The following is a 56391-nucleotide window of genomic DNA, read 5'->3' as shown; positions in this document are numbered from 1 at the left end:
ATTTCGATGTCTACAAATGCCCCCACTTCAAGGCACGTCGTATACATGTGCTTGTCACGTGTAGGATATGCGTTTTGAAGTCCCTTACTGTAGATGTCGATCCAAGGGCCATCGAGGCTTGATCTTGAATTGGGCTGGAGATTTCTTCAAGGGCCGTTGAGGCTTGTTCTTGAACTTTTATTTGAAATTTCTTCAAGGGCCGTCGAGGCTTGATCTTGAAGGTTGAAATTGGACCACAAGGAGCTTCATGTGGTAGATGATCTTTGGCTTTGGTAGTGGGTGAATCGGCACGTATTTTGTTGCGCTTGTTGACTTTCCACAGCTTTGATCTTGAACTGGGTTGAAGGATTTTCTGGATTCCTCCAATTGTTGATTTTCCACAGCTTATTCTTGAACTAGGTTTTGATTCAAGGGTGGTAGACACTTAATCTTGAATCGGACTTGTGATTTCTTCCAGGGCCGTCGAGGCTTGATTTTGAATTTGGCTGGAAGCTTCTTCAAGGGCCGTTGAGGCTTGATTCTTGAAGGCTGACTCGAACACATGGCAAGCAGGCACGAGGTGAAGGTGACGACTTGTTGCTTTGTTCAATCTTTCTAATTCACACCTGAGCAGTTTGGTCAACGGTATGATCTTCAAGATTGATGGGCTCTTCTTCCAGTTGGTGACTTGGTCTTTAAGGATTTGATTCAAGGGTGGTGAATCGGCACGTGCAGCCCATAACGCCTAGTAAGTCGACCCAAGAATTTGAGGGTCAAAACGAGTTCACCGTCCTCAGGCAGATACGGCATCTTCTCGAGTTCTTCATCTCAGACTCTTTCTGCTGAGTTGACTGTGCATGCTGCATTCTTCTCTGCTTGTTTCTTCAGGCAGATGTGGCAGCTTCTTGAGTTCCTCAGTTCGGACTCTTTCTGCTGAGTTGACCGTGCAGACCGCATTCTTCTCTGCTTGTTCCTTCTGCACCTTGTCTCCACATGCTGCAAGGTATCATTTTCACTTGCCTTATCTGTCCTCCAGGCAGATGTGACAGCTTCTTTGAAAGTACAGCAGCGGTGGAAGGCGAGTACTCGAGAGCAGTGCTAGGTAGGCAATCAGGGAAGGGTTTCAAGCAGTCGGTTCCTTACCCGAGTTTGAGTGGAAGTTCCGGCATATTGTTTTCTTTATCCTTGTCTTTGTAGGTAGGAACAAGGACAAAGGAAATGACAGGGAGAACGCATGATATGAGATACTCTTGCTTTCTACCCTGGTGTTATGAGATACTTTTGCTTTGGAGTCATTGGCTTGCAGAGGTACCCCAAGGAATAAGGAACACTGAATGACTCGAGAGGTTTCGTTGGGAAAACATTTTTTGAGATGAAGAAAGGCTCTGTATGTCTGCCTTGCTATGGAAGGCGAAGGTAGACAATTATAGGAAGTTCTTTGATACCTGTAGAGGTACTATTCTTTCACTCGTGTCGGCAACCAATGCGTGATTGATCTATATAGCTTCACGTGCTTGTTTCTTTATCAGAAATTTTCGACAAATTGTCCGTAATTTCCGCCAAGCTGAGTGTGCATGTGACAGGTGTTGACGCGGCTGAAAAAGACTGACGCCTCTTCGATAACTGGGATCGGCGCTTCGACAAATTACCCGTGATTTCCGCAGAGCTGAGTTTGCGTGTGATGGGTGCTGACGTGGCTGAAAAAGACTGGCGCCTCTTCGATATCTGGGATCGGCACTTTGACAAATTGCCCGTGATTTTCGCAAAGCTGAGTTTGTGTGTGACGGGTGCCGAAGCGTCTGGAAAAGCAAGATGCTTCTCCGATTTCTGAGCTTGCCTCTTCAATTTTTGAAGGGCTTATTCGAATTCTGAGCTCGCCTCTTCGATCTCTGAAATCCCGTCGAGTGCTGATTTTTTATAGAGGCACGCTGTTCGTTTCAAAGCACACTTGAATTTTACTTGTGAAAACTCCCTTCTTGCACTTCTAAGATCTTGATTCGTCCGACCTCTTCTTTCTTCAACACTTTGAAAATGTCAGGACCCTCCGATCGTCGTTTTGACTTGAATCTTGGTGAAGAGGCAGTCCCGCCTTCTCCAGACAACATATGGCGCCCATCATTCATATCCCCAACTGGTCCTCTTACTGTTGGGGATTCGGTGATGAAGAATGATATGACCGTTGCGGTGGTGGCCCGGAATCTTGTCACTCCCAAAGATAATAGACTACTTTCCAGGCGGTCTGATGAGTTGGCTGTTAAAGAGTCTCTGGCTCTTAGTGTGCAGTGTGCGGGTTCCGTGTCCAACATGGCCCAACGCCTATTTGCTCTAACCCGTCAAGTTGAATCGTTGACGGCTGAAGTGATGAGTCTCAAACAGGAGATTAGAGGGCTTAAGCATGAGAATAAACAGTTGCACAAGCTCGCACACAACTATGCCACAAACATGAAGAGGAAAATTGACCAGATGCAGGAATCTGATGGTCATATTTTACTTGATCATCGAAGGTTTGTGGGTTTGTTCCAACAACATTTGCCTTCGTCTTCTAGGGCTGTACCGCGTAGTGAAGCTCCGAATGATCAACCTTTGGCTCCTCTTCTTCCTGGAGTTCCGCCGAGTGGTGAGGCTTCAAACAGTCAACCTCCAGCGCCTCTCATTTCTGGAGCTCTGCCGAGTGGTGAGGTGGCGCCTGATCGTCCTTGAAGATCCCCTCTTGTAAATTTGATTTGATTTGATTTTTTTTTTTTAAGGTATGTATAATGCAAATTTATGTAAAATTTCCAGAAAAATAAATAAAATGGACTTTATTTCTCTCAATGCAATTTCTTTTTTTTTTTTGCTATATATGTATTATGTACACACACACACACATATATATATATATATCTATATATATTATTTCTTTTTCTTTTGGCGCTGTACAACCATCCCTTTTTTTTTTCTTTTGTTTTTTTTTCTTTTTCTTTTGGCGCTGTACAACCATCCCCTTTTTTTTTTCTTTTGTTTTTTTTTTCTCTTTTTCTTTTGTCACATGGTGCCAGACGCACCAAAGATTTTTTTTTTCTCTTTTTTTTATTATTATTATTATATATATATATATATTTTGCCTTTAATTATGGTGCCAGATGCACCCCTCCCCCTTTTTTTTATATGGTGCCAGACGCATCATGCATTTTTATTTTATTTTTATTTTTATTATTATTTTTTCTTTTTCTTTTGGTGCTGGATGCACCAAGTTCCATCATCATTTTTTTTTTCTTTTTCTTTTTGCACATGGTGCCCATGCACTACCAGGAACTTTTGATCTGCCATGGGGCTGTTCCCCATCTTTGATCCACCATCCCATTTATTTTTTTGTATAAATTTCGATGATGGGCTGGGGAATTTACAGGGAGCGGAGCAAGGAGGAGAGGATGGGGAGTTGGAGAGGGCTTCGGAGCACCGGTGCTTCAGCCATGGAGAGGGTGACCCCTGGATCCTGCGCAGAGCTTAAGCAGCAGCAGCTGTAGCAGGCGGGCGGGGACGTTCAAGCGAACCAGTCATCGCTGCTGCCGTCACGAGGACCCAACCATCGCTACTGCGGTAGTTGCCGATGATTCGATCTTCCATTCATAGCCTCAACTCCGTCACGGAGGAGGACGTCGCCGCCGCTAATGAAAACCACCAAGTGTTCATAGCCTTAACACTTGTTCATTCGCTGCAACTTTAGGCTTTGCCGGAGCTGCTGCTTTCTCCTTCTCATCTCCTTTGAGATTCTGACCAAAGCTAGAAGCAGCCGCGGAAGGTTTTGACGAAATGGAGCTCCTTTTGCGGCATACAATGATGGGTGCAGGAACTACGGAGTCTGATGGCTCAGATGAAGGGTCATGGTTGGGATTCTTCTTCTTCATTTTATTCAAGACAAGGCGGCGGAGTTGGTGAGCGGTCCTTGACCCGGGGGAGGATTTGGGGAAGAAGACGACGGCTTTGTTGAAGAGGAGGAGCATGTCTCGGTAGAAGGAGAGAGAGCAGGATGAGTAGGCGTCCTTGCGGAGCTTTGTTTGTATAGTTTCCAGGTTTACATGCTGCTGGACAATGCTCTTGTACTTATCGCTTTCCTGGGCCGGAAACCGTCGCTCGAACAATGAGCCATGCTCTTGCGCATGTATCAACTGCAACACCTTAACCAACGGCTGTGATTTCACCAACGATACATCTCCGTTATTGTGCTGCTGCTGCGGCTCTGCATCTGGCTGCTGGTGCTGCCGGAGTGCATCTTCTTCCTTGGTCTCGAGATCTGAACTACTAGATGGCTTTGCTCCTGTGGTGATTAGGTTTTTGAACCAAGCTGCTTGAAATCTAGGAGCACCTCTGTTTGAATTTCCTGCAGACTCGGGAGAAGCTGTGGCGTTATTAGTAACACCCACAAGGAAACGATATGCTACTTTGCTAGCTGTAACAATCTCTGTCTTCGCTTGTCTAAACCGTACTGCAGTGTTTCCTGCAACTTCCATAGCAGCATCACCAGCATGCGCAAAACGATTAACCCAACCTGGAAGCTTTGGCACCCCAAGCCTTTCACAAAGCTCATCCCAAAAAGTGATTGCAGTTTTTTGATAACAGGTCATACGAATACCCAGGCCACTCTCTACTGAGTTCCCTCAAGATTTGGTTAACCTTGAAGATCGAACAATCTGTTGTCCCAAGGACGATGCTTTCACGATATGTGTACATTGGATTTTTTTTCAGAAGGGCAACTAAACACACCAGATCCTTGTTCACAGAACCCAAATGACCATTCATCCTCTCTATAAACCTGAATGACGCTGTGGAAGATGCCGCCGAGGCCGATACCGTCTTTGAAGATCTTGTTGATCTGCGGAATGGTACTATTCGTCTTGTCCGATCCACTATTCGTCACATCGTATATATGCAGCACCACCTCCGCCATGTTCTCCAAATTCTTCACCAAAAACCCTAAATCCCCAACCCAAAACTCTCCCTCATCTTATCCGCCGAATCGCCCCCACATTTCCCGTGCCGGCCTGGTTCCTTACGGTCTTTTGCCACCGTTTCCGAGCTTCCATTGTCTGAGTCCTCTCCCAGTGTATCCAGCTCTGCAATGGCTTCATCAAAAGCCTGCTTGGCAAGACTGCAAGCCCGGTCAGGAGAATTTAGAATCTCGTAGTAAAACACAGAGAAGTTCAAAGTCAATCCTAAACGGATGGGATGAGTTGGGTCGATAGGTTGGCTGGTAAGTACTGCTCCACCTGGATGTGAAGGATCTCACGCATTTTCGGTTCTAGGGTTCGCCGCAGAGCAGATCCGCAGATCTAGAGAGAGAAAGAGAGAGGAAGTTTTAGAGAGAGGGAGAGAGAGAGGCGCAGCGGCGGAGAATGAGGGAGAGAGTGACTGAGAGAAGACGACTTGTCGTTCGGGGATTAAGGCCTGGTGGGCGAGGGATTGATGGGCCCATATGTCTTGGGTTTAGGAGCTGAATGAGGATGGGCCATGGGATCTGTCTGGACCCTTGTTGGTGCTGGACCGAGACATACATATATATATATACGTTTCCTTTTCCTTATTTCCTTTTTTTCTTTTGAAGAAATTGTATATATATTTTTTTTTCGAAGAAACTGTACAAACAAATATTGTAATAACATTAAACTTTTAATAAAATTTCTTATTCCTTGATGTGACTGAACTCAAATTTTGAATATTCGAGCTGCCTACGTACCCCTCCAAAGAAGAGATCAAGTCGTAACGTAGTTCAAATACATACATATATATTTTTTTTCTTGGTATTTTCTTTTGGTGCCGTTTGCAGTTTCAACTCATGCAAGCAAGGAGAATTTGGTGCCATTTGCAGTTTCAACTCGTGCAGGCAAGGAGCATGTTGTTGCCCTTTATGCTCGTGCAGACCAGGAGCGTTGTGCCATGCAGTTTAGGCTCATGCAGGCGAGGAGCTTTGGTGTTGCCTTTTATGCTCGTGCAGACCAGGAGCGTTGTGCCACGCAATTTTGGCTCGTGCAGGCGAGGAGCTTTGTGTCTTGCAGTTTAGGCTCTTACAGACAAGGAGCTTTGGTTCGTGCAGTTTAGGCTCGTGCGAACAAGGAGCTTTGGTTCGTGCAGTTTAGGCTCGTGCGAACAAGGAGCTTTGTGCCATGCAGTTTAGGCTCGTGCAGGCGAGGAGCCTTGGTTCGTGCAGTTTAGGCTCGTGCGAACAAGGAGCTTTGGTTCGTCAAGCGATCTGAGAGAGTCGTTCATCGCAATCTTCATAGCAAGGAGCCTTGACTGAGTAGTTGAAGAAGTCTTCAGGAAAGAAATCACGCATCGTGATGGGGATGGACGATCTATGTGTCGAAATTTCCTCATTTTCAACACGTTCACGTTGCTTTGAAGGTTGACAAGAGCTGCTTTGCCCCCTTTCCGATTGGCGGACTTGTGGAGGAGACGTATGCTTCTTGTGCAATTTCTTAGGAGTGACTTGAGTCAATCCTTCAATTTTGCTTGTCTTGGACGATGCCCCCAGCGGTTGAGGTGAAAACTTTGAGTCGGAAGAGCCAGAAGTGAAGGTGGTATAGTTTGACTTCGCCACTTCGTCAAGATCTAGCTCGATGATTCCTTTCTGAGCCAGCTTCATGATGAGATCTTTCAGCACGAAACATTTTTCTGTCGGATGACTGATGAAGCGGTGGAATTTACAGTACCTTGGACTGTCGGGCGATTCATCTCTTCTGGCCGTTTGCACTCAGGCAAACCAATCACCTTCTTTTCCAGCAAGTCTTCTAACATGGCAACCACATCAGAGTCGGGGAATGGATAAGTCTTCTCCTCAAGCTCCTTCAAAGTGCGTCTACGCATCTCTTGATCACGAAAAGCTTCGGTTTGAATCACCTTGCCTCGTGTGGATATTTTGACGGGAGATGTGTTGACCGTCATCGCTTCCTTGGTGGGTTTCCATGCAGCCTTTTCCACCTTTGTCCCAAGAACTTTGTCGTTCTTGTAGTCGGCGATCGGTTCTTTTTTCCCATGATGGGCGATGCTCAACTCCATGTCATGGGCGCGAGTGGCCAATTCCTCGAAGGTCCGCGGTTTAATGCCTTGAAGGATGTATTGCAAACCCCATTGCATGCCTTGGGTGCACATCTCGATTGAAGAGGTTTCCGAGAGCCTGTCTTTACAGTCGAGGCTTAGAGTGCGCCATCTGTTGATGTAGTCAATGACTGGCTCGTCCTTCCACTGCTTTGTGCTCGTTAGCTCTAGCATACTCACAGTGCGGCGGATGCTATAGAAGCGGTTGAGGAATTCCCGCTCTAATTGTTCCCAGTTGTTGATGGACTCAGGCTCTAGGTCCGTGTACCACTCAAAGGCATTTCCTTTCAGCGAGCGCACAAACTGCTTGGCGAGGTAGTCTCCCTCCGTCCCTGCGTTGTTGCAAGTTTCGACGAAATGTGCAACGTGCTGCTTTGGGTTTCCTTTTCCATCAAACTGCATGAACTTTGGTGGTTGATAACCCCTTGGCATCCTTAGGGCATCAATCTTCTTGGAATAGGGCTTCGAGTAGAACAAGGAGGTATGTGAGCTCCCTTCGTACTGTGCCTTGATGGTGTTAGTGATCATCTCCTGCAGCTGCTGGATAGAAAGAGATCCCATAAGTGCCGCTGCTTGGTCTGGCTCCGGCTTCCCATCGATTTTCTTCACCGGGGGTTCTTTGTCTCCGTCAGCTCCTCCATTTAGTGGATCATCCTCTGGGTCGGGTTTATCGCCGTCCTGCGCCTCCAGTCGGTTGACTAGTGCTGCAATTTGCAAGTTTTTTTCTTCCACAGTTTGGGTTAGCCTTGCGATTGCTTCATTCATTTGAGCCAGCTGCTCATCGATTGAGGTTGCTCCAATGGTCATGACTTGCATGGCTGAACTGTCGCTTGAATCGGCATCGGAGAGCATGGATTCGGAGTATTTCCTTGGGCTTTCCCCCTTGGTGCCCTTAGTGAGGCTAAGGTGATCAAAGGCTCGTGCCTTGGGTGTTTTTGTTCCCTTGGCAGAGTTGATGCAGAGGTGAAAGAGGCGGCAGAAGTAGCTCTTGCCATGCTTCTAGTCGTGATGCCCAAAGTGACACCAGTTGCGACGATGACACTTTTGTTCTTTGCGCCGGTTGCGGGAACAGTTTGAGCCTTCCTTGATGCCATTAATTTTGGAAGTGCGCTTGAATTTTTTGAACGGAGAAAGAGATGAGAGGCAGAGATTGTCCCACCGGGCGTGCCAATTTGTGAACACGGAAAATTCCTGAAACGAAAGAGACAAGAACAACGTGCACAAACAAATATTTGTATTTGATGATTTTGGGTTACAATCTCTCTTTATTTTGATCCTCTGATTCAATCTCCGTAAGGTGTGTATTTGTGGATGTGCGATTAATCCAAAGGGCCGTTGGGCTTGATCTAAGGATGAACGTTCTTCAAGGGCCGTGGACTTGATCTTGAAGGTGGATTTGAGCAGATCTTCAAAGGGGCTTTTGGGCTTGATCTTTGAAGAACAGTGATGAACGGATCTCCAAGGGTTTTTAGGCTTGATCTTAAAGAACAGTGATGAACGGATCTTCAAGGGCTTTTGGGCTTGATCTTGAAGAACGGTTGGATGTGTGGATTTGTCGACGTTGTTGATCCAAAAGGGCCGTTGGGGCTTGATCTTGGATGAACGGATGATGAACGATGGTGCTTTCTTCAAGGGCCGTCGGGGCTTGATCTTGAATTGGTGGATGGTTGATCCAAGGGCCGTCGGGGCTTGATCTTGGAAGAACGATGAACGAAGAACACTTTCTTCAAGGGCCGTCGGGGCTTGATCTTGAATTGGTGGATGATTGTTGATCCAAAGAGCCGTTGGGGCTTGATCTTGGAAGAACGATGAACGAAGAACACTTTCTTCAAGGGCCGTCGGGGCTTGATCTTGGAAGACCGATGAACGAAGAACGAAGAAGGCTTTCTTGATTCTTCGGGAACCTGGATGCTTGAGAGCTTCGGAGTTTCAGAGCTTCAGAGCTTCAAGGTGTAATATGAATTGGTTCCCCCCCCCTAAATGAATGAAATGGGCTTGTATTTATAGAATTTTCCAATGCCTAATTTTGAATATAATATCCCAGATGAAATAAGTCGTTTCTGCCAGGTGTTGACACGTGTCATATTTGATGACTTTTCCAACTCATTTCAATTTTTGTTTAATCACACGCTACGTGTAAAATTTATGTAATACATGAGCGTTGACACTTTGATTTATCGGTTAACATTTATTTACCGAAATTTCGATGTCTACATAAGTCTTCTCCATATGTAAAAAAAAAAAATTTAAAACAAAACCTCTAGCAATTAAGACCTGCAGATTAATTACTAGTTATATCCTGAGCGTTCTTGTTTATTTCTTTGAATGTTTGATTCAACTTTGATAGAGCAAAATATTATTGAACATCGGATCAGGGAGTCCATACTTCATTGTATCCACAAAGTATATTTGCAATTCCCCTTTACACACAAATAACAGGAGCAAATAGTGTCTAAAAGATGAAATATTTATACGGGCCTTGAAGCAACAATCTTTCATCCTTTCCCCTAGCCATTACCCACGTATATTTTTTTCCCAACAAACTTGCCTCATAGCTATCGTGCTTAATGAGAATATGTATGTGGTGGATCAAAACTTTTCTTATTGAAGACAAGATGAAAGTTCAAACATCACTTTGGCTAGTTGCCTTCGGCTACCAACTATGCATCAGCCTCTTTGAGTTATTTTGTGGAGGAAGCTTGGCCCATAGCAACTATGCTCAATAAGAATATCAATACAACATTGAAAAATTTCATGCACATAAATAACTAGAGCGGGAGCAAGATGAAAGTTCACACACATCACTTTGGCTAGCTAGCCAGTTGCCTTTGCCTCATAGAACCGTCCACAATGAGAAAATCAATAGAACATTGGACAATTTCATGTGTATATTGGAGAATGAGAACAATCCACACATTGATCTCTACGTGAATTCGTCATTGGTTCTGTGTTAATCTTAAATTTTTTTTTTTTGTGGAATTTTTGTTTTATTCCTTGATTCTAGCTAGGATTTACACCTAGCTATATAGCTATTTATATTATATTTTCTCTCCGAGCAGATCAGGAATCCTGCAGAGTTGCACTTTACACAATCAATGCAATCCTTAAATCTTGGTACTACTTTTCCAAAGAGACAACATTATGCTGTACAAATGAATATAGCTATGGGCTTTACACTTTCCACATTGTTTGGCTTCTCATATTGAAAATGGATATTGCATATGTAAAAGGGTTAAAATTATTTTGGACATCTTCACTAGTTGCTAATAAAGTTTACATTCTAACACATTATTAGAGCCACGTATTTATATTTTAGGTCTTATTATGGCCATATATGCTCCAATGTCACTTAATAAAAACTCGAGCACATATAAAGGGTTGAATACTCACATTTTAACAACTTCATCACTCAAACCATGCAGCCCATAATCTCTTGTAATACTTTTTCTGTAAAAAGAAACAATAGTGTGCTTTTATTTGGACATTGGACTGGGATGGGATGCAATATAGTTTATTGATAGCTGAAGATCAACTTCAATAAAAGACAGTGTCCCACTTTTGCATTATCATATGAATTGGGAATTCAACCGGATGAGATCATATAATTTTTCCCTTCTTTTTCCACAAATAATTGAATATGGGAATCAGCAATTTGTCATTTGGTTGCTGCTTCTGTTACAAATCAAATAATTGAGGGTCCCTAGTAGATATATGCATCCCCACATTCATGTGGGCTGTTGGAAAAAAAAAATTGCTGCAGTCTATTGCTTTTAGGGTCAAATTGTCAATGGAGTGAAAGAAAAAAAAAAGGTTTAGGAAGAATATTATATATGTGCAATGAAGGGCATTTCCCATGAAGGTAAAATTTATATTCTCAGAACAAAAATACTTTCTCACACATGAAATATGAAGGCTGCAAGACTTGTTCTAGTGTTTGTACAAGCAAAGCATATTTCCTATCTTAATTTCTTGTGCAAAGCAAAAACATGTCTATATCTCCATATACTTCTTTGCCAAACTTCACCGGAAAGAGGGTTTGGAGATGGAGGTCTTTAACTGCTCACCAACTTCCTTGTGAGGAATATATAGAGATTTTTTACACCGGAATTTGAGCACGTAAGTTGGTTAAGTCATCATCTACCAATCATGACCTTATGAGTTATGACCAAGTTTAATTACTTGGTACTAGTTAATTAAGGCAGATTATTGTTCTCCCACACTCAAAAAAAAGTATAAGATTACAATAATGTCTGTAATATTAAAATATTTAATCAAGGAATTAAGCAAGAAATGCATATCCTTCTCACAGTCAAAGTTAGGTCATCTAATTATTCATCAATATTTCTATAAATGAAACTTCTCCCTCTTACTATTTCTCATCTTATCTCTCACATTAACAATGGCAAAGCTGCCTCAAATTCTAGCTTGTGTTCTTGTTGTCCTTGGATTTGCATTAACAAGCTCCGCCTCAATTTACATAGTTGGGGGCAGCTCTGGCTGGGACGTAAGCACCGACCTCAATTCATGGTCCAGTGACAAGAAATTTAACGTTGGCGATGTTCTGTGTAAGTACGCGTACATTATCCCCATGACTCAAAACCAAAGATCTTATTTTCTGTTAATAGTACGAGCAAGTCTTGAATAATCCCATTGAAAGGTTGCATATATAAAAAAACAATTTTATTCTACGTCTTTTATCTCTATATACCCTCGGTTACTTGTGGTCATTGAAAAAAACAAAAATTTGATGAATAACTTGTCGATTTGATTTCAAGCAAATTATACAAAAAATAATTAGGTAAATTACTTCCGTTTAACTTATTTTTGCTTATTTTTGTTTATTTTCTCAGGGTTTCAGTACTCATCATCTAATAGTGTGAACCAAGTGACCAAAGAAAGCTTTGAGGTTTGCAACACAGCAAAAGTTATAGAAACTTATACAGGAGGAAACACAACAGTCACGTTGACAAAACCTGGTGGCTGGTATTTTGTGGATGGAAACAAGCTATATTGCTTGGGAGGAATGAAGCTCATGGCAGAAGTAGAAAACAACTAGGATTATGCACCGACCGGCTTACCAGAGGCAGCAACTGGTTCCGACCTTCCAAACCCTTCTTCTAATAGCAACATTCCTACTTCAGCTGCTTTCATCCATGCTGGACCTAATACCTTTGTGTTGGCCATCTTTGGTCTATTGCAGCCATGCTATATATGGATGTGACAATTTAAGTGTTTGTATTTGTGATGAATATATACATATTGCATATGTATAGCAGGCTAGCACCTGCAGGTTTTTGAAAAATTAATAATAAATTTCCTTTTAATTTCTCAAAATTTAAGATTTGATTACATACAGGTTATTATTTACAGCTAAATAATGGAAAATAACTGAGAGGGTTATCGCCAAATCCAAATTTGTTATGCAGTGTTAAGAACAAATCGGGGTTATTCACAAAATTAGAGAAGAGATAAGGTCTGTCTGCTGATTTCTGCTTGTCTATTTCCACATCAGGAAACGAACAATTTTGAGGAGAGAGGATCCTCACCGGATCCTCCAATCACATCCGTTCATCGTACATCGTGCGATATGTTTTTGTCAGGTACCGTTTATTTTCAATTTTAAATAAAAAAATTTACAATGATTTCTGACCGCACGATATACAATAACGGATGTGATTGGTGGATCCTCCTGAAATTTTGAGAAGCAATTGATATTAAATTAAGAAACGTGTCAAAATTACAATAAATTGTTTCATTATCTTATTGTATTTGGCTGTAGGTGTATTAACCACCACCAGCAACCTGTAATTTTGTTTAAACCAACTTTAGGTTACATCAAATGACCAAAGCAAGGCTTTGACGTTTTGTTCTCCAATCTGTAAATAATCTAAAGATAAATGATAGAATTGTTGTAAAATCGACTGTGGGTGCAGTGGAATAAATGAAACAAGACACAAAATTTACGAGGTTCCTCTACAGTCAGTGTGACTGGAGTACGTCCTCGGGGCAGCAGCGGTGCTTTCATTATAATTTGAAATAATAGGAGTACAAAGATAACTCTCTCTATTATCTCCTCTCATCTTCCTCTATTCTCTCTCTTCCTCTTCCTTCTCTCTCTTCCTCTTCCTTCCTTCCTCTCTTTCTTTCCCGTGAACCCCTTTCTTCCTCTTCCTCTCATTCATTTTATAATCAAAGAGGACACTATTCACCTTACAAATTTTCCACAAATGAATAGTGAAAATAATGTGAATAAATAGTAACAAACTATTCATGTGGGCCATCCACATAATATTTACAACACTCCCCCTTGGATGGCCACAAGTCTTCGATTGACTCGTTAAAACCTTGATCTGTCTTGGATGCTCCCCCTGATGAGTATCTCCCCCTGATTTCAAATCATTTAGGTTGATGGTTGATCGTTCTGATTTAGTCTCTTAGTAAGAAGAGTTGCTGAAAGAGTTGCTCTACTTATTGTTAACTTTCCACAGCCTTTTTCTTGAACTGGGTTGTAGGACTTTCTGCTAGACTAGCATTGAAGATCGGAATTTACTCCTTTTATCTGGAGCGGAATTTGATTCAAGGGTGGTGGACACTTGATCTTGAATCGGACTTGTGATTTCTTCAAGGACCTTCGAGGCTTGATCTTGAATGAAATTGGACCATGAGGAGCTTCACGTGACAAGTGTTCTTCGGCTTAGTTGGGGATGCATCAACACGTGTTCATTGCACTTGTCTCCACATGCTTCAATGTATCATTTTCACTTTCCTTACTTGCTCCCCTGGCTTCAGTAGTATTTTCCCTGGTTTTCCCCCATGCATGTGTGGCATCTTCTCTTGTAGGATTTGTCCCCTGATGCAGGAGTGGAATGCAAACCCTTGCATTTGAATGGTTCATCACTTCTTGGTGACTGGGGACCCAACTCCAACAACAGTTGAAGATGACTACTCGAGAGCAATACTAGGTAAGCAATCAGGAAAGGTTCCAGGCAATCGGTTCCTTACCGGGAGTTTGAGTGGAGGTTCCGACATATTGCTTTCTTTATCCTTGTCTTTGCAGGCAAGAACATGGACAAAGGAAAGGACAGGGAGATTGCATGATATGAGATAATCTTGCTCTGGTCCCTGAAGATATGTGATAATCTTGCTCTGGTGTGACATGTTTGAAGAGGTATTCTCGGAGAGGAAGAAAACTCAGTATTTCGAGATGCTATGTTGAAGATGCATTCTCGGAGATGAAGAAGAGTTAGGTATTCTTGCAGTGTTGCAGGTCTGCCTTGTTATGGAGAACAGAGGTCGACATATATAGAGATTTCTCAATAGCAAGTGGTGGTGCTGTGCTTTTACTCTTGTCAGCAACTGTGGTGTAAATAGAACAGTAAGATTTACGCGTTTTCAACTTTGTCAGAGATCTTTGACAAAATTGCACGCGACATCTGAAAAGCTGGGATTGCGTCTGAAAGATGCCAACGAACTTTATTCAGGAAAATCTGGCTTTTTGAAATTCGGAGAGCCGTGTCGCTTCGATCTTTGAACAAGCGGCTCTGTTTCCTCTTCTTTTATAGAGACATCAATTGTGTTCAAGAGTATGCTCAGAAAGTTGCTGCCTGTAGAAATTTCCACCTTCTTGCACTTCTGAAATTTTATTTGACCTCTATTTTTCCTTCATCATTTCTGAAAAATGACTTGCCCATCTAACATTTGCTTAGATTTGAGTCTTAGGAGTGATACAGACGAGCAGCGTCATGATAATATATGGCGCCCGTCATTCTTATCTTCTAATGGTCCTCTTACGGTTGGGGACTCTGTGATGAAGAATAACATAACTGCTACTGTGGTAGCTAGGAATCTTCTCACTCCAAGGGATAACAAGGTCCTTTCAGAACGGTCTGAAGAGTCGGCCGTTCAAGACTCATTGGCTCTCAGTGTTCAGTGTGCTGGCTCTGTTTCCAATATGGGCCAACGCCTACTTGCTCAAACTTGCCAAATTAAATCATTGATGGCGGAGGTGGCAAGTCTTAAACAAGAGATCAGAGGGCTCAAGCACGAGAATAGGGTGTTACACGTGCTTGCAAATAGTTACTCTACGAGCATGAAAAGAAAGCTCGACCAACTGCAAGAATCCGAAAGTCGGATTCAAAGTGATCACCAGAGGTTCGTTGCTAGATTCCGAAAGCAACTGATGCCTTCCCCTTCTGGTGTTTTGCTAAGTACTGGGGTGCCACATGATCAATCTCCAGTGCCTCCCCCTTCTGGGGTACTTTCCAGTACTGAGGCTGCACATGAGTAACCTTTGTGAAGGCTCCATCCTGTTTGTTTGTTTTAACTCATGTGTATGTATATATCTGTAATTTCTTGGAGATATTAATAAATAAACTTTATTTCATTCAATGTATTGTGCCAAATACAATAAAGCATATACTTCACTAAGATGTGGTACTTCTGGACCAAATATTAATTTATCTTTACCCTCACGAAGATAAATGATTATTCTTAGTGTCTTCATCATATGAGTATTCAACTCATAATCTTCAATCCATATGGTTCTTTTAATATCATAAATATCATGGATAAGATTCGTGTTGGTAGATTGTTCGATCTGCAGCTCGAGACAATAATTCCTTCAACACTTTATAATTTTTCTAGACTCTTCAGGAGTCCCAATTTAATATCATCAACTCTTCAAGAGTTCTAATTTAATGTCATTGACTCTTGCAAGAGATTTTAGTATGTTGCAACAATATCATAATGATAGTACTCACTAAGGCAATTTATATCATCCATTGATATTGAGTACATAATTTATGCTTTACCCTTCGGGGGCTTACTTCAAGCAATTTGAATCCTTCAGGGATTTTCTATACTTCATGACACATTTTCCTTTGGAATTTATACAGAGCAATTTGCTCCCATGTATACTTGAGGGATTTACTTATGGAGATATAATGTGGGCGACTCACAACCCTTCGTATATAATTCTCCATTCATATGAACTCGTTTACAACCTTGTGTCATATCATGTAAGTGTATTACACTGTATTACAAATGCCCATATATAACCTCCTTGGTTCAACATCTTTTGGCTATTTGTATTGTATTCAAATATATATAGGTTCATTTGCCCACGTTCTTACAAAATTGTAATGGAATTGCCTTTCTCTATTTTGGCCAATAATTTTTCTTTTGTCGACGAACAAAAGAACGTGACTCAATATTAACACAGTTCATTGATGAATTTAGTAGCTACTTGTAAAAACCAAAATTACCATTGGTTATCATCAATCCGTGATCCCATATTCTCATGTGCATGCGCATGCATAAAAGCTTTTCATTTCTTTGGATATCCATTGCCTCTTCAAGGGCATGACGCTATCTCTTCCAGGATAGTCATAATTGAGAGAATGTGGATCATAACCTCCTCTTGAGCGTTATAGAGCTTGGATTTTCTCCACTTCCGGGAGTTGAGTCTTTGGAACCTATACATCTATCATGCTACATGCATGAGACATCAATATTCCCATGTCTGTGGATTGTCCTATCTGGGACGTGTATCCATGCGGCGACTGTCATGCTTCTGGCATGCAACAGTTATGCTTCGGGAATGCAATAGTTCAGTAGTGCCATATTATTCTTCTTTCGAATAACTGAACCTTTTGAGTCTAAAAATCTGCCACGCTTCAGGCGTGCAACAGATAAATCATTTACTGTCTCATTATTTTATCCAACAGAGACATCAATTCTTGTAGGCACATTTGCAGTAAGTATATATGATTTCATCACTTTCGTTGTATCATTCAATTATCCATATTTCATTTTCTCATTGATTGCTTCGTGAATCAAAATAAGACAAATTCTCTTCGTTCTTCTGGAACGGTCTTTTCTCATCATTCTTTTGGAATGATATTTTCTCATCGTTCTTCTGGAACGATATTATTTTCTCCCCCTAATGTCAGGAAAATTGTCTTATCAAAATGACAGTCCGCAAACCAAGCGGTAAATATATCCCCAGTCAAGGGTTCTAAATATTGAATGATAGATGATGAATCAAATCCAACATAAATTTCCAGTTTTGCGTTGATGCCTTATTTTAGTATGTTGTGGCAGTGCAATAGGCACATTGATAACACAACCAAAAACTCATAACTGTATAATGTTTGGCTTGTGCCCAAACACAAGTTGTACTGAGTAGTATTGATGGTTGGAAACTGGTCTCATCCGAACTTAATAATGCGTCATGTAAAATGACATGTCCCCATGTAGAAAACTGGTAATTTCGTTTTCATGAGCAGAGCGCGGGTAATCAATTTCATCCGCTTAATAAATGCTTCTGCTAAACCATTTTAAGTATGGACATAAGGAACTTCTGGTCCTTATTAAATAGTCTATGGACTGAGATTTTTATGACCTTTATTATAATTAAGTTGAGGCACTGTGGCACTTCAAACTTACGGTACTCATCAAGGAATTTCATATCCTGATCTTCAGGATCAAAGGACTTCATGCCTGATCTTTTTGTATGATGGAACTTCGGGTCCTATCATTTTATGTGATGAGGATCAAGAAACTGCAGGTTCTGATCTAATCAAGGAACTCTGGGTCCTTGTTATACTCATTGTAACAAAAGATAAGTACAATAAATAAATTAAAGCAATAGACGGTAATTCCAGCCATAATGAATAAACAGCATTTAAGTAAATAAAGCTTATGACAAGGGCTTTAATTCAGCACCATCAAAACTTAAAGCAATAGGCGGTAAAACCGTCCATGGTAAATAAATTGCTTTAAAGTAAATAAAGCTTGTGACAAGGGCTTTGATTCAGCACCATTCACATAAATATCAAAGCTTTAAAGCAAAGGGTAATAATTCTACCCACTATAAATAAATTGCTTTAAATAAATAGAATTTGTGACATGGGCTTTAAACCAACACCATGCACATAAATATGCCAAAACAGAAAATGCAATGATTAAGTCCTCATGTTTTGCTTTTTCATTTTCTTGGTCTGCCACTTCTTTTGTTTCATCCCTTTTATTTTTATTATTATTTCACAGTTCGAAGTCATTTTTTGGTTACTCAGTAAATAATAGTAACAATAAGTTCCAATTGGGGTTCCTCCTCCGGTGAGTTTCGAAAAAGTCGAAACGGTTCCCATAAGTTTTGGAGTCAAGAGTGTCTGCAACTTATGAGAAGATCAAACCGTTAGATTTAGTTCAAAATTTAGTATGATATGGATAAGAGGATACCAAACAACTTTCGTGAAGAAACAATTTCGATTTGAGCTACCGAAATGGAGTTTTGGTACTCATAAGGTGGCTGCCCAGTTTTCTGCGGAAATTGGAAACTGGTTTGGTATTTCAGACATCTGCCACGATCGCACCGTTAACATTTTCTGAAATTTTGATATGTTGTAGATACTGAGCAGACGAACAACTTTCAAGAAGAAAGTATTTCAATCCGAGGTCTGCAAGTTGGAGTTCCGAGGCTATTTACATGGCTGTCAAATTCTCTTACAAATTTTTTAGTCTTTTACTCTTTTGCTTCTGCAAAGGATGATATACAGTCATATAACAATATATATAGTTGCTTCAAGAAAATCAATTGTACTGAGATTTGAAGATGAAATGAAAATTGTTTCTTATCTGTGAGATTCCAGCTGAAGGAGGTGAACAGGATTTGTGGCGTTGTACTTTCCACTGACATGAGAGCTTCTCGTGCTGATAACGTGTTGTAAAATCGACTGTGGGTGCAGTGGAATAAATGAAACAAGACACAAAATTTACGAGGTTCCTCTACAGTCAGTGTGACTGGAGTACGTCCTCGGGGCAGCAGCGGTGCTTTCATTATAATTTGAAATAATAGGAGTACAAAGATAACTCTCTCTATTATCTCCTCTCATCTTCCTCTATTCTCTCTCTTCCTCTTCCTTCTCTCTCTTCCTCTTCCTTCCTTCCTCTCTTTCTTTCCCGTGAACCCCTTTCTTCCTCTTCCTCTCATTCATTTTATAATCAAAGAGGATACTATTCACCTTACAAATTTTCCACAAATGAATAGTGAAAATAATGTGAATAAATAGTAACAAACTATTCATGTGGGCCATCCACATAATATTTACAACAAGAATAACCTTGTTCAAAAGAAAAAAAATGATAGAATAAAAAAAGTTGAACCACTGGTTTGCTTAGCGTCACTCGATTTCTATTCAGTTGGAGCATGTTCAGTTTCGATTCATACTAATGCAATGACGTACATGCTTGAGTACTAAATTTTAATTCATTATAACTTGTAGTTGAATTAACTTTTCTTTGGAGCAGTATCTTTGGAAATATCATGTCGTTCACGTTCACCCAACAAAATCAGCATTTCATTAGCTTCTATTAGTCAAAGTATAAGTCAATTATGACTCATTTGGATGTACTTTTAAAATGACTAAAAGCGTCTATAGAGAAAATATTTTTGGATTCCAAAAGCATTTGAAGTGCTTTCTGCAAGAAGCACCAGTTATATGTTTCTTCCAATAAGTACTTAAAATGATTTTTTTCAGAACTTACTTGCATTTTTACTAAGAATTGATTCCAAAATCATTTTCACCAAAAACACTTTCATTCATTTTAAAAGCACATCCAAACGAGCTTTTAATTTACGGGAATTGTTAGTGACACTTAAAAGTTCTCATTCTAAGCTTTAATTTTTTTTTTTTAGAAAAAAATATACTTATAAGGTTGTAAAATGAGATATTTTTTTTTTTTGGCATATCCATTCCCTAATTTGAAAGTAGTCAAATGATATTGTGAAAGTAATGCTCATTGCTCACAAGTCACAACATTGTTTAAAAGGAGAATGTTCATTATCGATTCTTATCCTCCCGTGGTCCGACCTCATATGGGTAAACTACCCGCCAAGCTCCCAGAAGGCGCCACACAATCCCTAGAACACAAAATTGAATTATTAAAAAACACATATAAGTTGATGAAATCTTGTTTGTTAAAAGCCATCATTTTTATTTTCCTGAGAAAATGAAATAATATTTATTAATGTTTAAAATATTGATATGGTGTAAATTTCAACATGCAAATTTATGAGACAATATTTATGAATATATTGATATCAATATGTTGTTTTCAACATAATTATGAAAATTTGCAATATATCAACTCATTAAATTTAATTGAAATTAAAAAAAATTCGAAATCTACAATGAGTTTCAACAAAATTTCTATAATAAATCGAAACTTTTCTTATATTTTGCCAATACATTTGAATTTTGTGTTTCACTCCTTTCTATATCGATCATTGTTGTCAAATATTTCAACTAAAAACCAACAATTTTGTAAACATTTTGAACACGGCCACATATGAGCATATTTTCTTTTTCAATTATTGGATCAAAATAATAATCATGAAAAAATTAAAAAAAAATCCAACAAAAATAAATAAAGAAATAATATAATAAACAAGAAGAAAGAAACGTTACGAGGCGAAACTTCCATTTTAGTCCAGCAGCAACACGTCACACCCAAAAAATGCTCAAAACCTTCACCGCTATCTCCACCACTTCACCACTCATCTCCACCACCACCACCACCACACCGCAACGGCACCTAAATTCTCTCTCTCGAACCCCTTCCTTTCTCTCTCTAAACTCCGACACAAACCCGCCTCCATTTTCCCGCAAACCCACAGGACCATCTCCTTCCGCACCCCCCAAATGAACATCCTCAACAAGCTCGGCTTTGGCCCCAAGACCGCTGACCCCAACTCCGAATCCTCCTCCATTGCCCAGGGCCCCGACGATGACGTTCCGGCGCCGGGTCAGCAGTTCGCCCAGTTTGGAGCCGGGTGCTTCTGGGGTGTCGAGCTGGCGTTTCAGCGAGTACCCGGCGTGACGAAGACGGAGGTTGGGTACACCCAGGGGTTTCTGCACAACCCGAGTTACGAGGACGTGTGTACCGGCACCACCCAGCACTCGGAGGTTGTGAGAGTGCAGTACGACCCTAAAGAGTGCAACTTTGAGAGCCTGCTCGATCTTTTCTGGTCCAGGCACGACCCCACCACGCTCAATCGCCAGGTGGGTTGCTCTAAATTTTGCTAATTTGTTGTGGGTTGGACGAGATTTTGTGAAATTTGATTGCTTTGGGTTGATAATCATGTGTGTTTGTTGATGAATTTTAGTAGTTGTTTTTCTATGTGTGTTTCATTGAAATTTTTTAAGAGGTTGAGGTTTTGGTCTCTGTAAGTTACTTATCAATCGCATTCAAAAAAAGCACGATTATCAATCGCATTCAAAAAAAGCACGACAAACAAAAGGAGATTGTGATTGAGCATACAACTTCTTGTACTGAATTAGTTAATCTTAATTTGCTCAATCATTTAACTGATGTTAACTTGTTATCTTAGTAGAGAAGCTATTTTCTTTTTAATCAAGTTACTACTGAGAATTCAAATGTTTGAACGTCTCTGTCTAGATGCTCCGATTATGAGTACTTCTTCACGTTTCAGGCTTTTTCCTATTCCGAAATAGGAGTGACTCTTTTCACTAGAATATGTTCGCTATGATCTGAAATTGTAATGAAGAAGGTCATGATAGGAACTTTATCTAAGAAGCCCTCTTGAATGTCCCATCGTTGAGTGTTAAAAGCATTCACTTTAGGAATTTGGCTTCTTTCTTCTTGGATTCGTGGTAAGTTAGTAGCATGAGTAAACATTATCTTATTGAAAAATCGATTAGCAATACACATTTTATGTTTGTGTTATGTTCAGTTTAGAGTGGTTCTGCTTGATTGCTGGATTTTTCCTTTGAGTTCATACAATTACTTGAGGTCGTTTAGATTCTTGAAAATAGATGGCATAGACTGGTGTTAAATGGGAAGCCTGTTAGAGGATGAAATTAGAAACGGAAGTAGGGTGCACTATATCCATTTCAGGCAATCGATGAGGTTATCTTCACCTGTTGTGTTGATAGAGTGATCCTGAACTATTACTTTTCAAGTTTTAACTGCTTCAAGAGTTCCGGTAATGGTATAGTCCTCTTTTGTTAAAGAAGGCATTGGGGAACACAAAGGAATAGTAGACAGGTTTGTTTTAGATTTACTAAGAACATATGTGACATTGTAGGAGTGGATGCCCGACGTGGTAAGGCCTTAAGGCGTAGTCCAATTGGTCTTTAAGTTCAGTTTCCCCTACCAAAATGTTGAAATAAATTATATATAGAGAGGGAAGCCTAGTGCATTAGACTCGTAGTGTAATACACCCAACAAAAAGATGCCCCATTGCTATGAATTCTCGTAACTACTTTCTTTGTAATGGTAAGTTACCGAAACACGTAGCCGGTTCCAGTACTTTGCATGAGGGTTCAAGTTACCAAAGAAGGGAATGACAAAAATAGCAGAACAAGTTCTTGAGCAGGACTTCAACGAGTTGCACGTAGCAGCGTTTGTCAATGAGGTCTCAGTTTCATGATAGAAGATCATTTGCAGGACTTGGCTTGTTTATAATTCCCTGTTTTCACTTATCAAACTCTTATTTTGTGAACCTATAATTCATCTTTCTCTTGGTGAATCCACACTGTTATATATTTGTCTAGCTATTCTCCTAAAGAAAATTCTACTATGTGATATTTGATTTTTCTAATTTGTGCGTAATCGACTCAAGGAAAGGAACCATAACAGTTTATCCATCTGTAATGAGCAGGGGGGTGATGTTGGGACACAATACAGATCTGGAATATACTTCTATACACCTGAGCAAGAGAAGGAAGCACGTGAATCTCTGGAACAACACCAGAAGAAAGTGAACCGAAAGATTGTCACAGAGATCCTTCCTGCCAAGAAGTTCTACCGAGCGGAGGAGTACCACCAGCAATACCTTGCAAAAGGGGGACGTTTTGGTTTTAGGCAATCTACTGAGAAAGGATGCAATGATCCAATCCGATGCTATGGCTAATCTATTTGGTAATGTCTCTAAAGGCAAACCGTACCCGTTATAGTTCATAGATTGGTGCTTTTGCCATATGTTTGACATTTAACTAGCTTCTGCGTACTTTGTCGAGTGAAGTATGGTATGATCGTATCCATGTCGTGAACCTGGATCAAGAATAATTTGTACTTTTGCGTCTGTTGCAGCATCTGCTATTGGATAACTTGGAAGTGATGAGCCGCTGTCTTCACTTTTTTTTGTTAAGGTTTCTGTGAATTCGATATTTAGAAGCATAGTCACCGTAGCACGATATTGTCTGCTTTGGACCCCGACCACGCCCTCACGGTTTTGTTTCTGGGAACTCACGAGCAACTTCCCAGTGGGTCACCCATCATGGGAGTGCTCTGATCACCTTCTCGCTTAACTTCGAAGTTCCTACGGAACCCGAAGCCAGTGAGCTCCCAAAAGGCCTCGTGCTAGGTAAGGATCACTCCCCTGGACGATGTGGGATGTTACAACTACGTGTTCCTTGTACATTAAAAAAAATCAGATGTTATATCTCAATTATATGTGTATTGAGTAGGTAATTTTTTTTTAAATAAACGATATTATTTATACTAAGGATGTGAGTGAGTAGGCTAAATCTCACAATGAGTTAGTAATAATGTGGTTCAAATTCATTTTTGATGAGAATCGAACTTAAGACTTTTTATTTACAGGTAAAGAGAAACACGTAAGAATTAGTGGTAGAATAGAGAGATACTAAATCATGTGGGTTTTGTATTTGGATTCGGTGGTTGGTTCTGGTCCTCTGGATCACACATGAGAGTACAGAACCAACACATGGGATGTGAAGACTGAAGGGGACATATGCCTGCCTTGCGTACCATACCATGTATATCTGTCCTTTGCCTTTTTCCGTCATTTACGAGCCCAACACAGCAATTCATGCTTCATGTTCATTCCCTTTTGTATATAATTGGTAATATACAAGTACACGTACACCTAGTGGGAACTGAGAAAGTCCTGAATCGAGAGAAAATTAGAAGTTAGGAAAAGAAGTAATAGGCATGTGATACCCCTCTTAATCAATCGAGAAATGATTTATCTAAAGCAAGTTATCCATCACTGTAGCGTTTCGAATTATTAGTATAAAGTCATAGATGGATCCCTTCCACATGGAAGTCTCTCTCCTGAACATTCTAATTTTTTATTTTTAGTTAAGGATGCTAATCAACACAAATTAAACCCAAAAACTGAAAACTAAACTCAAACAACTCAAAACAAGCTCAACTGACTCAAATAACACAAAACTAAGTTAAATTGACTCAAAACAAGAACTGGAGGGTAATTTGGACGAAAATTGAACTAAAAAGACTCAAAACAATGTAAAGAAACCAGTTTTGGACATATTCTAACTAAAAACACGAAATATAAAGGGAGAGTTGGTTTTTGACAAATTTAAGACTAAAACTAAACAGATTTAAGACTCTAAATAACTTTGGACGAAATTGGTGATTTAATGGGTGAATGGCTAGCTAGAGGGTCCTTCTCCACACATGACACATATGCATACAAATCGATTTCCAATTATTCTTCCTATAAACCATGAATGAAATGCCCCAAATTAATCGTGAGAAGCACAAATTAACTTTCAGATTTTCCTAAATTCATTGAATTGGACTCAGCGACGCAACCAAATTATTCTTATCAAGTTCCCTACATGAACTGCATAATAGAGATACATCTCAAAGATCATTAAGTTCTATGAAAATCATAAGTATTGACAAGACATTCATAACTATGAACTGCATGATACTCTTGTCAGGAATTTACTTAATACGATTGTGACTAGCAACCTCCACTACTTGTAAATATAAGTTTATAACTATTAGGTGAAATTCACTTATATTTTAGAATCAAAACCTAAGTGTGCACCCTTAATCAACACACACAAGAGCCAAAACATCAGAAAAAAAAAAAAAATATATATATATATATATATATAAATATATAAAATAAATGACAACATATAGAACAAATTAATATTTCAGATCGCATAACCATCAAATCGTGGTCCATCGTGGGGTATGCATATAGTTGGACTGGGTCTACAAAGAAAGCAACAAGTTGATTAATTAACTGCAGTGATTAGTAGTTTGCTGGTTAATTATTACTTGTTATTAGCCCTATTAATTAACCCTAATCAACAAAACCAACATTTCAGTCCTCCTTTAATCAGCTTAATGATTGTGAACACTATTAGGACTATTTTTTTGTTAGGTTAAATATATACATGTAACTCCAAGCGACTCTCAATTTTGCAACAGGACTATTTTAAAATTTATTTGGTATTATATTTCAATTATCCAAACTATATATATATGCCATGATATATACTGCCACCACAGAGGCCATAGAAACTTTTGTGCAATGCCAAGGGCCAATGCAAGAAACAAAGTTGCCAACCAAGAAAATATGTAGCTGTTTCAATACAAAGCTGTCAAGCAAGAAAAAGCCAGCAGATACAAGTTAGCTAGGATTTAATTGCATGCAATCGCACTTTAGGTTATGGGGATCAAGATTAATTTTGTATATATATATAGGATGGATTCATAACACTATTTTGTTTACATAATTGTTGACACACGTTTTTGTGAGGCTCACTTTGTAATGTATTTCGACGATCCGAACCGTCTATCTTTTATAACATCATTCATAGATCATGTCTACCAACAATCACCAAAATCTGAAATCATATGATTGTTGGATTAAGGGGTTAGGGTGTAGAACCATATTCGTTCATTTTCTTCACTATAAATGAATGTTTTAATGGTTCTGAATATGTCTAATTTTTTGCAAGAATGATCTATGAATGATGTTCTAAAACATAAACGGTTCGAATTATTACATACATTACCGAGTGTGTCCTATAAAAATGTGTAAAGGGTTGTGTAGAAAGAGTGGTGCCATATAATCCCTCTCCGTGTGTGTGTGTGTGTGTATTGTTTGTTTGGTAAGGAAAGGTGGCAATGTGGGTGATGATTAAAAGTTCATACCAATTACCAAGAGTGGAAAAGAAGACCTATTCAGAAATTATTGCAGCTGGAATTTCATAGGAAGTTTGGCCAATGTCTTCACCTTTACTTCTTGGATTTGGTTCAGAAATAAGGGGATTACTGTTTTTTGTTTTCACCCACCCAACAAGAGATTTTTTAGTTTGGCATTCTTCTCTATCTTCCGAGCACATTGAAAAATTTTCCACCAAATCTTAAACTTACAAAAGATTCAATTAGGTACATAAATTATTTTGTCATCAGTTTCATTTTCTCTAAAATTTGATTAAAATTTTATTTTTAGAACCAATTTCAACTCAAATCTCCAATGTGTGACTTCCATATCCAAAGCATCAAGTAATGGGGATTGCACTGCTTTTTAAATGAGTATTGCCAGCTTGAATGCAAATTGAACCAATGATTTTAGACAATTTGATTCAAGCTTGTATTTTTCTTAACCCGGTAAGGGCATGCAGACTTTTAATTAATAGCCCGTTTGGAAATGTTTTTAAGATGACTATAAGAGTTTTTGATGGAAATATTTTTGAAATCAATCATTTGCAAAAATTCAAGCGGTTCATGAAAAAGTACTTTTAAGTGCTTCTTGCAAGAAGCACTTATCTAGTGTGTGCTTCTTTCAAAAAAACACTTAGAATACTTTTGAAACCCAAAAGCAATTTCACCAAAAGCAATTTCAATAATTTTAAAAGTACTTTCAAACGAATCTTAAGACTATCTTCAATATAATAGTTCAAGTTATAAAGTTATTTTTTGAGTCAAATTTGACTTTAAATGTTATATCATCTCAAATTCACATCAGATAAGAGCCAAATATAAAATTTGGAGTCAAATTCAGTGTCATACATGACTATTAAAGTAAAATGCAGAATCACTTTGTACTTGACTCCATAGTCATATACGACAAGTTTTTTTTTTTTTTAGGAATCGGAGAGAATTGAGTTAAATTTGAAGTCAAAATGATTAACAACATTTAGTATTACACTTCAATCTAATCTGTCAAAGGTAGTGGAATTGTGAAAAAAATGTTGCGACCTTAATGTAATCTTAAAGGATGTTTATGTTCTTTAACCATCGTGCCGTAGCTCGGTTGGGGATGAAGTTCAAGCCCGTATTACACACAACATGTTCTGTATTTGATTCTTTGCGCTGGTGAATCACAAGATGATGAATAGGAGAAAATTAAAATGCCTTAGTAAATATTTTGGACCCCCAAAAGAGTGAACTATTGTAGCGAAGTCACCACTTAATCCCTTTATTATTGAAAAAAAATGTTTATGTTCTCCGAAGACGTAAATGTTATTACATACTTGTAATTTGATTATTTTCCTTCTATTTAAATTTTATTTAAATTTCATATTTTCCTTTTTCCCTAAGGATTCGGTTTTATTTTTCCTAATGGAATTACTAGTCGTTGAATCTTTCTCTAAACCAAAGTTAAATAGGAAAATGTAACCCTTCATACAAGTAACACAGCAAAACATAAAACAAAATAATAACAAAAAAAAAAAGAAAAGGAAAAGCCTGTATATAACCTGCAACTAACAGAAAAAAACAGAGCAAATTAAACACAGCAATGGCTGATCAGCTCGAGGCGACGACGACGAGCCCAGAATCCATGCCAAGAATGATAGCCTTCATGTCCTCCGTCCTCGAGCGGGTTTCCAAGTCCAACGACCTGAACCGGCGGTTCCACCGGACCCAGAAGCTGTCGGTCTTCCACTCCCTGACCACGCCCACCATCTCAATCCACAGCTACCTCCAGAGGATCTTCAATTACGCCGATTGCAGCCCATCTTGCTTCATCGTCGCCTACGTCTACCTCGACCGGTTCACTCAGATGCAGCCATTGCTGCCCATCGATTCCTTCAATGTCCATCGCTTGCTCATCACCAGCGTCTTGGTCTCTGCAAAGTTCATGGACGACATGTAAACTTTCTCTTGTTTTTTTTTTTTCCTTTTCGATTTCTTGAATTGGGTTGTTTTCTATTACTCTGATTCTTTCAAAGATTTCATCTTTTGGGTTGGATTTAATCTGGATTTTGTTTAGTTAATCAAATGGTTTAACTGAACTAGCTCAAGTTAATCAACGTCTGATTCTTCCTCTGTGTGGGAATGCTAATTTGTTTATTTGTTGAACTGGGTTCTGTTTACTTAATTAAATGGGTTAATTAAACTAGCTCAAATTAATCAAGTTTTGATTCTTTTTTCTTTGTGGGTAAAACTAATTCTTTAATTCTTGAACTGGGTTTTGTTATATGGGTGTTTCAAGATTCAAGCTTTTTTTTTACCCAAAATTTGGTGAATTAATACTCTTACGATCTCTCTGTTTTTAAATAATTTTTTTTCTTCTGGATATGGTTCTTTAGGAAATTACATTTCAATATTTTAAGTAGAAAATTAAAGTGTTTTTTGGTGGAAATTAGGTAATGTTTCACGTTCAACGTTTGTGATCACAGTCCTGCATTCTTTTCTTCTTCTTCTTCTTCTTAATTCTGTGACATAATTTAGGAAAATGAGACAGTTCATATTAGACTTGCGCAAAACTTTTGTGGGCGCAGTGACGTTCCAAAATTGATACAGCCGACTTCATTTAATGAGATACGGCTTAATTGTTGTTGTTATGGGTAATGACGTCCCCGTTTGGAAGCAACCACCGCCGAAAAGGAGGATAGCAGTAGCCATGTGAATGCCTCCACTCTTTTACTAGACAGCCTACCGAAAGATCTGGGTTGCTGTCTATGCCCTTAAAAGTCTCTAATTTTTCGGTTACGTAGTCGTTTGCTCATAGAATTACACGTGAATTAGTAATATACGAAGGATTGCATGTTTTCTCATCGCAAAGTTTACTAGATTAAACGACAGCTGGCATCATTATTGATGCTACTGACAGCTCAATCAAAAGCCATGTGGATGTTTGTATGGATTGCCAAAAGTTAACAAAATCCACTTGTCTTTGCTTCTCATCAGTCATATATATATATGTTGCCTTAAATTATAAGCTAATCTTTGGTCCTATATAAACTCATATAGTGGTCCAATAGAACAGCAAAGATTAGCATCTCTAATTTATGGTTTTTAATTTAATTTATTACTGCAATTATTGAAAATATTTGGTTAGAAAGTGTAATTAATATTTTTTTTATCTACATCTGTTTCTTGCAGTTACTACAACAATGCATTTTATGCCAGAGTTGGAGGGATCAGCACACAAGAGATGAACCTTCTTGAGGTGGACTTCTTGTTCGGATTAGGGTTCCAAATGAACGTGACGCCGGCGACATATTACACCTACTGCTCTTACCTTCAGAGAGAAATGCTGCTGCAATCTCCTCTACAATTTGCAGATTCTCCTGTGGATTTGGCAAGACGTTTAAAGCTTCACTGCTCCTTTGATGAAGATGAATCCACCCATCAAAAGCAGCTTGCTGTTTAAGCACTTTTTGGTGTCTGAAACGTTTGGGGTGAATGTATGTGGATTTCTTCTGTATTTGGTTTAATCCAACATATAGGTTTTTTGAAGGTTTGGGGCGTATGGGATCAGAGCCCCATTGGAGTTCTTGGGTGTGTATAGTTGAAAGGCCTATATGGTGTCAGTAGAAGCAACAAGTCAAAAGCTTTTCTTACTTAGAACCCAATTCAAGCTATGTGCTCGAGCTCCCTTTGCCACATATTTCCTTGTACTTTTCGACTAATTTTGATTCGATTTATAAATTTTAGAAAACGTTTGATAATTATTTTGTTTTTAATTTATTTTTATTATTTATGTTATTGTTAACTTTTGTTTTTAATTTTTTATTATTATTTATGCTATTGTTAACTTGTATGAGTACTAACTAAATGTGGGGGTCACATGTCTCAAACTTTGTATCTTTTTTATGTCTCTTCTCTAATTGCTTGACATATGTCTTTCAACTTACCAAAGGGTCAACATTATTAACTTTATTATTTGTGTCAAACATTTAGAGAAGAGAGAAGAGATCTAGAGAGAATCTCTTCCATCAAGGTCACCGGATCAAGTGATCCTAACTTTTGAAATTTCATCCAACGGCTCACCTGTTTTGACCCCTTAAAAGCTATAATAATCTTTGGCCGTTGGATGAAATTTCAAATGCCCGAATCACTTGATCCGGTGGCCTTGGTAGATCTCTCCTCTAGAGAAGAGACACGGAGGGGACATAAAATTTGGAGACAACAGACTTGCAACATGATCTCTTAAAATGATTTTATAGTTGTTTGTTTTTCATTGTTCTTGATCCATAGAAGCTCCAAAAAAGAGGATCAAGTCATCTGCACTTCCTTCCCTATACAACTCATCTACCTTCTTACCCCACCCACCACCTTGTTCCTAAATCTACTTTAGACTAGCTTTACAATACTAATGCCACAGTTTGAGGGAAGAATCCAGAACCCGGTTTATAGGCGAATAACAACTTGTACGTGAACATATACACAAATTTCAAGCAGAACTCAAAGTGACCATAACACTGATCCTCTTACCTACATAGCCATTCTTGTAGATCCAGGTGTTGCGTGGTGGTTGTTTTGCAAGATCTCGATTTGAACAATCTAACTTACCATTTTGAATATGTATTCAGTATTAACATTATTTTTTAACAAGAGAAGACATAGTATGAACAAATAAAAAAACAAGAGGAAACAAAATGTAATCCTTTTTGAACAAGGGGTATATCTCAAGAGTCTAAGGTTATGGATGTGTTTGGCAACTTTTTTTGATAAGGCATAAAATTGCAAGCAAATAGGGCAAAGAGCTTACCGTTTGTTTCTATTAAAGTCGCGAGCTTGGCTTGTTGTAGCTTGATCCTAAAAGGAGAACCTTGATGTTAATTACGAGCAACTTTGAGCCATCCTACCTCAAAACAACTCTGAGCCTATAGAAGAGTTCAGTCTGCAACAACCTGGTAGAGCTTTAGCCATTGGACTAAGTAGTAACCTTTTTTTGTTCTTAACGGGAAGAAATATTTCACTTCCTACAACAAACACTATTATGTAAGAGAGATCCGATACAAATCTAAATATACAAAAAACATTGTTGGTCCGAACTTGAATTATTTTTCAATTTCGAGAAGAAAAGTATCAATAGATCGATAAAAAACAATCGGTGTTATAACCCAAATAGCTACAACAAAATGTTAAGGAGAATATTTTACGCGCTACAACAAACGCTATTATGTAAAAGAAGATTTAACATGAAGTATGTGAAAAATGAGTGAGTCAAATTTGAAACTTTCTTTTAGGATTGAGAAAACAAATAGGGATAGTTTAGTTGCGGTCTCTAGTTTCTAACTATTATAGACTCAAACCTTATGCATTTTAGATTTTTTTTTTTATTGAAGTCCCTCTCCTGCCACGTAAATGACATAATAATAAAAGAGATGCAATAATATACTAATAAATACTCAACTGTTTTTTTGTTTCATTTACACCAATTATTCAAAATTGCTTATGGTTATAAAATATGAGTACATGTATATAATATAATTTGGCTACATTTTCCATATTAAAATGTGGGTACATTTTACATACCAAATTGATACATTTAATACAAAATAGGGAAACGTTTTATATAACAAAAAATGGGTACATTTTATATTAAAAAAATAATGGGTACGTTTTACATAAAAAAAATTAATGGTACATTTTAGATTTTAAAAAAATAGATTTTATATTAAAAAAATGGGTACATTTTACATAAACATGGTACTTACCAAAAAAAAAAGGATACATTTTGCATATAAGAAAGTGGTACACTTGTAAAGAAAAATGGGTACATTATTAAATAAATTATGGGTAGAAATAAAATGTCACAGCCCGTCCCGGAATTTTAATTCCGAGGACGTGAAATTACAGAAATACCCTTAAACGGGATTAAGGTGTGTAATTGTATGTGTTAATATTATATGGGTTAAGGTAGGGCCTTATACCCTGAAATCCTTCCCCAAAACCCGTTTTGTTGTCTCTCTCTCATCTCCTTAGTCACTCTCTCTCTCTCTCTTATTCTATCATTTCAGACTCTCTCTCTTACTCTCGAACTCACGGCAACCACCAAGAACCACCACAATCTTGTACCAACGTTCCATTTAAGACCACCATCGAACTCCTGGAACCTCCACGATCACGTAGACACCAATTTCAGGTAAGTTTTACTTCGGAAAACCTAGATTCTAAACTCCCCGTGAAAGTGTACTGTTCATGAGCTTTGAATTGGTTGTGTTTTAGGCCAAACTAAGCTCACAGTGAGCTTAAGGAAGTCCCAAGGAAGCTCGGAGTGCTTCGTTGGAAGTTTTTGGACGTAAGAACACGGAGATCGACAAGTTCAAAGTTTGGCCGGAACTTTCGAGGCATTTTCCGGCGAATCCCCGGCGAGTTAGGAGTCGAGGTAGGTATCAATATCTTCTTCTCATCAAGTACTACAACTTTCCTTTTTGTTTCACTCAATTTCGTTGAGTATTGAAGAAGTTATACTCATTTGAAAAATACCCAGTTTCCGGCGACCTCTGAGGCTTTCGAGGCAGTTTCCGGCCAAAACACGGCGAACTAGGTGTTGTGCAAGGTATCATTCTCTTTGTCTCTTCAAGGGCTACAACTTTCGTTTTTGAATCACTTGATTTCGTTGAGAAATGACAAAGTTATGGCAATTTGAAAAACGGCCGCCGGAAAAACCAGTCCGGCGACCCAAGGAAGAAGAAGGTGCGCGTGGGGGCGCGTGGACCCGTGCCTTCCTTGGCGCGTGGGGGCGCGTGCTACAGTAAAAAATTAATCTAAAAATATGTCGACGTCCGTGACGTCGAGTAGATCACCGTGGTATATTCATATACCCAATTTGAGCAATATATGAGGAGTTATTAGCTAAGAGTGGGATTATGCGTTAAATAATGTTAATTTGGTTACTTCTCGTATAGGCGAGGATTATACGGACGTTGGGCATGGCTAAGGGAGGCTCAGGGACCTTCGACACGTCGATGTATTCTGTGAGTGGGCAGTTTTGTTTTCCGTATATATATATATACTTGACGTTTCCCAGAAATTGAATTGAAATGAAAATATGTTTAAAATGAAATGCATATGAGTTATGTGGAAAAACGGGAAGTGAAATACCATGCATAGAATTGATATGAAAAGTATATAGAAATGTGAGTTGAAATGCCATGCATGAATTAATATATGATGCATATGTATGAATTGGTGCGGTGGACGCACAGATAAGAATTAATATATGATGCATATGTATGAATTGATGCGGTGGACGCACAGGTAAGAATTGATTTATGATGCATATGTATGAAATGGTGCGGTGGACGCACAGGTGAGTATTTATTTCTGTTATGATGATGTTGATGTATATTGAGCTCAAATCCTGCACCATAGTTTAGTGCTTATAGTATTCACCGCATCGCACGCTCGTCTTGGATCCAAGTAGATGCTAGTCGTACAGTCCACGCGGAGTGGGTACGACAGGCCAGTCGCGAGAGTGTTAGTGAGATTCCGACTGGTGGGTGACCTTAGATTATGTGCACAGATGATTGATGAGAAAGCACTAGAGCGTAACTTGTGTGCAGAAGGCCGTACAGGTCACGCGGAGTGACTCCGGCAGAGTGTGAGAGTGATAGATTTTGAGCTCTAGGTTCAACCGGGCTAATAGAGGGCCTCCGGTTGATTACTTTATTGCACCTGATATGATTTATGTTGATGCATTCATACCTTATTACTGTTGAGATGATGTGGCATGGCATAATTAATATGAGAAATGTTGAGATGATGTGGCATGGCATAATTATGATGAAAATGTTGAGTTAATGACTTGAAGTATTGAGAATATATATATGTATATTTATATTTTATATTTCTGGGAAAGTATACAGGTTTTACGGAGAGGGGTTACAATGTTTTGAGAAAAGTTGGATTTGAAAAGAATTGTTTTACTGACCCACTCAATTTTGGTTTTGCGCCCCTCCAGGTTCAGGAATCACAAAGGTGTGGTGACTACGAGGAATTTGACGGTGTTCTGACAGATTGGACAAAATTAGGACTCACCTTCGGGTGTATCAACTTATAAATTGTATCTTAAAGCTTCCGTACTGTGTAAATGGTTACGTCACTCTCACGTGACGGCCAGCATGCCCTCCTTCGGGACGGGGTGTGTCAGTTGGTATCAGAGCATGGTTGCAATCTTGGACATCTTGAGAAGTTCTAGTGAATTCTGTCAGAACTACACCGCCTCGTAGTAAGCCACTTAGTTAGAGGAATTTAGTCTCCCTAATATAGCGGTTTAGGGAAAACTATTATTATGGTGATTCAGTCTATTATAAAAAGGGACATTTTAAGACGGATTATGAGTCGAATTTGAATCACCTTATGAAATGATGAACCTGAGAGAGCGAAGTAACGGTTTAACCATTTGGAAAAGATGTTTCGGATTATGCAAGTTAAAGGAAATTTCCTTCTGACAAGGGGTCGAGACGACTACCTGGTTTTGGGTATGAATTTGTATCCTGGTGGAAACAGGATTGTTAATTGTTGTCACCGGAGGAAACAGCTGATTGAGAATTATTTAAGGACTCTGAGAACATGAGCAACGAGAATAAAGAAGAATAAGAAAAGATTGGGAATTAAAATAAAACGATAAAGTTAATGATTCGTCATATCAAGAATATCGAAGGATTCAGAGTTTAAAAAGAAGTGAAACTAAAATTAATTCTTCCAGCTGAGGTTTTAATGTCGCTGGTCAGAGTAAAAATGATGGATATACTGGTAATCCCAGATATTTGAGACAAGGTGTTTCGAGTAAAGGAATTGTACCTTGTGCAGCAGGTACAAAATTAACACTTTGAGAAATGTGAAATTTATGAATGTGTTTATGTGAACAGAGGGGACACAGAATTGTGAATTGTCCCTAGAATTAGTTGTACTCAACAATTTTCCATGATATCATAGTGTCGATTCAGCAGAGTTATGGACTTAGTAGTTTGGTCGGATTGATCGTGAGTACAGAGAGATTTGATGAGTTATATGTTCAGCCGTACAGACCATGAGAAATTGGTGAGTTATAGGTTCGGCCGTACCGACCACGCGGAGTGGATCCGGCCGACGTATTATTGAGATAAGAGTTGAATCAGCCGTATTGATCATTCTAGTTGACTTCGGCTGATATATTTCTTATTATGTATGTTATATCTTTGAGAGTGGTTGCCTACTTATCGAGACAACGATGATTTATCAGTATTGCGGGCTGCAGACCGTAATATTAATAACTCATTCGTGGATTCGTTAAGCAAGCAAACCGGTAGGTTATTTTATGTTAGTGTTGTACTTATTCAGAATGCTTAGTAGTATTAGAGTATGTATTGGGTCAGTTAATTTTATTCCATTGGATTGATTGTTTATAGTTGTGACTAGATGGAATGTTACGGGAAACTAGTTACTTTCCATCGAGTTGATTAATTAGAGGTTACTTTGGTGGGCATACAAAGTGAAGTGAGTTCAGCCATTATTTATGCTGTGAAAGCAAAGAGATTGTTTTGAAAGGCTGCCCAAAAATACTTAGTTCATGTGGTACTAAAGGATGTTGCTCGGAGAAGTGTGAAAAAATGAAAAAGGGGTTAGACTTTTCTTGATGTCTTCCTTGAAAGTATACCTGGATTGCCTTCAGGCAGAGATATGAGGTTCACTATTGAATTGTTGCCAGGTATAAATTTATATTGGAGATTGGTTCAGGATGAGTTAAGGGAATTGGAAATTCAGTTGAAAGAATTGGTTGATAAAAGTTTTATTCAACCTAGTACAACGCTTTGGGGGAACCCCAGTTCGTTGGTGAGAAAGAAAATGGATTTTTAAGGCTATCCATTGATTATAAACAATGGAGTCGGGTAACGATTGAGAACCGTTATCCATGGTGATGTACTGATGTTTATTTAACCAGCTCAGAAGTAAATTGCGAAGATTCAAAGATTGAATTGAGATCTAGTTACTACCAATTGAATATTTTAAGTGACGTTGATCATAAGATGGTTTTCTGGACTTGTTATAGTCTTTATGAAGTTTGGTGATGCTATATGGATACTCATGCTGTTTTATGAGTTGATGGATGAAGTATTCCAATAATGCCTTTATAGATTGATATCATTTTTCATTGACGATATTCTGGTATACTCTAAGCCAGAGCAGAGCATGTAAATGTATTAAGTCGATGAAGCAAAGATTGAGAGAACGTTGGTTGTATGCTAAGTTTAGCAAAGGCTAAAGTTAAATGAATCAAGTGGCATTCTGAGAATTGTTATATATTCTTAAGGTATTCAAGTGAATCCTTAAAAGATAGCAGAAATTGAGAATTTGGAACAACCACGAGTCGTAATTGAGATTTGGAATTTCTTAACTTACCAGGCTATCTTGGATGGTTGTGAAAGATTTTTCAGTCATTGCTTTGTCATTGACGAGACTGTTGAGAAAAAGAGTTATGCATGAGTGGGAAGGAAATTGTGAGTAAGGGATTCAACAACTAAAGTATTTCCTCACTCATACACGTATTTTAGTAATCCTAGAAGATAGTGGTAATCATAAAATTTTAGTGATGTTTCTTGAATGGTATTGGAGGCATGTTGATGCAAATGTTAAGGTGATTGTATATGTTTCACGACAAATGGAACCTCATGAGATGAATTACCCTACTGGTGATTTGGAAGTCACGATTATCATCCTTGCTGTGAAGTTATGGAGACATTATATGTTGATAAGAATGCAAGATTTTACAAATCAAAAGAGTCTCCAGTATTTGTTTACTCGGAAGGATTTTGATATGAGGCAACAAAGGTGGATTGAATTACTTAGTGATTATGATTGTACGATCAGGGTGATCGTGAATTGTTGTAGCTGAAGCACTTGATGAGAAGACTCCAGTAAGAATTAATGCTTGGTACGCTTGCCAAGATTATCTTCTTGTGGATTGGAAATCAACTGAAGTAAAGTTGAGAATTGGAGATCGAGAAGAAGCTCTACTTGCTAATTTTCAAGTTAGGCATTTTTGGTAAGGTCGTACTCGAGACTCAAATGCTTGACGAAGAAATTTAAGAATTAACCAAGGCAGAGAAAGAAGGGAAAAAGAATGAGTACATGATTCGTGAATCAAATGGTATGTGGATACAAGAAAACAAAAAGTATGTGCCTAATGCTGAGGATTTGAAGCAAGCAAATATTGGACGAAGTTCACTGTTCAACTTCTGCAATATTCCAAAAGTAATAAGATTTAGCATACCATTCGACAGTTTTATTTGGTCAGCAGATTGAGGCAGAAAGAGATAAACCTTTGGATTGAGATTATTATTTTCTGTTTCGCAGTGGAAATGGAAAGATATTACTTTGGATTATGTGTACAAGCTTCCTTGTACACAAGATGGTTATGATCGAATTTGAAGTGATAGTTGGTCAATGTACCAAGTTAGTACAATTACTCCAGTATTGAGTAATAACTTTTTCCCAGACAGGGCAACGATACTTATTTGTTTTATGGAAAGAAGAATTGGTTTACGGAACTGCTGAGTTTCTTAAGTATGTTGGTTGTGCAGTTTCCGAAGTAACGCCATAAGGACCATGAAATGTGTCATGTGAGTCGGTTTTTGTTGACTTGTGAATGGAATGTTTCTGGGTAGAGAAAGATTCGATCACGGAAGAGTTTTAGTAGGCCCTGAGACTATGGATGAGTCTCCTCAAAGTATTCAGGTGATTAAGTTAACCTGAAAGTAACCAGGAATGGCAAAAGAGATTAACAGAGGGATATGCCACTAATCGAGTGTATAAGACAGATGGTTTTATATTTTCGAAGTTTTCACCTTGGAAAAGTGTGATTCGGTCTGGATAGGAAGGCAAGTTAAATCCTAAGTGAACCGAATTTTATGTGATCATCGAAAGGTTGGTGAAGTTGAATACATATTTAAATGGCTTCCAGAGTTGTTGTAAGTGCATGATGTGTTTTATGATTCGATATTTTTGGAATTTCACCATGAACAGAAATAGTAAGATTCAGAAAGGAGACAAGATAAGTCTTGAACACATCAGTCCGTTTTGATCATTAAAGGAATCGATGAAGTTGCATATAAGTTTGTGATGCCTTCAAAATTGGCTAAGGTGCATAATGTATTATATTTCGATGCGTTGTCACTAGGTGGCAAATTCGTCACATGGGATTCTGGTGTAACTATTGAGAATTAAACTGGATCTAATTAGTGAGGAGCTAATGACGACTTTGGATTGGAAAAAGAAGGTCCTGAGAATTAAGACAGAGTAAGTGGTAAAAGTATTGTGGAGGAAGTATTGTGGAGGAACCATTCAGTGAAAGAAGCTACTTGGGAGACGGAAGAACGGATGAGAGATATGTATCCGAGGCTATTTTATGAGTTTTGATGTTCTGGTTGGTGACTGGAATTTCGGGGACGAAATTCTATAAGGAGGGGAGATTGTCACAGCCCGTCCCGGAATTTTAATTTCGAGGACGTGAAATTACAGAAATACCCTTAAACGGGATTAAGGTGTGTAATTGTATGTGTTAATATTATATGGGTTAAGGTAGGGCCTTATACCCTGAAATCCTTCCCCAAAACCCGTTTTGTTGTCTCTCTCTCATCTCCTTAGTCACTCTCTCTCTCTCTTATTCTATCATTTCAGACTCTCTCTCTTACTCTCGAACTCACGGCAACCACCAAGAACCACCACAATCTTGTACCAACGTTCCATTTAAGACCACCATCGAACTCCTGGAACCTCCACGATCACGTAGACACCAATTTCAGGTAAGTTTTACTTCGGAAAACCTAGATTCTAAACTCCCCGTGAAAGTGTACTGTTCATGAGCTTTGAATTGGTTGTGTTTTAGGCCAAACTAAGCTCACAGTGAGCTTAAGGAAGTCCCAAGGAAGCTCGGAGTGCTTCGTTGGAAGTTTTTGGACGTAAGAACACGGAGATCGACAAGTTCAAAGTTTTGCCGGAACTTTCGAGTCATTTTCCGGCGAATCCCCGGCGAGTTAGGAGTCGAGGTAGGTATCAATATCTTCGTCTCGTCAAGTACTACAACTTTCCTTTTTGTTTCACTCAATTTCGTTGAGTATTGAAGAAGTTATACTCATTTGAAAAATACCCAGTTTCCGGCGACCTCCGAGGCTTTCGAGGCAGTTTCCGGCCAAACCACGGCGAACTAGGTGTTGTGCAAGGTATCATTCTCTTTGTCTCTTCAAGGGCTACAACTTTCGTTTTTGAATCACTTGATTTCGTTGAGAAATGACAAAGTTATGGCAATTTGAAAAACGGCCGCCGGAAAAACCAGTCCGGCGACCCAAGGAAGAAGAAGGTGCGCGTGGGGGCGCGTGGACCCGTGCCTTCCTTGGCGCGTGGGGGCGCGTGCTACAGTAAAAAATTAATCTAAAAATATGTCGACGTCCGTGACGTCGAGTAGATCACCGTGGTATATTCATATACCCAATTTGAGCAATATATGAGGAGTTATTAGCTAAGAGTGGGATTATGCGTTAAATAATGTTAATTTGGTTACTTCTCGTATAGGCGAGGATTATACGGACGTTGGGCATGGCTAAGGGAGGCTCAGGGACCTTCGACACGTCGATGTATTCTGTGAGTGGGCAGTTTTGTTTTCCGTATATATATATATACTTGACGTTTCCCAGAAATTGAATTGAAATGAAAATATGTTTAAAATGAAATGCATATGAGTTATGTGGAAAAACGGGAAGTGAAATACCATGCATAGAATTGATATGAAAAGTATATAGAAATGTGAGTTGAAATGCCATGCATGAATTAATATATGATGCATATGTATGAATTGGTGCGGTGGACGCACAGATAAGAATTAATATATGATGCATATGTATGAATTGATGCGGTGGACGCACAGATAAGAATTGATTTATGATGCATATGTATGAAATGGTGCGGTGGACGCACAGGTGAGTATTTATTTCTGTTATGATGATGTTGATGTATATTGAGCTCAAATCCTGCACCATAGTTTAGTGCTTATAGTATTCACCGCATCGCACGCTCGTCTTGGATCCAAGTAGATGCTAGTCGTACAGTCCACGCGGAGTGGGTACGACAGGCCAGTCGCGAGAGTGTTAGTGAGATTCCGACTGGTGGGTGACCTTAGATTATGTGCACAGATGATTGATGAGAAAGCACTAGAGCGTAACTTGTGTGCAGAAGGCCGTACAGGTCACGCGGAGTGACTCCGGCAGAGTGTGAGAGTGATAGATTTTGAGCTCTAGGTTCAACCGGGCTAATAGAGGGCCTCCGGTTGATTACTTTATTGCACCTGATATGATTTATGTTGATGCATTCATACCTTATTACTGTTGAGATGATGTGGCATGGCATAATTAATATGAGAAATGTTGAGATGATGTGGCATGGCATAATTATGATGAAAATGTTGAGTTAATGACTTGAAGTATTGAGAATATATATATGTATATTTATATTTTATATTTCTGGGAAAGTATACAGGTTTTACGGAGAAGGGTTACAATGTTTTGAGAAAAGTTGGATTTGAAAAGAATTGTTTTACTGACCCACTCAATTTTGGTTTTGCGCCCCTCCAGGTTCAGGAATCACAAAGGTGTGGTGACTACGAGGAATTTGACAGTGTTCTGACAGATTGGACAAAATTAGGACTCACCTTCGGGTGTATCAACTTATAAATTGTATCTTAAAGCTTCCGTACTGTGTAAATGGTTACGTCACTCTCACGTGACGGCCAGCATGCCCTCCTTCGGGACGGGGTGTGTCATAAAAGGTTAAAAATATTTTGAGTACAAATAAAAGTTTAAAAAATAAGGGACAAAAAGAAATTAATATATGGGTACAAATTAAAATTTAAAAGAAAATTGGTACAATTTAAAAAAAGGTTGCAAACTAAAAATGGGTACAAAATAGAAATATATGATAAAAATTTTAGCCATAAATATAAATATACCAAAAGAAAAAGTTTTGACACTAAATGAATATATTTAAAAATAAAATTTAATTATCTTGACATGTAAATATTTTATTTTAAAATAACTAGTGACGTTTATTAAAACCCAATGACCTTGATAAAAATTTGAAAATAAATAAGAGTTTTAATTAATGAAATAGAAAAAATAGGAATAGGAACCTAATTTCTTCAAAAAATTATCAATCGACTGAAAATTATCCGCTAAATGAAAAACATAAGCGAGAGAAGTGGCAACTCAACAAACTATGAACTACTACACGAAAATATTAAATATACCAGCAATGCTTTATATTATTTGTCAATGTCTTGTGAATATTGATTGAAAAGCTTACATACATGTATCTAGCTAGTTATAATATGCTTTATCATAGTACACACTACACACTGGCCTCTGGGGCTCATGAAGCCCTAAACTCTCATCCAATATCTCATCAGCCGTGGTTGTTTCTTCTTCAACCTCCACCTCCACCAGCTCCACCATCTCACTAATAGAGTTAAGCCCCATCAACGCATGTGGCTTCCGTTTCTATTAGAGAGATGGTACAAATAGGTAATAAGAGTAACATTTTTGTTTATCCACAGGGTACTATGGCCTGGTTTGGTACTAAGGTGATTCTGAAAAAAACTGGTATAAAAAAAAAGCTGAGAGATTTTTTGTATTTGGTAAACATTCAGCTTCAGCTTTTTTCACAGTTTTGGGTGAAAAAAAACCAAAAACAAGAAGCTGCAAAACCCAGCTTTGAAAAACCGGTTTTTTTTCACATCTGTTTTAAATAAAAGTTTACCAAACACTATAATACGGTTTTTTTTTTTTCAAAAGTATTTTTACAAAAAAGTTTACCAAAAGCGTCGTTGATCCAAACTTGAAGGTTTCTTTCAATTCTGAGAAGAAAAATATAAGTATATCGACCAAAAGCAATTAGTGATATAACCCAAATAGCTACAACAAAATTAGACGAAGTATATGAAAAAAGGGTTAGTCAAATGTGAAACTTTCTTTTAGTATTTTAAGACCAACTCCAATGGTGGGCTAAAAATCAAATTACCTCCAAAAATTTCCCCACAAACCCAATCCAACCCAAGGGGAAAATTTGGGCTAAATGCTAAATGCTAAACCAAGACCAGATTCCCTCCAAAACTTAGCCCAGAAATCGGAGTGGGCTCCATCGAACCGAGTGAAAAGGGGCGTTTGTGCACCAAACGCAGCCCACCCACTCGCCCAACTAGCGCAACGCACGACGCCTCAAACAGCTAGGGCCCTGCCCACGTGGGCCTGTCGGCCACGTTCCGCAGCGCCTCCAACGGCTACTTCCATCCAACGATCACGATCTACAGGCCGTTGGTTAATCCAATGGCCTAGATTCAATTTTTTTTGTTTTTATATTTATATATTATTGAATCCAACGACTGAGATCGAATTTAATCAAATCTAACGGTAAAAAAAGAAGATCTAACGGCCCAAATTTAAATCCAACGGCTAAAATAATTAAAAAAAATTATTTAACTCAAAATTCACCTAGGGTTGAAAGATTGGTGAAAGTTGAAGGCTTTCTTTGTGGAAAATTGAGTGATTTTTCAATAATTATCGGAATTTAAATTTTTTTAGATTAAAATATTCATAAAATTAATTTACGATAGTCTACATATTTATTTTTATTTTTTTAAATTAATTTAACAAAAAAAATAGCCTAAATTCATTCTTTAATAATTTCAGGCTAAAATTTTAGGCTAGAACGGTTGGAGCAGAAAAACTGTTTATGAGCTAAAAAATAAATTTTCCAGGTTAATATATTTGGCTTTTAGCCCAGCTATTGCAGATGGTCTAAAGAGAAATATTAGTAGACAAAAAGTGATCATTTCACAAACATAAGCCAGAGAATTGGCAACTCAACAAACTATGAACTGCCACTCGAAAATATAAATATACTAGCAATACTTATATTCTTTGTCAAAGTCTTGTGATTATTTATTGAAAAGCTTACACACATGTATATCTAGCTAGTTATAATATGGTTATCATAGTACACACTACACACTGGCCTCTGGGGCTCATGAAACCCTAAACTCTCGGCCAATATCTTATCAGCCGTGCTTGTTTCTTCCTCAACCTCAACCTCCACCACCACCTTCACCTCCTGAATTTCCATAACCACCCCCAGACCCATAGCTGCCACCATGAGCTCCACTACCCCCAGACCCATAGCCGCCGCCTTGAGCTCCACCACTCCCAGACCCGTAGCCTGACCCAGAGCCATGTCCACCCCCAGAACCAAACCCAAAACCGTACCCCCTTCCAAACCCAGTTGGCGACCTCCCGGATCCTGACCCATAACCCGATCCGCCATCCGGGGTCGTACTCCACCCCCAATTATAGCCCCAGTTCGGCCCGAAGGCTGAACCACTACCGCTGCTTGGGGTCTCCTCGTTCTTCCTTGAGGAGATTTCCCTAGAATAAGAAGCGGCAGCGATCAAAAGAAGAAGGAAGAGCGTGAAGTGAAAAGTATTGAACAGCATTTTCGGTTAGGTTGTGTGAAAGGTAGTATGTGTGAGTTAGGTTTTTTTTGCATGCGGGTGAGTGGGTATTTATAATGGAGTTTGATGGATATGCACAATTGCACTTGCACTTCCATGATGACATGACCTATTCACATGTTTTAACAAAAATGATATTTTTACTATACGTAATAGAGAAGGGACCTACATGCATTGGTAGGTTTTGTTTCGATTAGAGAAATTTTTCAATGTACCATGAATATGGTTTGGTAACCAAGTGTTGCAATACAAGTGGTTAAAATTTTTATTTCAAATATCTAACCATTTGTATTATACACTTAGTGTACAGGCCATTTCTCAAAACACGAAAACTTCTCGTAAAGAGATGACACGAATATAATACAAAAAAATGTGATAATGTAACATTACTCTGAATTGAATAACTCGGATTAGTTAATGTGGTTCTGAGGTCGGCATATGGTATAAATATATTTTACCAACAAAAAAGCACTAGAAGGACAGATCATTATAATTCCCACCACCGCCCTTCAACTGATTATTACATGCACATGAATCACCCTCCAACTGATTCACGGAAAAGTGACGTAGTGTAGAAGACTTTCATGCCACGGGATTATTGTAAATCATATTAATCAAGCACTGTTTTGTAAAAAATATGCGTGACGATCAAATTGAAGTATTGAGTAGGTAAGTTTTCCTTGCAAACTAAAACAATGCGATAATAGAGAATAAAATTATTCAACACACAAAACTAACTTACTGACACATTAATTTATAAAAGTAGCGATTTATAATATGTAAAGCTCATCTGTATTAAAAAATATTGGTCTTGCTTGATATAAATAATTAAATTAAAATGAATAACTTTCGAAATTTGAGGTACTTTGAAGCGATTGGAAAAGGATTAAACATGCATTAAGAACTTCTCCCTCGTCCTCCCATTTTGAGGAGAATTGAAATGGATCCTTCCATTTCAATTTGATTTTCTTGAATAATTCATCTACTATCTTCAAGTTGGTTCAAAAAATTTCATTTCTTCTTTCAGCATATCTTGATAAACAGTTGTTTGTCCATTCTGATCCCATCCATTGTACCGAGCGAGACCATTAGATCTACAAGTGTATCAGTTTTGTGTTGCATTGGGGACACGTGGCAACGAAAGCAGCTAACCAAACAGCACCTGCTGCAATTTTCATTTAGTTGAGAGTAGCTAAAGTTGCTTTTAGCTTCTGTTCTTGTTATGGTGGTGTAGTGGCTGCCATGCCATATGTACCCTGTTTCACCTCCACCACCAAGGGTTTGAGTCATTTGGATGTTCAACTCGTCCTGATCCATTTAAACAAAAATGTCTTGATCATGATACGTGTACGTCAGATGAATGATCTTCGAATCTTTGATGAGAATCTGAGGGTGCACGTACAGCTTCTGATAGCCAAGTCTGGTGGCCAAGTGGCTTACTTCGCACTTCACAAAAACATTTAGCATATACAGTAACACTGGACCACATTTACACTTTCTTTGGAGAATCTGGGAGAACAATATTACAGCGAATGTTACTCACAATGTGGAAATTAGATATTGAAAGTACGAGATTTTTTATGATGCTTCATAATATTGGGTTTTTGAACCGTTCAATTTTCGGTTCGAAATCTTACCAAAGTTAAAGATTAGGTGGTTAAAAATCCGAAATATATCATACACTACATTGGATTTTATGTCAGATATTTATACAAAGTTGTAAAAAGTGTGTTATCCGGGAGCTTCGATTTGTCTGGAATCTAGCGAGCAATGCTAGTGCCATGCACAGATATTTGCACATGGCAAGCTCGGACTAGGGTTTAGTTGGCCATATGGGTTTTAGTTACTGTGGGGACGTCCTCACTGTGACGCATTTACCAAAGGACCCCAATGGGCCTAGTGATCCACATAACACAACATCAGCATGGTACAAATTTTCATTTCATACATCGCAATGTGGCGTTACAATCTACTTGTATTATACGAGATGAGTATCTATTTCGTAACACTATTTCGATGAAAATATAAACATTTCATCCTCTTATATTACGTGAATAAATGTGAATTAGTACCACCTTATGACAGGTTTCAACAAATAGACGCAAACCTTGACAGAATCCAGTATTTGTTTTTGAATCCAGAATGGAGGTGGACTAAAGGTATTCAAACATGAATTGGACTTTTTTGTGTTGTTTGAAAAACCAGATGGAACTTTGTGCAAACAAAACACCCATATGACGAAGCCCAAAATCCATCTAACGGTCCACTATACCCCAAAATCCAATCCAAACAATCTCTCGCTATGATCTCGGCACAAGACTTTTCCAAATAGATCCCCAATTTTTTTTTTTTTTTAACAAACGATATTATCAACATTACGAGAATATGAACTTAATCTCACAATGAGCTAGCAATAATGTGGTTCAAATTTGTTTGGGAGATAATATACCCACCCACCAACACTATTTCTTCACCCACTTTTTAATGATACTTTTAATGACAACTCTAACCTTTTACAAAATGACTTATAAGGTCATCTTTGTGAAATCTCATTCCTGGATTTCATTATTATAATCCACGTATTGGTATTATAGAGATTTTATATTATTTTTCGGGAAATTAATTATTTAAAAACCGTAGACCATTCGAGGTCACAATTTATATTGTTAAATAGATATCGAGATCAATAACGCATAGACGAAAGCCGTTTGCGAGTCCGGATTATAACGGTATAGTTACGGTTTGAAGTTGTTGCTAAAAAAATGAAAAGAGAAGAAAAAGCCACAGGAGTGGCTGAAAGAAAAAAAGGAAAGAAAGCCACGGGAGTGGTGAGAGAAAGGAAGAAAAAAAAAAGGAACGGACCCCCTATCCTCCCTAAAACCGTGGACCCGTGCACACATACCATCCCATCAACCCGGTTAATTCCGATGGATTTCTAGCCATTTTTAGGCGAATTTCACCCAATCATCACTTGAAATCACCACCACACTCCTTCTCCTTCAATATTCATTCAAGATTGGACGAAAATTGGGTTGAATTTGATGAAACTCGCACCATTGGGTGCGAGGGTTCCTTGTCTTCAATCCGCCATTTTGGAAATGATAACCCCCATTGGACTCCCCTTGAGCCCTGGAACAAAGCCCAATCAGTTGTATGGGCGACGAAACATCGAGGAGGTCGAATTGAAGCACATCCAATTTTTAGGGTTCCGGCAGGTTCGTCGTGAATTGAGGTGTTTCTCGGCCAAATTGGACTTAGTCACATGTATGAAACTTACTCTACTCATTGAGATCTTCAATTCTATAACTTTTGGTAATTTTTAAAAATAGTGGAATTTTCCGGCCAGATGGGCGGCCGACCGCCACCTGCGGTGGCGCGTGCGGCGATAGCCTGACCAGTGTGCCAATGATGTCCTTTTAAGTTCAATTAGATGCTCTAATTTCATAATTGATATCCGTATGATGTGGTTTGATTGTTTGAACTTAGTTTCATTACGATACATCACTTGACCTTTATATGAATCGATGATTCGTCCGTTGGATCATCACCAAACTTTAACACATTATAGTATGTAATATTTGAGGATAACTGGAACCGATGGATCGAAAATCCGACATACAGATCTTCCTAAATTAGATTTCTAAGTTAGTAAAATTAATCGTTAACCGCCACCCAATTCTAGTAATTGGCGGAGATCCAACCATCGGATCATGTTGAGATTTTAGTATGTTGTTCCTTGAGCATAATGTGGACCTTAGGAAGTTACGGATCCAGAATCCGATGTGCGGATCTACTTGATCAAATGATGTAGCGTTGTGGATCCTACTGTTGATCGAGAATTGACTTTTGGTCAACATGTCTCGAAACGTTCTAAATAATAAAATTAGTATTATGGAAGGCTAAGTAAAATCTAGTGGCCTACATTGGTTAGAGAATGACTTGAATATATGTGATATGGTTATTAACTTATTTTCTTTTATTAATATCGTATGTGAATATGTCTTGGTCTTATAAATGGGATCTGTATTGAAATGTGATTTTATATATTAGCCATAGACGTATGTTATTAAACATGATTGGCTTGTGTACTGATGACGGTTGGGATATATTTGAGTTTAATTATCTTTTAGTACTGTGAATGATGTGTGTGATTATTTATATGATAAGGTTATCCTAGAATCCTATTAGAAGTATGTTGTAGCACTTATATGCTTGTGTGACATATTAGTGATGGCCTTGAGAAGTTGATGGTGTAGATGACTACGTTGAAACTCATAGGGGTTGAGATGTGGATAAGTTGTGAGTTGAAGTTATTGCACCATGTAACAGAGGTATATGGATGGTCCTACTTGGTATATCCGCGATGGGGGGACCCTACATATTCAGGGGTGATCATGCCTGGTATATCCGCGTTAGGTGATCACCGCCTACACGATTATGTTGAAACATAATGATGTATTTGATGGATGAAATAGAAACCTTGATTATCATGTGGGTTGTTATGTAGCTTGAATTGAATAATTCATGCTTGTCAAGTCCAAATGTTTGATTGAGGAATGTTATGCCTTTTGGCTTGAACGAATCGTGTTATATGTTGAGTTGTAGAGATGTTGAACTACAAATGGCTTGATCCCTATTAAGGGTACGTAGGCAGTCTAACGAAGAGATTAGATGCAGCCATAAAATATACGCAAAATTATTATGCATCTGGATCTTGAATTATATTTTGTACATATCCAAAAGGCGGGGTATGTTGAGTTACGGGCATTTAGGGACCTCACGTGTCAATCTTGGACATATGTCGGAATCAGGGCGTGACAATCTTTAACTATTTTATTCTTTTGTTTTTGTATTAAATTCTGAAAATAGAATGAACAAAAACATGAGCCCAGCAAGTTGAAACCACTGCACAAAGCACCAACCAAGTTGAAACCACCATTTTCCTCATCTCTTATGTCAATTCCTTCCCATTCGAAATCTTCATCAAACACCATAGACCCATTACAATTACCTTAAGAAACTTTACTCTCTTTCTTTTTCTCTCATACCCAAATATAGTCGCGGCAATCCGTGTGGAACTATGCTCAGTTCATCTAATTGACGTGGTTTTGATACTCCTCTTCTACAATTAGTCCTCTACTTGAGTTGTAATTGCAAAGAGCGACTACGAGTTCGACCGAGGATTTTGATACTCCTCTTCTACAATTAGTCCTCTACTTGAGTTGTAATTGCAAAGAGCGACTACAAGTTCGACCGAGGATGTTGCTCATCCTCATAATCTTTATTAAATTAGAGATGGAGTTGGCTAATGGTATGAAGAGGGTTGCTTGCCATCGAGTGGGTGGATGTGTGGTGGTGGCTAATTTTCTTTGTAAGGGATAGTTTAGGAATATCAGTGGGTGGAAAATGAGTATTTTTCTTTTTTACCTTTTGAGTGGGGTGGGAAAATAAGATAGGATGGGGAAATATAATTGTGGGATGGGTCTGGCAGCTTTCAATTTGTTTTTTAACAAAAATCGAACTTAAGCTTCTTATTTATAAATAAAGAAAAATAAACTACACTATAGTATATAAGTGGCAATCTCCAACTTTTTTGTTCAGCATCGTTACATCACATTTCTTGGGTGAAACCGGAACCAAAATTGATTTTTTGGTTCAGTTCGATATGATTCAGTTGCAGTTCAGTTTCAGTTCGATGTAGTTCAATGTAGCGTGGTTCAGTTGCAGTTCAATTCGATATGGTTCAGTTTCAGTTGCGGTTCGATATGGTTCGGTGGTTTTATAGCTTGAATCGCAATAAAATTCATTACAACTCGGTTCGTTTTGGTTTCGATTTCAAACCACTTTAAAATCTAAATGCGAAGAAAATCTACAATTAAACAGAAACAAATCGGTTTTCGAAACAGTTTTAGAGTGCATAAAACTTCGCAACACAAAAATGTTGCTAGAAAAATTAAATAGTAAACAGTGGCAACATCAAATGTTGCAGTAAAATTTAAATAAAAAATCATCATCAGAATGGAAAGTTGTTCTCATCCACAGCAAGATTTTCGCTGTGTAGGAAGGTGTCCTAAGATTATTCCATTTTTCATCACCTGAACAATTTTTATTTTCAAACCATCAGAACAATCACAAATATAACATACAATAAATCTTAATTAATATTTAATTCAGATTCAGAAGTATATCAATTAACATCACTCGATAACAAATATCTCAGATCAAGTGTTGGATAATTTGATTTCTTCATCCCAATCCATCATTCCCACAACTAAATTCACAATTAAAACATAATAAAAAGATCGAAATTTAAAAAAAAAATATTTAAAAAAAAAAATTAAAGTGGGAAAAAAGGGGAGAAATACTCAGTGGTGGCTAATAAATATTAGGTTCGATTCTGCCGGCAAGTTTCCTCAACCTTACTCAGAAGAGGGAGCTTGGTATCCTCATAGCAATCCCACCTTTTCTTTAATTTCCCACCGAAATTTTATAAAACTAAACAAAATAATTAAAAACAAATTTAAAAAAAAACCAAATCATAAATTGTTTTTGGAGAAATAAATATTAAAATTGAGAAGAAAAGAAGAGAAAGAGAAGGCTCAGTTCAGCGGGGTTGTCGACACGCAAACATTCTCTGAAAAGAGAAGCCTACAATCCGGTCTGTTGAGCTTGAATTTCATTGGGTCATCACCGCCAATCTCCTTCTCTCTCCATCTCTTAAACTTTTTGCTACCAAGAATTAGATTTCTGCCCAAAAAATGGCGATCGGGAGTATCAAAACAGAGAAAAAGCAAACCCTAGAAGATGATAGGGCGTTGCTGGGTTGACTGGAGAGTGGGCGTCTGCCATCGTTTTATAGAGATGGAAAGAGCTAGGGTTTTGAGGGAAACACGGGATTTCAATGGGCTGAAGTTATCAACTAAAGCAATGAACTAGGCTTTGAAAACAAATGGGCTTTCAATGGGCCACATAATTTCTTTTCGACTTTTATGTTTCGGTAACATTTGATATAGGAAGGGTTTCAAATTTGTGAGTGCTTTTTCGGGATTATGAATGATTAGCTTTAAAAATATTTTCATCAAAAGAGTTTTCTGTTATTTTATAAGTATTTTCAAACGAGTTCATAGTTAGTTTAGAGTTTATAATTGCTCGAAAAACTAATTTATATACCCCAGTTTCTAAGACCATCTCCAATGGGAGATGGGAGAAATTCTTTGGTTCGAAAATCGAACCATGTGGCCATACAACCCACACACACAAAATCATCCATACGTCACCCCTCTGATCTTTTCATGTTCACACGGCTCCATTTGTGTTCGAGCCCCTCTTGCACTACACAACGGGTCCACCACCAATGGTGACCCACGCCCAAGACCTTCTCCAATGGCGACGAGAAAACTTGAAAAATGAAAATTTTCCCCACACCTTCTCCAATGCATATATTTTAGGGTTAATAATGTTAGTTTTCTAGTTTTTGGGGTGGGTATACAAGTCTGTTATTGAAGAAATTCTTTGATCCAGAGACCAGATCAGGTAGCTATATGACAAACAGACACACACACACACACACAAAAACACCCCTACCCCATGGCCACCTCATTTTTTTTTTACTCAAACCTAATTCCATTGTGTCGCATCCCCTTTCTCACAAGGTGAAAAGTCCACCACCAACGGTGATCACACCTTAGACCTTCTCCTGCTATTGACCAGGGTAAATTTTGAGTGGAAATGAGTCGGCTTTTGCCCATTTGCGAAGGAGAAACGCTGGCCCCGCGCGCATATTAAAGCCTTTTAAGTGAAAGAGTAATGTTAAGAAGACTAAAATTGCAAATTATATAATGTGTCACCAATAGAAGTGAGCATTTATATCAACGATTAATTAGTAAGCTAATCATCAACATCTTTATTATTTTGTTTCTAAAATTTAGTCTTTCTAATGTTACTTTTAAGTGAAATCCATGTCGCGCGCGGAGCACAAGATGCAGATAATTAAAGGTCTAGATTAAGTGAAAGTTGAAATCCTACGGTCAGTGGCAAACATACTGAGGTATGATCACACGTGACGCAGGCCCTTGCATTCAAAATTTTCTTTGTCGTCACGTGGTCTTTTGGAGCACAAGCACGATCCCTCCAATTCACAATTTTTTTCATTCTCATAATTTGATTTTTTTTAAGTGAAAATGTTTGTAAAAAAAAAGGATTATATAAAAATGAGGGGATATTAAGGACACTAAAATTTCAAACTAATTTTTATAAATTATATGACGTGGCGATTGATATTTTACTACTTTAAATCGTTAAAAAAAAAGTAACTATCAATTCACATTATGTAGTTTACAAAAAAATAGTATAAAAAAATATTTTTCAAGAATTAACACAAAATTGTAAACAAAAAATGAAGATAAATAAAAATTAAACAATTTATAATATAAGTCCCTTATTATTAAAAGAAAAAATTAAGATCATTTACAATATAAATGTCACATTATAACACTTAAAATGCAATTGATGGATGATGTGCCAATCTTAAGTCTTATGCCAAATTTTGTGTTTCTCCAACCAAATTGTCAATATTATTTTCTTATTAATATAAAGCTTTAAATGGTTATATTTATTAAAAAAATTGTTGAAACAAAATTTTTATTGATCGAAATGGTAGTGGAACAAGAAATCTCCCACTAAACTAACAAAAAATAAATTGGAAATTGATGTCAAATTTATCTCCTAATCATTAAGACTTTAAATTCAATCAGCAAATAACTAAAAATATGTATTTTTTTCCTAACCATTGGTGATGGTCTTATAGCCAAAGTAAGTGATAGAAAACATTGTTACAACTTAAAAGTGCTCTAAATGTAACCACTAAGGGTGGCTCGGTGGTAGAGAATGAATTTCAAGCTCATATTCCACACGGCACGTCCTAAATTATAAAACTGGCGTTGAAGAATCGCACGATTGTAGCCAATGGAAGGCTGAAATGCCTCTATGAGTCTTTATGGCCCTTGAAAGTGGATTGCCGTGACGAAGCCACTAGTTGGTCTCTAAAAAAAAATTAAAAATAGTGCTCTATATATATTAAGATTGTCTCTTAGCTTCGAGCAAGAGAAAAAGTGTACAGAGAATTTTATTTATTATTCAGAATACAAATTCAGCTGAATCTGTTCATATCACATCCTCTTTAGTTCTTACAATACCAACTTGTACAGTTTTCTCCCGCAAGTTTAGAACATAATTAAGAATACGTTAACAGTAAACAATCCTGCGTAATAATAACAGTAAACAATTAATAAACCAAGTTGATTAATACTGGCCTTCAAGCATTAGATTTTGGTTGACGACAATGACGACCTAGGAACAATGATGGCCTTGAGAGGGTTCTTCATGATAACCGTAAAAGCAAACGTCTCAGTCGGGTCCGGCGGGGAATCTGGTACTGGCAACCATTTAAAAGCGTGCACCATCCGGGCAAGTAGTAGGTTTATATGCAGAGTTCCTAACGTCCACGCCGGGCAGATCCGCCTGCCAGCTCCAAACGGCACCATCTTCACCCCTTTGGTCCCCGTCACGTCCACGTCAACCCCGTCTCCTCCCGCCATGAACCTCTCCGGTAGGAATTCACCCGGGTCCACCCACATCTCCGGATCCTCAGTCACCCATGCAGTGTAAAACTCCACGCTCGCATCCGCGGGCACGGTGTACCCGCCGAGCTCCGTGTCCTTCACTGCTGCGTGTGACAAGACGAAGTGGCTTGGTGGGTGACGCCGGAATGTTTCCTTCACCACCGCGGAAAGGTAGCTCATTTTCTCCACGTCACTCTCAGTGATCACCTCTTCGTGCGGCTTTTGTTGATCTGTGTAAGGACTGCGATCCGTCCCTACACAATCAACGATTTCCTTGTAGAGCTTCTCTTGAATTTTTTGGTCCATCACCAAATGAAACAAAGCCCACTCCAACGCAGTAGCACTCGTATCCGTCCCAGCGTTAATGACTTCGGAGACTAGCGTCACCAGCTCCTCCTCTTCCAACCGCCTGCGGCCTCCGTCTTTTCCTCTTCCGGGCACCTCCAGCTCAAACAAGGAGTCAATATAAGCTGCGCCCTTTGGACTCACCATTATCTTTCTAACATTTTCATCCTCAACATTATCACTTTCAAGAACAAATGCTTTTCTGTCTCTAACAAGTGGAACCAAACACTCCAACTGCCTCCTCCTCAGCTCTTTCGCCTCCCCGACCTGCCTGCGGAACAACGGAGTCAGCACTGGCAGGAAATCGGGGAGCTTCGGAGTTGTCATCATCATAACGTCTTTCAACACGCTCTCGATAGTCTTGATCTTCTCGTCGGAGATTTTCGCCCCGAAACACAAGCATATGAGGATGCTACAGGTGGTGAGCCGGCATTCGCTCATCACATGGACAATGCCGCCGTCGGACTTTAACAGCCTGTCCATGTGGGATTTGATAGCCCAGTTTCTGATCCAGCTGCACTGCCTTATCCTCGCTGGGTTGATCAACTCGGTGACGAAGTTTCTGCGCAAGGTACGCCAGAGAGGGCCGTACTCTGCGGAGTTGATGGCGCACTTTCCGACGCTGAAGAGGAGGCGGATGGGGGAGTCAGCAGGGCGGGACGCAAACTCGGGACCTCTCTGGACGAGAGCCTCGTGGATGAGGTCGGAGCTGGTGACGATTATGAGAGTCCGCTGCCCCATCTGCATGGTAAAGATTGGTCCGTACTTTGCACGTAAGTCGCGGACGACGTAGATGAAGTGCCGACGTTGAAGGATGACTTGGATTAGATTTCCCACTATTGGCCACCCCGGCGGCCCCGGCGGAAGGTTCTTACGCCCGCCTCCAGACCAGTAACGCCACCATAGCCGGAAAAACACAAGCACCAAACACACCAGAACGACGTCCATCATCACCCCCTCCATGGATAACCCTAGCTTAGATTATCAACTTCTCTCTCCGTAACCAAAATAAATTTAAAAGCAGAGAAAGAGAGAGATGATTAGGTTGATGAAGTTGCTGAGTACTTTATATAGAGAAAGTCCAGTGGCATTTGTTATTCGCGTGGACAACACATTCAAAGATTGAAACCTATGGATGTGATATATCCTAAACCTAATATACTGGATAATTTTGCTATACATCATAAAAGCATTAACTGCTGTAATATTTATGGATTCACCTACTCATCTTTTGCCACCTGCTTCCGCTCCAATGGTCAAAACTGTGTCACGTGTTCTTCTGCAATTGCTTTGTTATACTGACAAAGCAATGAATTTGATTAGCTGTGGCTGGTAAAGGGCAGGGATTTTTACAAGATACTCTGCATAGAACGATTAAATTTGTAGATTTGTAAACTAAATGACATAAAAGTTGATGGTTAGATTACTACTAAAATATTGACATGCTCAATTTCTATTAGTGATACGTTCTTTGGTTTGCATTACTCTTAAGTGAAAAAATGATATAAATTTATGTATCCCTCTCTTATTTTATGATACCTAAAATACTCACAAGCATGCCGCCCCTTTGTAAAATTTGTAAGTAAAAGAAAAACGGATTCATGGTAAAATCCTTACATGATGATGCATTATTTTTTTTACAATTTTTTTTTATGATAAAGGGTATAATTCTTTTGTCGGTAGATTGGGGGATTTGAAACATGACTAATGCTTTTTTGAATACCACCTTAAAACACTATCACTTACCAACTTTTATGTCGTGTAAGTCCAGCTAAACACTACAGAAATGAGTTATCATTGGGGTCAAATGAACATTTTTAATATGAAAAAGCAAGACATAATGTTATCTTCAACTGAGAGGATTAAAGGTTCAAAAATTAAAAATGACTTGATTTGTCTAAAAATTCATCGTCAACTAATGACTAAGCTATAATTCTATGGATCTCACTAGACGATTATTGGCCAAAGGGCTATCAGGCTGGCCAAATATAGACCCCTATTAGCTCTTTTTGAGGATCTAGCTCCTCAGTTATAATAATTGATTCAAATTAAACAACTAAATTTGAAAACTTGCAACAGTAGTTTAATTAAATTAATCAATAAATTTAAAGTATAAGGTTTAAAATAATAAATTATTAAGGGGCTATGTTTAATCCTTTTGATTAAAAATAGTATATGAGTATGGTCTGACATCGTTTATCAAAAAATAATTCTTTGCAATACTATAATTTTAGATGGGACTATGTTTAGACTTTTATTGGAGATGGCCTAATATGTTGGATAAAGTTTAAGTTGATATCATGTAATTTCTATGGACACCAATTAATCGTTGTTAGCACGATCAACTTTCTATATGTTAAATTGTTATGCACTATTTGACCGTTTTGTTTCATACCACACAAAACACGGCCAGAGATCGGTAGAGTGAATTTTCCAGGAAGAGAGGAAAAAAGCGTAAGAGTACAGTAACTCAGCAAAGGAATACAAACGTCTGTAGGGCACGCTTTCCATCCACAGGCCTCATTAACATTTTAACTTTTGAGACTGCACTACGCGTCTCCCTTCTTGTTAGAGTGCCCAAGTAATTGCGTCTCCCTTCTTGTTAGAGTGCCCAATTAATTGCGTAATCAGACTGAAGTACTGACCTATGACTTTGTTCATGGCAGAAGAAAAAGAAAATAAAAGGACAATAGCATATATGACCACTTGCGGATCCATTAGAGCAACTCCACCGTGGTGGATTGCTCGGGGGACAGGCCAGAGAAAAGGGCCCGAGGCCCTGTGGATTTGCTCTAGCGTGAAGGAGCCCGAGTGGAGGTGGAGGCCCGAGCCTTGGGCCTATGA

The 56391-nt window shown here is 38.5% G+C and overlaps 3 protein-coding genes, 1 long non-coding RNA gene, 4 other non-coding genes and 2 pseudogenes across 8 annotated transcripts; 4 read left to right on the top strand and 6 right to left on the bottom strand.

The window, feature by feature from the left end:
• Positions 1 to 3647: 3647 nt before the first annotated feature.
• On the bottom strand, positions 3648 to 4953 carry LOC103420831 (uncharacterized; annotated as a pseudogene).
• A 6458-nt stretch (positions 4954 to 11411) lies between these two features.
• Positions 11412 to 12384, top strand: LOC103420764 (basic blue protein-like; annotated as a pseudogene).
• An 8132-nt stretch (positions 12385 to 20516) lies between these two features.
• LOC103426449 (peptide methionine sulfoxide reductase-like) lies at positions 20517 to 23197 on the top strand. Its single transcript, XM_017329858.3, has 3 exons — positions 20517 to 21113; positions 22736 to 22995; positions 23167 to 23197. Exons 1-2 carry the CDS (start codon positions 20754 to 20756, stop codon positions 22985 to 22987), a joined length of 612 nt encoding a protein of 203 aa, XP_017185347.1. The 5' UTR covers positions 20517 to 20753; the 3' UTR covers positions 22988 to 22995; positions 23167 to 23197.
• Positions 23198 to 27511: 4314 nt separating this feature from the next.
• Positions 27512 to 29768, top strand: LOC103426450 (cyclin-U4-1-like). The gene is made up of 2 exons (XM_008364536.4): positions 27512 to 27963; positions 29200 to 29768. Exons 1-2 carry the CDS (start codon positions 27611 to 27613, stop codon positions 29468 to 29470), a joined length of 624 nt encoding a protein of 207 aa, XP_008362758.1. The 5' UTR covers positions 27512 to 27610; the 3' UTR covers positions 29471 to 29768.
• A 2212-nt stretch (positions 29769 to 31980) lies between these two features.
• LOC114825802 (uncharacterized) lies at positions 31981 to 40877 on the top strand. Its single transcript, XR_003774592.2, has 9 exons — positions 31981 to 32191; positions 32275 to 32434; positions 32540 to 32608; positions 32958 to 33026; positions 38710 to 38834; positions 38918 to 39077; positions 39183 to 39251; positions 39601 to 39669; positions 40656 to 40877. It is a non-coding gene; the product is annotated as an uncharacterized lncRNA (long non-coding RNA).
• An 8711-nt stretch (positions 40878 to 49588) lies between these two features.
• Positions 49589 to 49686, bottom strand: LOC114826223 (small nucleolar RNA snoR31/Z110/Z27). Its single transcript, XR_003775142.1, has one exon. It is a non-coding gene; the product is annotated as a small nucleolar RNA snoR31/Z110/Z27 (small nucleolar RNA).
• A 66-nt stretch (positions 49687 to 49752) lies between these two features.
• On the bottom strand, positions 49753 to 49841 carry LOC114826225 (small nucleolar RNA snoR31). Its single transcript, XR_003775145.1, has one exon. It is a non-coding gene; the product is annotated as a small nucleolar RNA snoR31 (small nucleolar RNA).
• A 102-nt stretch (positions 49842 to 49943) lies between these two features.
• LOC114826215 (small nucleolar RNA R30/Z108) lies at positions 49944 to 50042 on the bottom strand. Its single transcript, XR_003775135.1, has one exon. It is a non-coding gene; the product is annotated as a small nucleolar RNA R30/Z108 (small nucleolar RNA).
• Positions 50043 to 50175: 133 nt separating this feature from the next.
• On the bottom strand, positions 50176 to 50281 carry LOC114826224 (small nucleolar RNA Z107/R87). Its single transcript, XR_003775143.1, has one exon. It is a non-coding gene; the product is annotated as a small nucleolar RNA Z107/R87 (small nucleolar RNA).
• A 2414-nt stretch (positions 50282 to 52695) lies between these two features.
• On the bottom strand, positions 52696 to 54673 carry LOC103438993 (cytochrome P450 77A3). The gene has a single exon (XM_008377538.4). It carries the CDS (start codon positions 54508 to 54510, stop codon positions 52903 to 52905), a length of 1608 nt encoding a protein of 535 aa, XP_008375760.2. The 5' UTR covers positions 54511 to 54673; the 3' UTR covers positions 52696 to 52902.
• Between the last annotated feature and the right edge of the window lie 1718 nt (positions 54674 to 56391).

This window comes from Malus domestica, chromosome 07 (assembly GCF_042453785.1).
Source record: "Malus domestica chromosome 07, GDT2T_hap1".
NCBI classification, from domain to species: Eukaryota; Viridiplantae; Streptophyta; class Magnoliopsida; order Rosales; family Rosaceae; genus Malus; species Malus domestica.
The sequence above is the reverse complement of the archived record's forward strand: the minus strand, read 5'-3'. Positions and strand labels throughout refer to the sequence as shown.

Coding starts and splice junctions, on each gene's coding strand:
- LOC103426449 (XM_017329858.3), top strand. CDS start 20,754: ATGAACATCCTCAACAAGCTCGGCTTTGGCCCCAAGACCGCTGACCCC. Junction 21,114..22,735: donor CCACCACGCTCAATCGCCAG/GTGGGTTGCTCT, acceptor TGTAATGAGCAG/GGGGGTGATGTTGGGACACA.
- LOC103426450 (XM_008364536.4), top strand. CDS start 27,611: ATGGCTGATCAGCTCGAGGCGACGACGACGAGCCCAGAATCCATGCCA. Junction 27,964..29,199: donor GCAAAGTTCATGGACGACAT/GTAAACTTTCTC, acceptor TGTTTCTTGCAG/TTACTACAACAATGCATTTT.
- LOC103438993 (XM_008377538.4), bottom strand. CDS start 54,510: ATGGAGGGGGTGATGATGGACGTCGTTCTGGTGTGTTTGGTGCTTGTG.